Source organism: Ranitomeya variabilis, chromosome 1 (genome assembly GCF_051348905.1).
Source record: "Ranitomeya variabilis isolate aRanVar5 chromosome 1, aRanVar5.hap1, whole genome shotgun sequence".
NCBI classification, from domain to species: Eukaryota; Metazoa; Chordata; class Amphibia; order Anura; family Dendrobatidae; genus Ranitomeya; species Ranitomeya variabilis.
Genome location: NC_135232.1, coordinates 805,879,071 through 805,951,159, shown reverse-complemented (window position 1 = coordinate 805,951,159; position 72,089 = coordinate 805,879,071). Strand labels below are relative to the sequence as shown.

At 44.8% G+C, this 72,089-nt stretch overlaps 1 protein-coding gene across 3 annotated transcripts; it reads left to right on the top strand.

The window, feature by feature from the left end:
- The first annotated feature begins 20,378 nt into the window (after window positions 1–20,378).
- POFUT3 (protein O-fucosyltransferase 3) lies at window positions 20,379–65,993 on the top strand. 3 transcript variants are annotated; one of them, XM_077274184.1, is made up of 6 exons: window positions 20,379–20,675; window positions 22,627–22,735; window positions 26,132–26,316; window positions 30,859–31,138; window positions 34,181–35,016; window positions 64,138–65,993. In XM_077274184.1, exons 3-6 carry the CDS (start codon window positions 26,239–26,241, stop codon window positions 64,360–64,362), a joined length of 1,419 nt encoding a protein of 472 aa, XP_077130299.1. In that variant the 5' UTR covers window positions 20,379–20,675; window positions 22,627–22,735; window positions 26,132–26,238; the 3' UTR covers window positions 64,363–65,993. The 3 variants fall into 3 exon arrangements, with proteins under 3 accessions (XP_077130299.1, XP_077130284.1, XP_077130293.1); XM_077274169.1 differs by lacking the exon at window positions 22,627–22,735; XM_077274178.1 differs by lacking the exon at window positions 22,627–22,735 and having other exon boundaries at window positions 20,396–20,527.
- Window positions 65,994–72,089: the final 6,096 nt, after the last annotated feature.

Genomic DNA, 72,089 nt, shown 5'->3' with positions numbered 1-72,089 from the left:
CATAGCAGCCTTATACTCAAGCTCCAAAAGCAAGGACAATGGGAAACTATATGCAGATGGAAATGGAACTAGCTAAAAGACATGAAACAGTGTCGTAAATGATACATTCTCTAAATGGGATATAGTTAGCAGTGGGGTACTGCAAGGATCTGTGCAAGGATTGATACTTTTTAAAGTCTTTATTAATGACTAGTGATGAGTGAATATTGAAATATTCAGATTCAGGAAAATCAACACGAATAATTTCTAATATTCGTACAGAATAACGAATCCAATGCAAGTCAATGGAAAGCTGAATATTTTTCTGCCGGACCCAACAAACAGGTCTAGGGGCATGAGAAAAAAGCTGAAATGGATGGAAAAGATATAAAGCTAAATGAAAACAGGATGGAGAAGATGCCTGCATACCTTTCTGACTCACATATGGTATCTGGGAAACATGTTGTCTGACTATTGCGCCAGTTTTACGGATTTATTAGGAGACCTACCAAACCAAAAAAATTTTTTGAAAGAGAAAAATGCTAAGAAACTAGTGTTGAGCATTCCGATACCGCAAGTATCGGGTATCGGCCGATATTTGCTGTATCGGAATTCCGATACCGAGATCCGATACTTTTGTGGTATCGGGTATCGGTATCGAAACAACATTAATGTGTAAAATAAAGAATTAAAATAAAAAATATTGCTATACTCACCTCTCCGACGCAGCCTGGACTTCAGCGAGGGAACCGGCAGCGTTGTTTGCTTAAAATTCGCGCTTTAACTTCCTTACTTGAAGTCCCGGCTTGTGATTGGTCGCGCGCCGCCCATGTGACCGCGACGCGACCAATCACAGCAAGCCGTGATGTAATTTTAGGTCCTTCAGGATTTTAAAATTACGTTCCGGCGTTGTGATTGGTTGCGTCGCGGTCACATGGGCGACGCGACCAATCACAAGCCGTGACATCACGGGATGCAGGACACGCGCGCATTTTAAAATGCGCGCATGTCCTGCCTCCCGTGAAGTCACGGCTTGTGATTGGTCGCGTCGCCCATGTGACCTGTTGTGAATTTGGATTCTGGGCTCCCCCGGTGGCTACTGGTGGAATTGAACTGGTGTCTTCATCTTCTCTGTTTCACCTGTTCCCATCAAGATGTGGGAGTCGCTATATAACCTTGCTGCTCTGTTAGTTGCTTGCCGGTCAACAATGTTATCAGAAGCCTCTCTGTGCTTGTTCCTGCTCCTAGACAACTACTCGATAAGTTGGACTCTTGTCCATGTTTGTTTTTGCATTTTTGTTCCAGTTCACAGCTGTAGTTTCGTTACTGTGTCTGGAAAGCTCTTGTGAACAGGAATTGCCACTCTGGTGTTATGAGTTAATGCCAGAGTTTTAAAGTAATTTCTGGATGGTATTTTGATAGGGTTTTCAGCTGACCATGAAAGTGTCCTTTCTGTCTTCTGCTATGTAGTAAGTGGACCTCAAATTTGCTAAACCTATTTTCATACTACGTTTGTTATTTCATCTTGATTCACCGCCAATACATGTGGGGGGCCTCTGTCTCCTTTCGGGGTATTTCTCTAGAGGTGAGCTAGGACTAATATTTTCCTCTGCTAGCATTATTTAGTCCTCCGGCTGGTGCTGGGCATCTAGAATCAACGTAGGCATGCTACCCGGCCACTGCTAGTTGTGCGTTAGGTTTAGTTCATGGTCAGCTCAGTTCCCATCTTCCAAGAGCTAGTTCCTATATATGCTGATGCTATGTTCTCTTGCCATTGAGAACATGACAGTTTGACCGGCCCACTAAAGGGTTAAAATCCTTGGCTGAGAAAGGAGAGAAATAAGAAGTCTGCTGAGATTTTTTTTTTTTTTTGGCTCTGTGTCCACCTGTTTGTAATGGATCTTCAGAGTGTAACTGCAGGTTTGAATAATCTCGCCACGAAGGTACAAAATTTGCAAGACTTTGTTTGTCATGCACCTGTATCTGAGCCGAGAATTCCTTTGCCGGAATTTTTCTCGGGGAATAGATCTGGGTTTCAGAATTTTCGAAATAATTGCAAATTATTTTTGTCCCTGAAATTTCGCTCTGCCGGAGACCCTGCACAGCAGGTCAGGATTGTGATTTCCTTGCTCCGGGGCGACCCTCAAGACTGGGCTTTTTCATTGACACCAGGGGATCCTGCGTTGCTCAATGTGGATGCGTTTTTTCTGGCCTTGGGGTTGCTTTATGACGAACCTCATTTGGAGCTTCAGGCAGAAAAAACTTTGATGTCCCTATCTCAGGGACAAGATGAAGCGGAAATTTACTGCCAAAGATTCCGTAAATGGTCTGTGCTTACTCAGTGGAATGAGTGCGCCCTGGCGGCGACTTTTAGAGAGGGTCTCTCTGATGCCATTAAGGATGTTATGGTGGGGTTCCCTGTGCCTGCGGGTCTGAATGAGTCCATGACAATGGCTATTCAGATCGATAGGCGTTTGCGGGAGCGCAAACCAGTGCACCATCTGGCGGTGTCCACTGAGAAGTCGCCAGAGAGTATGCAGTGTGATAGAATTCTGTCCCGAAGCGAGCGGCAGAATTTTAGACGGAAAAATGGGTTGTGTTTCTATTGTGGTGATTCTACTCATGTTATATCAGCATGCTCTAAGCGCACTAAAAAGCTTGATAAATCTGTTTCCATTTGCACCTTACCGTCTAAGTTTATTCTATCTGTGACCCTGATTTGCTCTTTGTCATCTATTACCACGGACGCCTATGTCGACTCTGGCGCCGCTTTGAGTCTTATGGATTGGTCCTTTGCCAATCGCTGTGGGTATGATTTAGAGCCTTTGGAGACTCCTATTCCTCTGAAGGGGATTGACTCCACCCCATTGGCTAATAATAAACCACAATACTGGACACAAGTAACTATGCGTATTAATCCGGATCACCAGGAGATTATTCGCTTTCTGGTGCTGTATAATCTACATGATGATTTGGTGCTAGGATTGCCTTGGCTGCAATCTCACAACCCAGTCCTCGACTGGAGTGCTATGTCTGTGTTGAGCTGGGGATGTAAGGGGGCTCATGGGGATGTACCTGTGGTTTCCATTTCATCATCTATTCCCTCTGAAATTCCTGAGTTCCTGTCTGACTATCGTGACGTCTTTGAAGAATCCAAGCTTGGTTCGTTACCTCCGCACCGAGAGTGCGATTGTGCCATAGATTTAATCCCGGGTAGTAAATACCCAAAGGGTCGTTTATTTAATCTGTCTGTGCCTGAACATGCTGCTATGCGAGAATATATAAAGGAGTCCTTGGAAAAGGGACATATTCGTCCATCGTCATCTCCCTTAGGAGCCGGTTTTTTCTTTGTGTCAAAAAAAGACGGCTCTTTGAGACCATGTATCGATTATCGGCTTTTGAATAAAATCACTGTTAAATATCAATACCCATTGCCGTTGCTGACTGATTTGTTTGCTCACATAAAGGGGGCCAAGTGGTTCTCTAAGATTGACCTTCGTGGGGCGTATAATTTGGTGCGAATCAGGCAGGGGGATGAGTGGAAAACCGCATTTAATACGCCCGAGGGCCACTTTGAGTATTTAGTGATGCCTTTTGGTCTTTCAAATGCTCCGTCAGTTTTCCAGTCCTTTATGCATGATATTTTTCGCGATTATTTGGATAAATTTATGATTGTGTATCTGGATGATATTCTGATTTTTTCGGATGACTGGGACTCTCATGTCCAGCAAGTCAGGAGGGTTTTCCAGGTTTTGCGGTCTAATTCTTTGTGTGTGAAGGGTTCTAAGTGTGTTTTTGGGGTACAGAGGATTTCCTTTTTGGGATATATTTTTTCTCCCTCTTCCATTGAAATGGATCCTGTCAAGGTTCAAGCTATTTGTGATTGGACGCAGCCCTCTTCTCTTAAGAGTCTTCAGAAATTTTTGGGCTTTGCTAACTTTTATCGTCGATTTATTGCTGGTTTTTCGGATATTGCTAAGCCATTGACCGATTTGACTAAGAAGGGTGCTGATGTTGCTGATTGGTCCCCTGATGCTGTGGAGTCCTTTCGGGAGCTTAAGCGCCGTTTTTCCTCTGCCCCTGTGTTGCGTCAGCCTGATGTTGCTCTACCTTTTCAGGTTGAGGTCGACGCTTCTGAGATCGGAGCTGGGGCAGTGTTGTCACAGAAAAGTTCTGACTGCTCCGTGATGAGGCCTTGTGCCTTCTTTTCCCGTAAATTTTCGCCCGCTGAGCGGAATTATGATGTTGGGAATCGGGAGCTTTTGGCCATGAAGTGGGCTTTTGAGGAGTGGCGCCATTGGCTTGAGGGGGCCAGACATCAGGTGGTGGTATTGACTGACCATAAAAATTTGATTTATCTTGAGACCGCCAGGCGCCTGAATCCTAGACAGGCGCGCTGGTCATTATTTTTCTCTCGGTTTAATTTTGTGGTGTCATACCTACCGGGTTCTAAGAATGTTAAGGCGGATGCCCTTTCTAGGAGTTTTGAGCCTGACTCGCCTGGTAACTCTGAGCCCACAGGTATCCTTAAGGATGGAGTGGTATTGTCAGCCGTTTCTCCAGACCTGCGGCGGGCCTTGCAGGAGTTTCAGGCGGATAGACCGGATCGTTGCCCACCTGATAAACTGTTTGTTCCTGATGATTGGACCAGTAGAGTCATCTCTGAGGTTCATTCTTCTGCGTTGGCAGGTCATCCTGGCATTTTTGGTACCAGGGATTTGGTGGCAAGGTCCTTCTGGTGGCCTTCCCTGTCACGAGATGTGCGAGGCTTTGTGCAGTCTTGTGACGTTTGTGCTCGGGCCAAGCCTTGTTGTTCTCGGGCTAGTGGATTATTGTTGCCCTTGCCTATTCCTAAGAGGCCTTGGACGCACATCTCGATGGATTTTATTTCAGATCTGCCTGTTTCTCAGAAGATGTCTGTCATCTGGGTGGTGTGTGACCGTTTCTCTAAGATGGTCCATTTGGTTCCTCTGCCCAAGTTGCCTTCTTCTTCCGAGTTGGTTCCTCTGTTTTTTCAAAATGTTGTTCGTTTGCATGGTATTCCTGAGAATATCATTTCGGACAGAGGGACCCAATTCGTGTCTAGATTTTGGCGGGCATTCTGTGCTAGGATGGGCATAGATTTATCTTTTTCGTCCGCTTTCCATCCTCAGACTAATGGCCAGACCGAGCGGACTAATCAGACCCTGGAGACATATCTGAGGTGTTTTGTGTCTGCTGACCAGGATGATTGGGTTGCTTTTTTGCCATTGGCAGAGTTCGCTCTCAATAATCGGGCCAGCTCTGCCACTTTGGTGTCCCCGTTTTTCTGTAATTCGGGGTTTCATCCTCGATTTTCCTCTGGTCAGGTGGAATCTTCGGATTGTCCTGGAGTGGATGCTGTGGTGGAGAGATTGCATCAGATCTGGGGGCAGGTGGTGGACAATTTGAGGTTGTCCCAGGAGAAGACTCAGCTTTTTGCCAACCGCCACCGTCGTGTTGGTCCTCGGCTTTGTGTTGGGGATTTGGTGTGGTTGTCTTCTCGTTTTGTCCCTATGAGGGTCTCTTCTCCTAAGTTTAAGCCTCGGTTCATCGGCCCGTATAAGATATTGGAGATTCTTAACCCTGTTTCCTTCCGTTTGGACCTCCCTGCATCCTTTTCTATTCATAACGTTTTTCATCGGTCATTATTGCGCAGGTATGAGGTACCGGTTGTGCCTTCCGTTGAGCCTCCTGCTCCGGTGTTGGTTGAGGGTGAGTTGGAGTACGTTGTGGAGAAAATCTTAGACTCTCGTGTTTCCAGACGGAGACTCCAGTATCTGGTCAAGTGGAAGGGATACGGCCAGGAGGATAATTCTTGGGTGAATGCATCTGATGTTCATGCCTCTGATCTGGTTCGTGCCTTTCATAGGGCCCATCCTGATCGCCCTGGTGGTTCTGGTGAGGGTTCGGTGCCCCCTCCTTGAGGGGGGGGTACTGTTGTGAATTTGGATTCTGGGCTCCCCCGGTGGCTACTGGTGGAATTGAACTGGTGTCTTCATCTTCTCTGTTTCACCTGTTCCCATCAAGATGTGGGAGTCGCTATATAACCTTGCTGCTCTGTTAGTTGCTTGCCGGTCAACAATGTTATCAGAAGCCTCTCTGTGCTTGTTCCTGCTCCTAGACAACTACTAGATAAGTTGGACTCTTGTCCATGTTTGTTTTTGCATTTTTGTTCCAGTTCACAGCTGTAGTTTCGTTACTGTGTCTGGAAAGCTCTTGTGAACAGGAATTGCCACTCTGGTGTTATGAGTTAATGCCAGAGTTTTAAAGTAATTTCTGGATGGTATTTTGATAGGGTTTTCAGCTGACCATGAAAGTGTCCTTTCTGTCTTCTGCTATGTAGTAAGTGGACCTCAAATTTGCTAAACCTATTTTCATACTACGTTTGTTATTTCATCTTGATTCACCGCCAATACATGTGGGGGGCCTCTGTCTCCTTTCGGGGTATTTCTCTAGAGGTGAGCTAGGACTAATATTTTCCTCTGCTAGCATTATTTAGTCCTCCGGCTGGTGCTGGGCATCTAGAATCAACGTAGGCATGCTACCCGGCCACTGCTAGTTGTGCGTTAGGTTTAGTTCATGGTCAGCTCAGTTCCCATCTTCCAAGAGCTAGTTCCTATATATGCTGATGCTATGTTCTCTTGCCATTGAGAACATGACAGTGACCGCGACGCAACCAATCACAACGCCGGAACGTAATTTTAAAATCCTGAAGGACCTAAAATTACATCACGGCTTGCTGTGATTGGTCGCGTCGCGGTCACATGGGCGGCGCGCGACCAATCACAAGCCGGGACTTCAAGTAAGGAAGTTAAAGCGCGAATTTTAAGCAAACAACGCTGCCGGTTCCCGCGCTGAAGTCCAGGCTGCGTCGGAGAGGTGAGTATAGCAATATTTTTTATTTTAATTCTTTACTTTACACATTAATATGGTTCCCAGGGCCTGAAGGAGAGTTTCCACTCCTTCAGACCCTGGGAACCATCAGGAATACCGTCCGATACATGAGTCCCATTGACTTGTATTGGTATCGGGTATCGGTATCGGATTAGATCTGATACTTTGCCGGTATCGGCCGATACTTTCCGATACCGATACTTTCAAGTATCGGACGGTATCGCTCAACACTATAAGAAACATATTTTCCTTCATAATTACATGTGTATAATGCAAAATAAACTAAAAAATACAAATTATACTTCTCCCTTTAGCATATGTTCACACGGAGCATTTTGGCTTTCTTTTATTCTTTAACATTTGTGAGGGCTCTCACTCCTACATTTGGGAGGTCCCTCCCTCATGCCAAATCATTAGCAAGATAGTGGAATACATATTTTCTATCCCTTTACAATGCCATTTCAAACATGCCCATTTGTATTTTGGGCTTCGCCCACCACCACCACCATGACCAGCGCCATGTCATTATGCGGCCCTCACTTACAATTTTTAGAGGGCCAGCAGGTGCCATGAAACCTGAGTTTGGTAAGGACCCTCAGGTCAGGAACATATACAAGTCTCATTTTACTTGGAAGCAGCCTCCTCAAGACAGGAGTTACATTGACCAATCTGCACAACCCTACGCACTTCTTCTGGAAAAAACACAACCAGGCAGAATGTATCTTTTGCATGGTTTTGAGCAACAATGGAGTAATTACAGAATATGTCTCAGAGAGTGTCGAAGTCTGTGGAGTGTATTACTCAGGTGATAGGCAGTGCTACAGAGCTCAGGTAAAGGCCTTAGCGTGGCAATGACAATGTTCCAATATGTGTAATGCTGCGGCCTGAATAGGTCTGTGGAGCATATTAACCAAGTCTCTTCGACATGCTTAAAATATGCAGAAAATGGCCAATACCCCACCATTTTTTGTAAGGACTCAATTTTAGAAAATGTAGGGGAAATGACAGTTTAATAAAGAGACAGAAGTCTCATTTAGGATCCTGGAAAAGTCAGCAATGGTCTTTGTCCAGCAACGTACAATGTAAATTTCTAACGGATATGTATGCCCTATCTAACTAACAATTTGTGAACAGACATATATGCTGACAAGGGACAACTGAACACTGCATTGAGACAGCGAACTGGTTGTGGATGTTGACTGTTGTGTCTGTGCAACTGCAGGTTGTGGACAGGAAGCATCAGCGCCTCCTTCCTGGACAGCAGAGTGGGAATTACATAATACAGGGGAAGGGCCAGTGGTTTCACCATCAGACACAGATTTTTTTCTTCCCACCTACTGGGGTGCTGCGTATATGAGCAGGATATGGCATATGCTAACAGAGGTATTATGTTGAATTTCCCTTTATAAAAGGATGTGTGGGTAAGATTTTTGAATTTAACCAAAAATGATATATGCATGTAAATGCATGTATCAGTATTCACGCTGATTTAACACTAATGGGAAAAGACCAAATCTGTAGTAGTCCGTGAACAAAAGCTAAAATAAATAAATAAATAAGTCACCACTATGGCAGTTCATCCAATAACTTCAGATCGCCCCTTCAGAGTTCACCTGGGTTTTCCTAATATGTGCCACACAAGAGGAAACTTGAGAACCATATGTGTGCTGGTAAGGTTCTTACCCTGATCGAAGGTCCGTGAAGGTGAAGAAATTTGCTGAAGAAAAATTGTCCAAATGTTTAATTAACAGTCGATAGCTGCCCTGGCCGGTGGCAGCATATCGCTCCTCTAAGCTCAACTTGTAGCGGCATCCGAACAGGCAGGTGTCCCACCTGGTGTGGATGGTGAGAACGGCGCTTGCGTAGGACCTGTGTGCTGGAGTGAGCAGCGTGACCGCGCATGTGACTAGAGGCAGAGTACGGATGATGGTAGGGACCAAACAACCGACGCGTTTCGGAGACGTCTGTCTGTTCTGAATACTCATTAACCGGATGAAAATCAGATTTATTCTTAAGGTTGGTATGAACATACGTGTAAATAGATGAATGATCTAGGTTCATACTGATTGGATTTTTGAGAAAATGTCTGCGAATAGCTAATTTTCTCATAAAAAGTTTTATGCCTACATATGCTTCAAATTTGTTGAATTTGCTTGCAGGAGCATATATCAGGCCTTTATGTAATAAGGACAATTGATCAATGTTCAGGGAATATTTGCTTAGGTTGAAAATAGTCAGTTCTTTAGAATTTGGAACACTTATTGGCCTTTTCTTTTTTTGGCGAGTTTCTCGCCTCTGCGCCCTCTTTTGCGGATTTTTTTGGGCCTGATTGAAAAAGAGGGTGTCTAGTTGGTTTATTAGGCATATTTTTAGTGCGTTTTGACTCACCTGATAAAATCCTGGATTCACCTGTTTTATTTCCTTTGTTGGTTACAATTTTTGGGGGGATAGATTTTGTGGAGATGCCCAATGGGCGTTGACTAGTTCCCTCTAAGGGTGATTGAGAATTATCTGTCAAAAAATGAAAACGGTTCTGAGTATTTGTGGATGTTGATGGAAATGCTCTATTCGATGGGGTATTATTATCACCATTTGGATCTGGATCCCTATTTTGTACATCCAGCTGTGAGGGAGGAGGGGTAGTTAGATGTGTAGAAAAAATCTCTGAGACAGAGGTGAAGTCCAAATTGCTGGTATCAATTTGGTCAATGGTTTCAAACGTGGGTTCCACATATGAAGTATCTCCGAAAGTGCATTCTGGTACCGCATCCCTCCCAAATTTCTTCTTTTTTCTATCAATAATCTCCTGTTCTTTGTTTTTAATTCTAATGCGGATGCTAGTGGAGATTTTTATAATTTCAGGATGTTCCCGATAGGGTCTAATGGTTTCAAATAGTTTAGAAATACAGTAGTTTGTTTACTCACAACAAGCTGTTTTTTTCTTTTTTTCAATGATAAATTCAACTGCTTGTTTAGAAAACGATCTAAACATATTGTTCCATTGGGATAAGGTCTCAGGGTCTCCAATATCTCCTGAGAGGGTCTTAAAAACTTTGAGGCCTTTGGGGATGCAGTCATATGCTATGTACCTCTCTAGAGTGGCGACCTCCCACATATCCCGCATTTCTTTGATTAATAGCTGCTCTAATGTTTTAATGATTCTTTGATAAGGGTAATACCCTCTTTAATAGAGTTAGGGGTCAGTGGTTGATATGATAGGTTAAAAAAATCTTTGAATATTAATAATTCGATCTTTGCTGTCACTCCATAGGTCACCCATGGTAATTAGCAAAAAAGTAATACAGCTGCCTGCTCTAAAAAAGTGGTACTCAATTCAATGTGTATAATAACGAGTGGCGCCAAGTATTACAGGGTTAATTATACTGCTGTGGTGTCCTTCATCTATCATCCACAGCTCCCCAGCAGTTTAGAGTCTCCTATGGTTCACCCTTGGCTTAAAGCGGGCCTATTTAGATTTGCGGATATTATAGACGGGGAGACCATGGAGATTCACTTCTTTGATTATCTTAAGCAACATTTCTTGATTTCTAACAGGGAATTCTTTCAATACCTACAAATCAGAGATTTTGCTAACTCCCTATATGGTAAACCGGGAGCTTCGATCCCCACGGATTTCGAGAAAATTTGCAGGAGGGGCGTGAACACCAGGGGTCTGATCTCAGAAATTTATAACCTTTTATCGGATCCACGGGATGGGTCTGGTGAATCTTTTCTATACATGCGCAAGTGGGAGGCCGCCCTGGAGCGGCGTATTTCTCCCCGAGAGTGGTCTGTCATTTGGAGGAATGCCGCAAAATCGTCAGTGTGTACTCTCTATAGAGAAAATATCTATAAGATACTAATGCACTGGTATCACACTCCAGAGTTTCTGCATGGACTGAACCCCTCTGTCCCTCCCTCCCTCCTGTTGGAGATGTGGAGGAAGCAATGGGTCCCTCATGCACATATTCTGGTCATGCCCAAAAATTGTGCCTTTTTGGGGTCAAGCTAAGTCCCTCATTGATAAGGTATTGCATACAGATATAGAACTAAACCCGCTGGTGCTTCTCCTGGGTCACGGGGCGCCGGGTATGGGAAAACTCTCCAATAGATTATTGCAACATATCCTTACGGCGGTCAGATGCCTGATCGCGCGTTTTTGGAGGCAGCCGAGCCCCCCTTCGCTTCAGATCCTCATTAGACAGATCATGGATGTCAGAAGGATGGAACACCTTACAGCCTTACTAAATGACTCGGTGGTGCGCTTCCAGGCAATATGGTCCCCGTGGGATTATTATGCAGCGGGATCCGACCTGTAGTGCGGCTGAGTTCGGATTTGATTAGTCGATTTAACTGAGGTTTTTTCCTTTTTTTTTTTTCCCCTCCCCTCCTTCTACTCCTTACTGTCTTGTCTTGTCTTTGTCATTTACGTCTTTGTAAAATTAAGGTCATTTATAGCCTTACATCGTTTGTATAGTTTGTTGTTCATGCACACTATACAGAAACTAAGTGCTTGTACGACCCTGTTTTGTTATACCATGTTTAATAAAATAAAAATTTTATGGTTAAAAAAATTATACTGCTGCGAATACAACAATCACCACCTAAGATGGTACTCATCAAAAGTAACCAAAAAAGATATATGCATGTAAATGCATGTATCAGTATTCGTGCTGATTTAACCCTAATCGGAAAAGACCAAATCTGTAGTAGTCCGTGAACAAAAGCTAAAATAAATAAATAAGTCACCACTGTGGCAGTTCATCCAATAACTTCAGATCGCCCCTTCAGAGTTCACCTGGCTTTTCCTAATATGTGCCACACAAGAGGAAACTTGAGAACCATATGTGTGCTTGTAAGCTGAAGAAATTAGCTGAAGAAAAATTGTCCAAATGTTCAATTAACAGTCAATAGCTGCCCCGGCCAGTGGCAGCATATTGCTCCTCTAAGCTCAACGTGTAGCGGCGTCCGAACAGGCAGGCGCCCCACCTGGTGCGGATGGTGAGAACGGCACTCGCGTAGGACCTGCGTGCCAGAGTGAGCAGCGTGACCACGCGCGTGACTAGAGGCAGAGTACGGATGACGGTAGGGACCAAACAACCGATGCGTTTCGGAGTCGTCTGTCTCCTTCCTCAGGGATGGCCCCTACCCCCAAGTGACAGTCCTTATATCAGCCATCCGCAGAATGAATCACTGAAAGCCGAACAGTTCAACTCCACTATTCAATCCTCTAGGAATAATGGTGTCCATTGTGAAAATCCATTTTGTTTCTGCTCTCGACATGGTCTTAATATAATTTCCTCCTCTCCAATGCGGATATATTTTCTCAACGCCTGCAATCTCCATCTGTTGTATTGTTCCATTATGATATTCAATAAAGTGCTTTGAAAGGGGATGACCTAAGAACTTGTTCTTAATATTTTGTATATGTTCACTAATTCTTACTCGCAGGGGTCTTTTAGTGCGCTCAACATATACCTTTTTACATGGGCATGTTATAGTATTAATGACCCCTGTGGTGGAGCAAGTGATAAATTCTTTGATCGTAAACTCGGTTTCATCTTTACTGATCTTCATTTGTTTATGTGTTTGGACCTGTTTATACATGTTGCATTTCTGGCACGGAAAAAAAACTTTCGGAATATCCTGGGAAAGCGTGGTTTGTTTGAGGTAGGATTTATTTTGTACAGTGGGGGCGATTAAATTGCCCAAATTTTGGCATTTTTTGTACACAATACGGGGGTACTCAGGCATTTTCTCCCCCAAAATCTTATCACCTTTGAGTACATGCCAGTGTTTTTTTTAACTATTCTCCGCAGAATGTTCGAATTAGCATTGAACTGAGTGATTATTGGAATAAAATCCAAATCATCCTTTGGGTTAAAAGTCGGGTTATAAAGGGATGTGTGGGTAAGATTTTTGAATTAGCAGTATATAGTGGGTACAGAAAGTATTCAGACCCCTTTAAATTTTTCACTTTTTGTTTCATTGCAGCCATTTGGTAAATTCAAAAAGGTTCATTTTTTTCTCATTCCTTCGGCTAAAAAGGAAGTAAGGGCAGACACTATAACAGCTTTTAAAAAGGTCTGGATGCTTTCCTCAGAAGAAATCTCACTGTTGAATATAGATTATTAAACAAAAAAAATGTTTAATTAGTGAACAAAGGTTGAGCTTGATAGACCCGAGTCTGTTTTTATCCGACGTAACTATCTAACTGTATTAATTATTCCCGTTAAGGGACGTGAACCTGCAGAAATACGATCGCTTGTGCTAAAAACAGTAATGCTACAGTATTGCTGTATATAGCAAAAATCATGGTCTCCTATGAACACCAGCCATGGTCACAGGAGTACAGTCATGACAGATACATTGATTTTCAGCAGACCCCTGGCTATCATGGCAACCTCAGCACCCCACATTAATGTAATGAGAACTGCATGCCCCCTTGACAGTGTGTTGTAAATGTCACTGTCACAGATTGACAGTGACATTTCACAGGTTTTTTGTGAGCCTGTATCAAAGTCAGGGAGTCAGCATATGACATATCCTGTAAGTCATATGCCATTAAGGGATTAAATTCTAAACAAACTTGTAATACTTCTTTTCTAATAAGGAATCTGTCACCCAGGTTTTTGCTATCTAATCTAAGAGGAATAAGATGTAGGGGCAGAGACCCTGATTTCAGGTATGGAAATTTAACTTAGGTGGTTCCACATGTAATTTTATTTTTCTTAAATGTAAAAAGTAGTACTTTTTTTTCAAGGTGCTGGACTTTTTTGGCTTCTGCTGGACAAGGGGTGCAGGTGAGAAGTATATATCTTTTCCAAGGCAACATCCTTGGCAGATTTTAAATGAAAAATGGCTCCCTGCTATGCAGCATCAATAGTAAAAAGATCTAATGTTAAAAATAATTAAAAAATAATAAATTGTGATATTCTCACCTTCCGGCGTCCCTCGCAGTCTTCCCGCTCCTCGCGATGCTTCCGTTCCCAATAATGCCTAGCGGCAATGACCTCAGATGAAGTAGCGGTCTCTCGAGACCCACGTCATCACAGGTCATTGCCGCAAAGCATCACTGAGAACGGAAGCATTGCGAGGAGTGGGAACGCTGCGAGGGACGCCGAAAGGTGAGAATATCACGATTTATTATTTTAATTCTTTTTTTTAACAATTATATGGTTCCCAGGGCCTTGAGGAGAGTCTCCTCTCCTCCACCTTGGGTACCAACTGCACACCTTGGGTACCAACCGTTTTTTACTGGAATGCGATTCCGCCACAGAAAAAAACGCAACATGTGCACAAAAATTGCGGATTGCATTCTAATAATTGCATGCTTAATGTATGCGTTGTTTTTGCGGTTTTATTGCATTTTTATAGCGAAAAAAACTCGAAAAAAAATGTGAAAATTCCTGAACGTGCGCACATAGCCTTAGAGTAAAAATATGCAGCTTCTGGTCCTTTGACTGCATGATCATTCTGATCATTCTCCCATTGGGTCTGAAAATGGATGTTAGTTTGGTCCGGGGGCTTCATCAACAGAGAGTATGAAAAGGACAATGCATGCTGTAGGGGCCCTGCAGCATCGGACTGGAGCACCTTGGGTCCACCAGAGAAAATCATTCTTGGGGCCCACTATGTAGCTACATAGAAATAAATACAAGACGACCAATTGTGTGGTAAAACACACTAATATCAGGTTATAATATGAGGTAGTACACGTCTTAATTATGTAGCAGGGGTTGGGGTAGCCCCCCTCATAGAATATAAAGTAGCCCCCTCATAGCATACCATGTATCCTCCTCATAGTATATAAAGTAGCCCCCTCACAGAATATAATGCAGCCCTCTCATAGCAAATTATGCAGTCCCCCATAGAATATAATGTAGCCCCCCCATAGAATATAATGCAACCAGCCTCACAGTATAATGCAGCCCCCATAGGGTATAATGTAGCCCCGTAAGAGTATAGTGCAACCCCCTCATAAGGTATAATGCAGCCCCCCATAGAATATAATGTAGCCCCCCTCATAGGGTATAATGCAGCCACCTTCAAATAGTATAATACAGCCCCCCACAAAATAGAATGTAGCCACCTCAGAGTATAAAGTAGCCCCCTCATAGGGTACAATGTATCCCCCTCATAGTATATAAAGTAGCCCTCTCACAGAATATAATGCAGCCCCCTCATATCAAATAATGCTGTCCCCCATATAATATAATGTAGCCCCCCCATAGAATATAATGCAACCAGCCTCGGAGTATAATGCAGCCTCCCATAGGGTATAATGTAGCCCTCTTAGAGTATAGTGCAACCCCCTCATAAGGTATAATGCAGAACCCCATAGAATATAATGTAGCCTCCCCATAGGGTATTATGCTGCCGCCCCTCATAGGGTATCATGCTGACCCCCATAGGGTATTATGCTGCCCCCCTCATAGAGTATCATGCTGCCCCCTCATAGGGTATCATGATGCCCCCCTCTCATAGGGTATCACACTGCCTCCCTCTTATAGGGTATCATGCAGCTCCCCCATAGGATATCATGCAGCACACCCCATAGAGTACCATGCAGCTCCCTCCCATAGGGTATCATGCAGCTCACCCTCCCCATAGGGTATAAGGCAGCTCACTCCCCCCATTAGGGCATCATGCAGCTCACCTTCCCCATAGGGTATCATGCAGCTCACCCCCCTTTCATAGTGTACCATGCAGCTCACTCTCCCATAGGGTATCATGCAGCTCAATCTCCCCATAGGGTATCATGCAGCTCACCCCCCTTCCATAGCTCACCCTCCCCATATTGTATCATGCAGCTCGCCCTCCCTTCCATAGGGTATCATGCAGCTCACCCCGCTTCCATAGGGTATCATGCAGCTCACCCTCCCCACCATAGGATATCATGCAGCTCACTCCCCTCATAGGGTATCATGCAGCTCACTCACCCTTCTATAGGGTATCTTGCAGCTCACCTTCCCTTCCATAGGGTATCTTGCAGCTCACCCTCCCTTCCATAGGGTATCATGCAGCTCACCTTCCCTTCCATAGGGTATCTTGCAGCTCACCCTCCCTTCCATAGGGTATCATGCAGTTCACCCCCCTTCCATAGCTCACCCTCCCTATATTGTATCATGCAGCTCGCCCTCCCTTCCATAGGGTATCATGCAGCTCACCCCGTTTCCATAGGGTATCATGCAGCTCACCCTCCCCACCATAGGATATCATGCAGCTCACTCCCCTCATAGGGCATCATGCAGCTCACTCTCCCATAGGGTATCATGCAGCTCACTCCCCCCATAGGGTATCATGCAGCTCACCCACCCTTCTATAGGGTATCTTCCAGCTCACCTTCCCTTCCATATGGTATCTTGCAGCTCACCCTCCCTTCCATAGGGTATCATGCAGTTCACCCCCTTTCCATAGGGTATCATGCAGCTCACTCCCCCATAGGGTATCAGGCAGCTCACTCTCCCCATAGGATATCAGGCAGCTCACTCCCCCTTAGGGTATCATGTAGCTCACTCCCCCCATAGTGCATCATGCACCTCACCCTCTCTATGGGGTATCATGCAGCTCACCCCACCATAGGGTATCATGCAGCTCTCCCTTCCCCTATAGGGCATCATACAGCTCACCCTCCATACAACCAAGACTCACTGATATTAAAAAAACAATACTCACCTCTCCTCCCCGCTCCCACGCTGATTCCAGCAGCAGCTCTGCTCTAATGTCAGGAGCTGCTCTGCTGTCAGCCACACACACAGCAGGTACGCGATGAAGTGACATCATCATGCACCCGCTGTGTGTCAGCGGCGAGGGGAATGAAGGGAGAGGGAGGGTTATCTGACGCTCTCTCCCCATTATAGAGCGCCGGGGCTGCGGTGGCACCGGGACCCCTGGCTTACGGCCCCATAGCAGCCGTGTGAGCTGGGGGCCCCTGAGGGAGCAGGGGCGGGGGCCCTGGTTTGCGGGCTCTGATAGCGGGCAGTGTTTAGCCGAAATGAATTCACTCCTCTCCATGCCCATGGGGGAATGGGAAAGTGGGTATATTCATTTCACTTTAGCAGCGGGAACAGGCTTAGGCTTCCTGTCACCCGCTGCTGCTCCACTGGTACCGGGAGCCCCATAGCAGCTGCATGGTGTGTGCAATTAGCGATATCCCACTGGATGGGGGCCCCTGGAGCAGCGGGGGCCCTTGGCAGCTGCTGACACTGTATGCCAGCAGGTGTCAGGGCCTGGGCCCACCGGAGAATCCTGGGGCCCTGTGTCTGAGAAGCTGTATCGAAAACTGTCTTGTTATTAATCTAAAACTGCCTAGAAGGGAGAGAGTATAGAAAGTGGGGAAGCTGTCTGACTATCCAGATTCCCAGTGGAGTGGAGGCAGAAAGGCCAAGAAGGTGTTCATTCAAGGGCCAAGTACGGTATGTCTGGCTCCAAAGAGGAATACTCTAAAACAACCATTCAATAGCCAGAAAAGAAATCCCTTCTCCTCCAAGCCTGGGGAAAAAAAGCGGTTACCCAATTTAGGATACATTGAGGAGGAATGCAGTAAGATTTGAGACTGGACTGTAGGGTGATTGCAGCAGGCAAGGGTAGCCCCAATCAAGAGATGTGATTTATTTGAATTTTTTTTTTTAATTATGCAGGTTACCACACAAACTCCATTCATGTTCCACTTTTAATATCATATTAAATAAATATAAATAAATAATATTCTTATTATCGTACTGACTTGTTTGCACAGAGTTTCAGACATGATGTATATTCACATGGTAAATCACATGGCCAACGAAATTGGGTGGGAGGCACTAATTTACTATATATCTATTTCCAAGTGACTGTACATTTACTTAATGTCATAGGAAACTAGCACTAGCTCATGAGTTTGCAACCAGTTCTTCGGTGGATGCAAACAAAAACATTCTATAAAGTAATTTGATCATTAGACCCTTTCCTATGACATTAAGTAAATGTACAGTCACTTGGAAATAGATATATAATAAATTAGTGCCTGCCACCCAATTTCTTTGGCCTTATGATTTACCATGTAGATACACAGCTCGTCTGAAACTCTTTGCTAACATGTCAGAAGGATAATAAGAATGTCAACTATTAAAAGTGGAACATGATTGGAGTTTGTGTGGTAACCTGCATAATTAAAAAAAATCAAATATGGGATTTCAACCCAGAAAAAGCTCCACTCTAGAGACCCTTGTACCACAAGCTCAAGTGATACTTAGTGCTGATTTTCTTTGGCTACGAAATTTGCTGTGCAAACTCTCAGGCCACGTGCACGCATTGCGGAAAGGTGTGCTGATTTTTGCGCACTGATTTTGGAAAATCCGCAGGTAAACCGGACTGCGGAATTACTGCGGATTTACTGCGTTTTTTGCGGTTTTTGTGCGGATTCCACCTGCGATTTTACACCTGCAGATTCCTATTATGGAGCAGGTGTAAACCGCACAAAGAATTGACATGCGGATTGACAAAATTGCACTGCGGATCATGTTTTCCATAGGTTTACATGGTACTGTAAACTCAGGGAAAACTGCTGCGAATTCGCAACGGCCAATCTGCTGTGGATCCACAGCAAAATCCGCAACGTGTGCACATACCCTCAGTGAGTGGAAAAATCATTTTGATTTTCATTCTGTCACATGATATGTGACTTTCTTCACTCATCGAAGAGAAAAATCTCTGGAGTTTGTATGCCAGGCAACATAAGTTAAAAAGCTAAATTTGCTTTCACTGGGCTTGAACTCAAGCTTTCCATTCCATAAGTAGAGAGCTTAACCACTCCGCCATTAGCTCAAATTGCAGAGAAAGGATCCTATTTCTTCGCTTATGAGATGAATCATTCAATTACTGTATTGAAGAGATCTGAAAAAACTTCTGATTCTCATGTTTGAGAGAAGTCAAGCATCAGGTATCAGAGTCATTCATCGAAATCACACAGTAATGAATTTCAGCTACATGTTTACATTGAAAGTCACATAAGCAAATAGAAGTCACATCTATCAATTTAGAATATAGCACAAAGGTAAAGTGTGCAAACTTATATACAGAGAGCTTTGAGTTCAAATCCCAGAAATAGACTTAATTTTTTATTATTATTATTTTAAAGCAACACTATGTATAATGCAGATGCTTCACCCTTGGGCTATAGGATATTTATTTTATTAGAAGTCAGTTGTCAGAATCAGAGTCACTTGCTAAAGTAACTTGTCAGTTGTCAGACTGAGGTATCAGACTTCGGTGTAAGAATCATGTATCAGAGTCATGTATCAGAGTCAGGTATCAGAGTCAGGTATCAGAGTCAGGTATTAGACTCAGGTATCAGATAGAGTATTTCTTGATTTATTTATTTTGTATGCGGACATCTAAGAGAGCCGTATTCACCCGAAAATACAGTTATATGAACACAGCCTCACAAGGCTACTTATTATTATTATTATTTATTTATATAGCACCATTGATTCCATGGTGCTGTACATGAGAAGGGGTTACATACAGGGTTATAGATATCACTTACAGTAAGCAAACTAACAGTGACAGACTGATACAGAGGGGCGAGGACCCTGCCCTTGTGGGCTTACATTCTACAGGATGGTGGGGAAGGAGACAGCAGGTTGAGGGTTGCAGGAGCTGCGGTGTTGGCGAGGCGGTAGCTTCGGTAGTGATGAGGAGGCAGCAGGGTCAGTGCAGGCTGTAGGCTTTCCTGAAGAGATGAGTTTTCATGTTCCATCTGAAGGATCCGAATGTGGTTGATAGTCGGACGTGCTGGGGCAAAGAATTCCAGAGGATGGGGGATATTCGGGAGACGTCGTGGAGGCGATTGGATGAGGAGCAAATAAGTGTGGAAGAGAGAAGGAGGTCTTGGGAGGACCGGAGATTACGTGAGGGAAGATATCGGGAGATTAGTTCAGAGATATATGGAGGAGACAGGTTATGGATGGCTTTGTAGGTCAGTATTAGTAATTTGAACTGGATACCCTGAGGGACAAACTTAGTAGAAACATGTTGATTATTATTATTATACATTTTTATAGCGCCATTTATTCCATGGCGCTTTTCATGTGAACGGGGCAAATATAGACAAGTACAGTAAACATGAGTAAAACAAAGCACACACAAGTACAGGAGGCGAGAGGAACTGTTTGAACTGAAATAAATTTTCCCAAATCTTGTTAAGTTGAACTTTCACTTGATACTTATAAAAGGATCTTTTCCACAATAACATTTACAAGTCCCTTTCTTCCTCATCAGAAATGCGGCAAGTTCTTCTTTTCTCCCTTTCTCTCAATCAAAGCTCTTACTTACAGCTTTCCAGAGCACAAGAAGTAAACTGAAAACTCTGGGTATGATCCACTGTAATAGGACGCAGCGATTCAGAGGAAAGTCTGAAGAGCTGTAACTACAGCCAGAGAGAATCCAGAGCAGGTTTTCTTCCAGCCTGCTGTCATTGTATTCCCAGATGCTGTGACTTCATCTAGCAAGCTGTGAGCTGGATTCCTGTGAGTGAATGGGGTTCAAGGCATGAACATACTAGTCTCCAGACTGGGAGAGAAGGCTTCTTGCCAGAGTTTACAGCTTGCTGAGCTGGGCCATGGAGGAAGTAGAGGCTGCAGGAAGGCTGGTTAGTAATGGAAGCATGCCTGCTCTTGTCATCCCCTTCACTCTCTGGATTTACTGTCACTCCAGTTCTGCTGCGGTGGTTGTCACTTATTATTGATGTATGATTTTGGATGTCAGACCGGTATACTGCTTCATGTTTACGTCACGAGGTAGAGTTTACAAATGATGATGTCTCAATGTGTCCATGTTACAGAGATCTGCTGCACACATCTGCGATTGCAAGGTTTAGGACCGCGTAATAGTTAAGGACGTGTTGGAATTGAATGAGTTCACCTATTATATTTCTCATAAAAGTGACTTTTGGTAAATCACATAGGAATGTAATTATCAATGCTATTATGTCACTTTTCTGGTGTCATCTCATTGAACATGCTCAGGCTAAGTACGTTCACATTTGCGTTGTGCGCCGCAGCGTCGGCGACGCAACGCACAACGCAAATGTAAACGCGTGCACAACGCAGCGTTTTGTGACGCATGCGTCCACTTTTGCATGGTTTTGGGTGCAGAAAAAACTGCAACTTGCTGCGTCCTCTGCGCCCTGACGCATGCACCACAGTGACGCATGCGTCACAAAACGCAAGTGCAACGCATGTCCATGCGCCCCCATGTTAAATATAGGGGCGCATGATGCATGCAGCGACGCTGCAGCGCCCGACGCTGCGGCGCAGAACGCAAATGTGAACGTAGCCTATCAAATTCATCATCTTGTATTCAACATGTATCTTTTCCTTTCAATAATTTCCCGTAAAACAGAATTTGTTAACGTAGCATAGATTATATCCATAAGGCCTCATAAAAATGTCTGGTTTTCATGTACATTACTAGCTTTATTTTCACAGAACATTTATGTACCCCCTATAGTCTATGTTTACATGTCCATGTTTTTCACTAATCGAGTGGTCTGCAAAAAAGAAATCACACATGTAAGTCTGTGGGTCCGTGAAAATCACAGACAGCACACAGATTGCATACATGTACCATCCATGCGCTGTCTATTTTTTAAAATTGTAATGTGTAGTAGAAGATTTGCAATTTAATTTTTATTTTGGCGTAATATGAGAAAATTACTGATGGAAAGAAGCACATTTCACCAAAATCTGATCCAAAATATTGATGAAAATTTTTTTGGAGACGAGAAAATTTGGTGGTCTGAATAAGGCCTTAGTAAATATAGGAAGGGGAAATTAAGGCACATTAGAAGCACTGTACTTTACATCACAAGACGTAACACCTTCCTGCATTCCATGCAAAAGGTTGCATAGTTGACATGAATGTGTGTTAAAAAGTTACGTTTGGCAATACTTATAAATTTTTCATGTATCTCATACTAATTCTGAAGGGTAGCCTGGATTTGGATATATGCAAATGCAACTAATTTGTTATGAAAATATCCGCAATAATTTATGGTGCAGAAGGCTTGGTCTCAGAAAGTTTGGCCACTTCATCATCAAGTGTTAGAGCAGGTGCAGACAACTGTATCTTCCCCATCCGAGAAAATAGGTCTGATAAATGTTAATCACACTCCGATTACACTTTGATCAGAGTTTGATCAGAGTGGGATCCGATTTTCTTAGAGTTGGAGAGGAAAAAAAAAGTTTCTCTATCTTCTCCATTCAATTTGTCTGTGAAAATTGGACCGCAATTGGATATTATCCACAGACCCATAGACTTGAACGGCATAGTGCGATCTAATGCGGAGGCAAGTCATGCATGCTGCAATTTGTTTCCTCCGACTACTCGGTCATGGGAAAAAATTGGACATGTGCACAGCCTCATTGAATAATATTAGGCCAAGTGCAATCCGTTGTTTTGATGGGTCTTATGCAGACTGAAACTATGATCATTTGCACCAGCTCTTAACTGTACTATACAGCTAGATATGACCGAATCAAAAAAAATTTAATCTCAACAGATTCCCTCAAAATCATCAGTAAATTCGATTTACATGAAATGTATTTTACGCAAATTGAATATATAGTGATTGCACGTTGGTTAAAAAAAATGTATACTCATTTCAGCCTTCCAAATTGTCCTCTGTTGGGTCCTTCTAGCTCTGGTTTTCTTCTATTCAATTTTTACTCTTTGGGGACTCTTGCGCAGAGTAGGCCGTGCGCGATATGATGACATTGCTTGAGGACTAGTCTGCGATGACGAGTAAAGAATGAGGAGTAGGCGAGGAGCTGCGGTGGCTAGACAGGAAAGAGACAAGGTAAGTATAATATATTTACATTTTTTAACGCTTTCCCAGCAATAGAAAAAATCCAGCAAAGTATCAGGTGGCTGCCATTTTGCTGGATTTGAATGAATCGAATCGCAAAAAGATTGCAACTTTGATTCACTCTAAATACAGTGAACATCCCTCTTCAATAGGCAGAATTGTAGATAACTGTGATGCAGTCAGTGGCCATGTTAATAGAGATAAAGAGTCCAGTGACTATTAAAGGGAATACATCAGTAGGTTTTTGCTACCCCATCTAAGAGCAGCTAGATGTAGGCAAAGAGAACCTTAATCCAACAATGTATCACTTACTGTAGTTTACTAGGCACAGCGGTTCTCACACAATCAGAGTTCTTAGATGTAGACTGCAGCAGAGCTGAGAGAGGTAACCCTGCCCACACCAGGCTTTGTATTTACTTAGGCTATTGACAGTGAGCTTGTTATCATAGGAGGGGGCAAAGTTGATCTAACAAGCATGTGCTTTCAGCTCCTGTAGTCCAGACAGTGATAAACACCAGGTGATAACACCTTCAGTGTAAGTAAACAGCAAGCAGCCTGCCGTGTGACACATTATTGAAATCAGGATTTGGATGTTTCGCCCCCAGCAGTTCGCCCCCAGCCGTTCGCCCCCGGGTACATTTACTTCACCTGTGGAAAGTTATACCATCCAGCTGCCATACCATCACCCCAGAGGACCCCTTTAAGAAGCGTCGGTCCCTACTGACTGAATACCACAGGTGGCATCACGAATACAAACTTTATTCACCAAACCCTTAAAAGACTTTTCCCTTTTATTTGAGTGCCCAGGGCCACCAACCGGGCCGCAGCCACCGTGACGTCCCCTTCAAGTACCGGACCCGGTACCGAGTGCCCCACTGCCCTGGCGGGCGACTCAACTTGGCGTCACAAACAGGATGTACCCGGGACGAACTGCTGGGGGCGAACTGCTGGGGGCGAAACATCCTATAACCAATGAAATCTGTGTTTTAACTCTTACCTCATGCTGTCCTCAGATTACATAACAAAAACCTGCTTATAGATTCCCTTTACAGGACAAAAGAGCTATATACAGTATGCATATTTTCTGTTACAGTTCAATATGCCATTTAGTAATACTTAGGCTAAAGAACGTTTGCCTGTATGTACATTATAAAATAAGAATAACATTTTGGGATTATAAATAGAGATGAACAAACACGAACAGAAAAGTTCGGAGTTCTTACCGTACACCTAGTGTCTGGTCCCGAACACCGAACATGGACATTTCACTGTATGTCCTGTTTCCTGTTCAGGTTCGCCAGTCTAATAAACCTTGATGAAAGTCTGCAGTGCAGCCAATCAACAAGCTTTTAGACTGTGGCACTTCCTGAGCCATCAAAGCCATTCCAAGTATTGGCATGGCAGTGACTGGCCGGTACAGCACATGACCCGGCCTGTATAAAGGCCGGATCATGAGTGCCGCCATGATTATGCTTTCATTAGTGTAGGGATAAGGACAGATTCTGACTGTGCACTCTGCAAACACAATGCTGTGTGTAGTCTGCAAACCCCTATATGTGCTCTTTATGTAGTAAAAGCCGCTGTGTGTACTCTGCAAACCTATCTGTACTGTGGTAAAGCTTCTGTGTGTACTCTGCACCCCCCTGCCTGTGGGAATACTGTTCTTGAAGCCACTGTGTGTACTCTGCACCCCCTGCCTGTGGGAATACTGTTCTTCAAGCCATTTGTCTGTACTCTGCACCCCTGCCTGTGGGAGTACTGTCCTTGAAGCCGTTGTTTGCATGCTCCCACCTGTTGGCGTACTGTCCGTGAAGCTGCTCTGTGTTTTCTATTAGTCTGAGAAATAAATAATTGTCATCAATTGTCTCATTGCTTTTAGTAGGCCCAAAAAATTATTTTTCAGGCCTGGTGTGTGGATTCTTGTAGTTTTGCAAATCTGTATATCGCATCAGCTGTCTCGTTGGCCTTTGTAGGCTACAAACATACTCTTTCCTCCCTTGTGTCTGTTTTCTACTAGTTTTGCAAATCAATATATCGTATCAGCCTTCTCGTTGCCATGCCTAGGCCCTCAAAATAATTTTTAAGGCATGGTGTCTATTTTCTAGTAGTTTTGCAAATCAATATATTGCATCATCCTTCTTGTTGTCATTTCTAGGCCCCAAATCTAATTTTTAAGGGCTGGTGTTTGGTTTGTATTAGCCTGGGAAATATATAATTGGCATCAGACATCTTCTTGCCATTTTTAGGCCAAAGACATCAATTTTCCGGATTGTCGTGTTTTTTTTCCAGTACTGTTCCAAATAAATAAATCTACTTTTCTGCCATGTCTTCATGAGTAGTGTTTACAAAATCAACTTCCAAAAATAAGGAGAGTATCAAATAAGGGATGTGGTCGTGGTTGTGCTGGCATAGCTACTGATGGTGGTGGTGTAGCTGATGGAGGAAGTGGTTGTACCCACTATGTGCACAGTTCCAATACCATCCTCTGATGCACGCAGGCGACAAGACGCTATCTGTCCTTTTGTAGGCCCGAATACTGCTGCACGAAGGTTGAGGCCACAAGATGTTGAAAAGATGTTAGATTGGATGGCTCCATGTGGTTCTGGGATTTTTGCTCACCGTTCTTGTGATCATTTTGACCCCACGAGGTGAGCTCTTGCGTGGAGCCCCAGATCGAGGGAGATTATCAGTGGTCTTGTATGTCTTCCATTTTCATATTATTGCTCCCACAATTGAATTCATCACACCAAGCTGCTTGCCTATTGCAGATTCAGTCTTCCCAGCCTGGTGCAGGGCTACAATTTTGTTTCTGGTGTCCTTTGACAGCTCTTTGGTCTTCACCATAGTGGAGTTTGGAGTGTGACTGTTTGAGGTTGTAGACAGGTGTCTTTCATACTGATAACAAGTTCAAACAGGTGCCATTACTACAGGTAATGAATGGAGGACACAGGAGCCTCATATAGAAAAAGTTACAGGTCTGTGAGAGCCCGAAATCTTGCATGTTTTTAGGTGACCAAATACTTATTTTCCACTATAATGTGCAAAATAAATGTTCCCAAAATCAGACAAGGAGATTTTCTGGATTTGTTTTCTCATTTTCACTCTCATAGTTGTGGTCTACCTATGATGTCAATTACAGGCCTCTCTCATCTTTTTTAAGTGGGAGAGCTTGAACAATTGGTGGCTGACTAAATACTTTTTTTCCCCACTGTATAAGGTAGGCCTACAAATATCTTAGTAATAACATTGTATTTCCATAGGGTTTTTAGTATTGCGTGAGAGTTATTTCACTACATTATGACAAGATTAATATTAAGAAAGCAGCATTTTGGGTCAAAAGTCCATTGCAAACCTTAATGGTAAATTATTTGCATTTTTGTTTTTCAGGATCTATATTAGGCTATTAAATAGTGCACAATATGCAGTCAGCGGTATATAATGGTAGATAAACCTCTCTTTGGAAAAGATTCATTCTCCATGATGTGCAGTAAACAATGATTAGAATCTGGGGAGTCAAGTTTTGGGTTTCATGCCTCATTGTGGCATTCTTTTTCCTCTTGGTGACACTTCAGGTAAGACAAATGTTTAATATCTTCCAAAAATAATGATAATCCTTTAAATTTTAATAGGTCTATAGAAAATGATCTTGTGATGTTCTTGAGATGCATTTCACTTTATTGTCTTGTAATTTAGTGGTGGTCAGATATTTCTATTTTTTAGGAGCAATCTCCATCACATAAAGGAATGACATATTGCTAGGTTATCTTCAGTAGGAAAATTACTTCAGTGATGAATGGTAAGGTGTCTTGAGTAGGGTTCCAATCAGTAGCTGATACTAAGCCATGTGCACATGTTCAGTATTTTACCTCCGTATTTGTAAGCCAAAACCAGGAGTGGAGCAATCAGAGTAAAAGTATAAGAGAGACACATCACCACTTCTGTATTATCACCCACTACTGGTTTAGGCTTACAGATATAGAGGTAAAATACTGACCAAATACTGATAGTGTGACCATGGTCTAAGAGTAAAACTTGTCACTGGAGATGAGCGAATATTTCAATTATTGGTTCAGCTCACGAATTTTCAATATTCGCTGATTTATTCACCGAATACTGCCGAACATACACAGCTCAAAAGCTGGTGTTTCACATTCTGTGTGACACCATGGGAAACACCGGCGTAATGCTTTTGATCGGTGGTGAAATCATCCCCACCGGTCAGAGAGCCGCTGTTCCCACAGTTTAAAAAGACAGCGTGAGCGCTCAGCTGTGATCGGAGGTATAAAGTTTACATCCGGTCACTGGTGTCAGCTGATGGGACTACAGCTAGGGCTTGGTGTCAATGACAGCTGCTGACACCAAGCCCTAATCCCATTACCCTGATGTCACACTGCATCAGAATAAAAAAGGTGGTGTTGAACCAAGAAATTACATCACAAAACTTTTTTAAAAAAATATCTTTATTTAGCTCAAAAAAGCATTCATTGCTGTACAAAAATGCATGCAAAACTGTTTTTGATGCAGCATTTTTGCTGCCAAAAGATGCAGAAACCTTGCAGAAATTTCTGCAATCAAATACTCAAGGTACGCACATAGCCTAACAGTCGCTCTTTAATTTCCCATTTGCTTCTTATATCTCTCCTCATTCTGTTCTTCCTTTTTTCTTTACTTGTAGTCCACAGTTCACAGTTAGTATTCAACTGAGTATCATAGTGGCCAGTTTTTGTTTCTTCTTTGCAGCGTACGGCTCCATATCCCACCACACCGTTACCAATTCGTAAACTATCACAGTTTTTCATCAGTCCGTGCTGATCACTTCTTGGTCCAGTGTTTATTATTTCGTGTGTTTAACTGTATAATATTTGTGTGCTATCAGGTTAGATAATATTATTGTTTTCATTTTTACAATTGTCTGACATAGCAATTATCTGATGAAGGTTGACATGAGACTGAAACGTCATAAGCTGTTCTCCGGACTGGTTGAATTGTAATAAAAATTAAATAAAATAAGAATGTTTTACTCTTACACCAGTAGGTTATGCCATTACTTTGTGATTATAGGGCTCTAATTGCTAAGACTCCTACCAATTTAGAGTGAGTAGGTTACATATCCTCCAAAGATTTTCCTGCACAGGTTGTAGGACTGCTCCCCCCACCACATTAACTTAAAAAATATTTTAATAGACCAAGAATTTATATGGAAATATCTTTATCCACACAAATGGTTTCTAGTGTTTGTTATATCAAGATTGGTTTAATTTGGAAAGCTTTTCTTGAAATCAACAACCCTGAAATCTTTTAGGATAAACAGAATTGGCAAAAGTGTCATGGCTCCACTAATAATAAATGCCATCTGAACAGAATTTTACCGATATGGGCAGAAATCTCAAATGTGCTATTGACTAGAAGTGAATATCTACAGTGGGTATGGAAAGTATTCAGACCCCTTTAAATATTTCACTCTTTGTTTCATTGCAGCCATATGTTAAATTCAAAACGTTCATTTTTTTCCTCATTAGTGTACACTCTGCACCCCATCTTGACTGAAAAAACAAATGTAGAAATTTTTGTAAATTTATTAAAAAAGAAAAGCTTAAATATCACATGGTCACAAGTATTCAGACCCTTTGCTCAGACACTCATATGTAAGTCACATGCTGTCCATTTCCTTGTGCTCCTCCTTGAGATGGTTCTACTAATTCATTGGAGTCCAGCTGTGTTTAATTAAACTGATAGGACTTGATTTGGAAAGTCACACACCTCTCTATGTAAAACTTCACAGTGCATGTCAGACCAAATGAGAATCATGAGGTCAAAGGAAATGGCCAAGGAGCTTGGATACAGAATTGTGGCAAAGCATAGATCTGGCCAAGGTTACAAAATAATTTTTGCAGTACAAAAGGTTGCTAAGAGCACAGTGGCCTCTATAATCCTTAAATGGAAGAAGTTTGGGACCACCAGACGTCTTCCTATAAGAGCCTTGGTGAGAGAGGTAAAGAAGAACTCCAAGATCACTGTAGCTGAGCTCCAGAGATGCAGTAGAGAGATGAAAGAAAGTTCAGCTTACTAAAGAAAAACTACCCTATTAAATTATAACCTTTATTAAGTGAACATAATAAAAGAATCCCAACAGCGGGATTTGTTCCTTATAATTAAATTACCTAGGAAAATCGGGCTTGTAAAAATACAAGAGAGCAGACCAAAAAATAGAAGCTCTCTACCTGACTAGTCAATGTAAATAATGATATACCGGGAAAGACTAGAAAAAATCTTAGGAAAAAGACCCCTCTAACATGATAGAAGTGTGCCCAGTCAAAAACTCAACAAGCAGAACTGCCAGCACCTAAATGGTTAACAACTACAGGGTGATAATATTAGTGCAATTATGTCATAACAAACTCACTATACCAATGTGAAGAAATGAATGACCTCTCCCTAGATACCACTACTATCTGAGCACCTACCTAGATGCGGAGGTTGGCACCCTAAGAAAAATCGAGATTGGTGCCCCCGCTCATATGATGGCTGTACCTGAACTCCAATAAAGACCCTATAAGGCTGATAGTCAGAAACAGAGGGCCAGATGGCCTGTAATCATTGTATGATATCAAAATGAAGTGGTGTCAGTGTATGATAACACAGGCCAAAAAAGAAAAAAGAAAAAAGGGTGTGAATGTATACAAGGGAGAGATTACAATCAACTTAAGTCACTCAAACCAAATATGTTAGAATACTAAAAGATATATCATAGCTGCAATAACAATCCCCCAATATGAAAAGGATTAGACCAGTGCTGGCACACAATGACCCTGATAAATATGCAAAATAACAGTCAGCATAATATAAATGCATAGATGTTACCACACACATGCTTCAACCCCAAAATATTCCAGTTTTCAAAATGACAAATAGGGGCACAAAAAGATACAACCCCAAAATACATCATACTCATCTGACATAGTGTGGAACTTCAAGCAGATAGCTGGAAATGATGATAGCCTAGATCCTTAGATGAAAGAGGACAGGCTCACAACACACTCTCGATGTGTTTCCCTCATCTGGGTTCATCAGGAGAGATTACTTGTGTCTTGGCAGTAAAGGATAATGATAGAAATGAGAGAAAGTTCCACAAAGTCAACTATCACTGCTGCCCCCCACCAGTCGGGCCTTTATGTCAGAATGAGCAGACGGAAGCCTCTCCTCAGTGCAAGAGATATGAAAGCCCGCATAGAGTTTGCTAAAAAACACATGAAGGACTCCCAGACTATGAGAAATAAGATTCTCTGGTCTGATGAGATGAAGATAGACCTTTTTGGTGATAGTTATAAGTGGTATGTGTGGAGAAAACCAGGCACTGCTCATCACCAGCTCAATGCAATCCCAACAGTGAAATATGATGGTAGCAGCATCATGCTATGGGGATGTTTTTAAGCTCCAGGGACTGGATGATTGGTTACTATTAAAGGAAACATGAATGTGGCCAAGTGCCGAGATATCCTGGACGAAAACCTCTTCCAGAGTGCTCTGAACCTCGGATTTGGCCGAAGGTTCACCCTCCAACAAGACAATGACCCTAAGCACAGAGCTAAAATAACAATGGAGTGGCTTCAGAACAACTCTGTGACCATTCTTGACTGGCCCAGCCAGAGCCCTGACCTAAACCCAATTGAGCATCTCTGGAGAGACCTGAAAATGGCTGTCCACCAATGTTCACCATCCAACCTGACGGAACTGGAGAGGATCTGCAAGGAAGAATGGCAGAGAATCCCTAAATCCAGGTGTGAAAAACTTGTTGCATCATTTCCAAGAAGACTCATGGCTGTACTAGCTCAAAATGGTGCTTCTACTCAATACTGAGCAAAGGGTCTGAATACTTATGACCATGTGATATTTTATGTTTTCTTTTCTACATTTCTTTTTTTTTCAGTCAAATTGGGGTGCGGAGTGAACATTAATGAGAAAAGAATTGTACTTTTTTGAATTTACCAAATGGCTGAAATGAAACAAAGAGTGAAAAACTGAAAGGGGTCTGAATACTTTCTGTACACACTGTATATGCATATATATTATATATATGTTCCTCAAACTTATATCCACATATATCTTTTCCTCAGGTCGTAGTTGAACTGGGTAATTTTGAAAAGCAGAAAGTGAACTCACTCGTACAAGATGCTAACCAACAGAAACAATCCATTCCGCTGCTGAAGGGGTTACATGAATCCATCTTCTATAGAAAATTGGAGCATGCAGTTGGCAACTATCCTGTTATGCTTTGGTGGTCACCGTTGACTGGTGAGACTGGAAGACTGGGGCAATGTGGAGGAGAGACTTGCTTTTTCACAATAAACAGAACATACCTTAGGAATCCATCAACAAAAGCTATCCTGTTCTATGGTATGATAACACCAATATTGTTGTCGTGCTTTTATGGTCATTCTGGTTTTATATGAATACTAGCTGAGGAGCCCGGTGTTGCCCAGGCATAGTAACTAACTAGTGTTAGTTATAACAAATTACAATGATTATATTGCACATAAAAACATTTCACATCATATACTCAACACTGCAGATTTGTAACAGAAATTAACTAAACAATTACCTAAGTATTGATAGTATTTTATTTTCAGCTCATTCAAGAGCCTTTTGATAAACAACATTTTTTGTTTTTCCTTCTTATGCAAAGATGAACAGATTTTTGACAGTTCCAACTTTTGAACAGGCCGCGTAAAGTTGACCATGAGAAAAGCATGGAGATTGCAAATTGATCCCTACTAGTTTCAAGGACTGTCCCTGAGCCTTGCTAATGGACATTGCAAATGCCAGTGGAAGTGGAAACTGGAGATGTTTAAAATCAAAAGGCAAATCAGATAGAATGAGTGGAATTCTTGGAATGAAGAGGTCCTCTCCTTTGGCACATCTTGTTGCTGAGCTGTGAATTTAATCCTATCATGTGTGATTAGTGTTGAGCATTCCGATACCGCAAGTATCGGGTATCGGCCGATACTTGCGGTATCGGAATTCCGATACCGAGTTCCGATACTTTTGTGGTATCGGGAATCGGTATCGGATCCATATTAATTTGTAAAATAACAAATTAAAATAAAAAATATTGATATACTCACCTCTCCGGAGGCCCCTGCACCTTACCGCTGTGAACCGGCAGCCTTCTTTGCTTAAAATGAGCGCGTTTAGGGCCTTCCATGACGTCACGGCTTCTGATTGGTCGCATGCCGCTCATGTGACCGCCACGCGACCAATCACAAGCCGCGACGTCATTCTCAGGCCCTAAACTCCTCATTCTAGGAATTTAGGACCTGAGGGATGACGTCGCGGCTTGTGATTGGTCGCATGGCGGTCACATGAGCGGCATGCGACCAATCAGAAGCCGTGACGTCATGGAAGGCCCTAAACGCGCTCATTTTAAGCAAAGAAGGCTGCCGGTTCACAGCGGTAAGGTGCAGGGGCCTCCGGAGAGGTGAGTATATCAATATTTTTTATTTTAATTCTTTATTTTACACATTAATATGGATCCCAGGGCCTGAAGGAGAGTTTCTTCTCCTTCAGACCCTGGGAACCATCAGGATACCTTCCGATACTTGGTGTCCCATTGACTTGTATTGGTATCGGGTATCGGTATCGGCGATATCCGATACTTTTCGGGTATCGGCCGATACTATCCGATACCGATACTTTCAAGTATCGGACGGTATCGCTCAACACTATGTGTGATACCATCTGCTGAGCTGTGTATCTAGTCCCATCCTGTGTGGTACCATCTGCTGAGCTGTGTATCTAATTCTGTCCTGTGGGATACTGTCTCCTGAGCTGTGTATATTATCCTATCCTGTGTGTTACTGTTTGCTGAGCTGTGTGTCTAATCCTATCTTGTTTGATACTGTCTTCTGAGTCGTGTATCTAATCATATCCTGTGTGTCACTGTCTGCTGAGCTGTGTATCTAATCCTATCCTGTGTGATACCGTCTGCTGAGCTGTGTATCTAATCCTCTCCTGTGTGATACAGTCTGATGAGCTGTGTATCTAATCCTATCCTGTGTGATACTGTCTGCTAAGCTGTGTATCCAATCCTATCCTGTATGATACAGTCTGCTGAGCTGTGTATCTAATCCTATTCTGTGTGATACTGTCTGCTGAGCTGTGTATCTAATCTTATCATGTGTGATACAGTCTGCTAAGCCGTGTATCCAGTCCTCTCCTGTGTTATACAGTCTGCTGAGCTGTGTATCTAATCCTCTCCTGTGTGATACAGTCAGGTGAGCTGTGTATCTAATCCTCTCCTGTGTATTATTGTCTGCTGTGCCATGTATCTAATCCTATCCTGTGTGATAGAGTCTGCCGAGCTGTGTATCTAATCCTTTCCTGTGTGATACTGTCTGCTGAGCTGTGTATCTAATCCTATTCTGTGTGATACTGTCTGCTGAGCTGTGTATCTAATCCTATCCTGTGTGATGCAGTCTGCTAAGCCGTGTATCCAATCCTCTCCTGTGTTATACAGTCTGCTGAGCTGTGAATCTAATCCTCTCCTGTGTGATACTGTCTGCTGAGCCATGTATCTAATCCTCTCCTGTGTGATACTGTCTGCTGAGCTGTGTATCTAATCCTCTCCTGTGTGATACTGTCTGCTGAGCTGTGTATCTAATCCTATCCTGTGTGATACTGTCTGCTGAGCTGTGTATCTAATCCTATCCTGTGTGATACTGTCTGCTGAGCTGTGTATCTAATCCTATCCTGTGTGATACTGTCTGCTGAGCCGTGTATTTAATCCTATCCTGTGTTTCTGACTGCTGAGCCGTGTATCTAATCCTATCCTTTGTGATACTGTCTGCTGAGCTGTGTATCTAATCCTATCCTGTGTTTCTGTCTGCTGAGCCGTGTATCTAATCCTATCCTGTGTGATACTGTCTGCTGAGCCGTGTATCTAATCCTATCTTGTGTGATACTGGGCTTCCCGTACAGTCTGTGGCAGAGGATGGTCTGTCGGCATGGTAATAAATAATGTTATTTCCAGCTTTACAGAAGGAAGAAAACACCATAGAAATGATAAGAATAATAGGCCTCAGTTACCACAACTGTCTACAAGGAAAACTGTTGCTCATAGCAACCAATCACAGCTCAGCTTCTTGAAAGCTGCTTAATGATTGGGTGGGGCTATGTGGAGTGGGCGTGGCTGATACACACGCACGCGCTCATTTTTATATATCACTTTTTTGCTTTTCTTAAGAGTCTGTGAACCATCTTGATCATGTCTTGCTGGCACAGGTAGAAGGACATGACCAGGACTGATTTTCAAGATTTGAATGTTGGATCTTAAAATGTATAGTATATTGAAGAGTTGCACGTATAGCATATAATGAAAGACATTGGGATTCTCTGGAGATTGCATTTACAAACAAAATAAATATTTTATTACCATTTTAGGAACAGATTTCAGCATAGACAGTTTACCCCTTCCACGGAAGCCGTACCACGAATGGGCGCTGTTTCATGAAGAATCCCCAAAAAACAACTACAAACTGTTTCATCCACCAACCATCACTTTGTTTAACCACACAGCTACATTTAGCCGCCATTCACACTTGCCTTTGACAAGCCAGTATTTAGAGGATCTCAGGACCCTTACATCACTTGAGTACTTTGTGTCTGTACAGAAGAAGAATATTCTAAGAAAGGAGCTTGCCCCTGTGGTGTATGTGCAGTCTGACTGTGATCCTCCATCAGATCGGGACACTTATGTACAAGAACTAATGAAATACATTTCTGTTGATTCCTATGGAGAATGTCTGCATAACCGAGACCTGCCTCCTCAAGTCAGTAACCCATCTTTTATGGATGACTCTCAGTTTTATCGTATACTTGCTCAGTATAAGTTCATTCTTGCATTTGAAAATGCAGTTTGTGATGATTACATAACTGAGAAGCTTTGGAGGCCTTTAAAGCTGGGAAGTGTTCCCATATACTACGGTGCCGCGAATATTGAAGACTGGCTCCCCAGTAACAAAAGTGTGATAATTGTGGGCAGATTTTCTCAGCCTCGGGAATTGGCACAATACATTACACAGCTAGATAGAAATGACAGTTTGTATATGGAGTATTTAGAGTGGAAGCTACAAGGACAGATCAACAACAATCCATTAATCCATGCAATCAAAGATCGAACATGGGGTGTGCAAGATGTAACTCAGGACAATTATATTGATGCCTTTGAGTGCATGGTGTGCAGAAGAGTGTGGAATAACATACGACTACAACGAAAGGTAGGTGCAACATCTTCATGATTCATTGATAAAATGAGAACTGAAATGCAGATCTAAACTCTGCATGAAATCAATGATAGTGAATACTGGTAGCATTTTTTTTCTATGGTAGCTTTTAAAACCCAGCCTCGAAGTTTACTTTCATACTCACAGATAATACATTTACAAATGAACTATGTGTAGCGTTCAGACCTGTTCCCACTGTAATCTTGGGGCAGGACCAAAATGTTGTTGCGGACAATTCATTGTAGCAGCGTGGGAGTCCTATTTAATCCCTGGTACTTTTTGTGCTGCACAGTTAAGGCACTAGGGGGGTTAACTCCTGGCTGCTTAGACTTTTGGGAGCCTTGGGTGGGGTTGTCTTCTACTTTAAAGGGAACCTGTCACCCCCAAAATGGAAGGTGAGCTAAGCCCACCGACATCAGGGGCTTATTTACAGCATTCTGTAATGCTGTAGATAAGCCCCCGATGTATCCTGAAAGATAAGAAAAAGAGGTTATATTATACTCACCCAGGGGCGGTCCCGCTGCGGTCCGGTCTGATGAGCGTTGCGGTCCGAGGCCTCCCTTCTTCATAGGATGATGTCCTCTTCTTGTCTTCACTCTGCGGCTCCGGCGCAGGCGTACTTTGTCTGCCCTCTTAAGGGCAGAGCAAAGTACTGCAGTGCACAGGCACCGCGCCTCTCTGAACTTTCCCAGCGCCTGCGCACTGCAGTACTTGCTCTGCCCTCAACAGGGCAGACAAAGTACGCCTGCGCCGGAGCCGCAGAGTGAAGACAAGAAGAGGACGTGATCGTAAGAAGATGGGAGGCCCCAGACCGCGATGCCCATCAGACTGGACCGCAGCGGGGACCGCCCCTGGGTGAGTATAATCTAACCTCTTTTTCTCATCTTTCAGATTACATCGGGGCTTATCCGCAGCATTACAGAATGCTGTAGATAAGCCCCTGACGCTGGTGGACTTAGCTCACCTTCCATTTTGGGGGTGACAGGTTCCCTTTAACCTGAACCTTTGACTCCCACTGCCAGGTAAAAGTTTATCTTCTCTGATTGAGTCCTGTGTTTTCAGCTTCTGCTTTGCTTGTTTAAATTCCAGTTGTCTAACCACAGCCTGTTTCCTGACCATTCTTTTGCATTATGATTTACTTTCCTGTTGGTTCCTATCTGGGTACCTGTAAATTTCTGCCAGCCTGCCCCATCGAACAGCAGCTGACTCCATGGCTCTAAGCTTGTGTAAGAGCTCATTCCCACTTGCGATGAAATCAGACAAATGCAATCCAATTAAAAATCAGATTGCATTTGGACCAATGTTATTCTATCATTGTGTGTTCATCTGCATTTTTTTTTCCAGCTCAGATCGGATCACGATCAGACTGGAAAAAACTCGCAGCATGCTGTGATTGTAATCGGAAATCGGATCGAATCCAGCAATAGAAGTCAATGGGTGTGCGAAAAAAAAAATTGCACAGCACTCGGACCAAGCGAGTGTAGTCTGATTTTTCCACACAGATCTCCTTGAAAAAGTCGGCAATTCATGTGCCTCGTATAGTAAAATCACAGTGAAAGGTTAGAATAGAATAGATATATATACATAGAAGAGATAGATACAGTGGGGAAAAAAGTATTTAGTCAACAACTGTGAAAGTTCTCTCACTTAAAAAGATGAGAGAGGCCTGTAATTGACATCATAGGTAGACCACAACTATGAGAGTCAAAATGAAAAAGCAAATCCAGAATTTCACCTTGTTTAATTTGTCAAGATTTATTTTGCAAATTATGGTGGAGAATAAGTATTTGGTCACCTAAAAACATGCAAGATTTCTGGCTCTCACAGACCTGTAACTTCTTCTTTAAGAGGTTCCTCTGTCCCCCACTCATTACCTGTAGTGATAGCACCTATTTGAACTTATCAGTATAAAAGACACCTGTCCACAACCTCAAACAGTAAGGGTACCGTCTCACAGTGGCACTTTGGTCGCTACGACGGCACGATCCGTGACGTTCAAGTGATATACATACGATCTCACTGTGTCTGACACGCTACTGCGATCAGGGACCCCGCTGAGAATCGTACGTCGTAGCAGATCGTTTGAAACTTTATTTCGTTGCTGGATCACCCGCTGTCATCGCTGGATCGGTGTGTGTGACACCGATCCAGCGATGTGTTCGCTTGTAACCAGGGTAAACATCGGGTTACTAAGCGCAGGGCCGCGCTTAGTAACCCGATGTTTACCCTGGTTACCATTGTAAATGTAAAAAATAAAAAAACACTACATACTCACATTCCGATGACTGTCACGTCCCTCGCCGTCAGCTTCCCGCACTGACTGTGAGTGCCGGCCGTAAAGTAAAAGCAGAGCACAGCGGTGACGTCACCGCTGTGCTTTACGGCCGGCACTGACACAGTGTATTGCCAAGTTTTTAACACTAAGGTTCGGATACGGCTTTAAAGAAGGCTACTACTTGCGATATAACGCAATTTTATTTCAAAATACAAAATTAAAGGAATAATATGATTGGATAGTATGATTGCATAAACATTAGTATATTTTATGATACAAAGGTTAAATACATATAAGGATTAAATTCATATAATGATTAAGTACATATACTCACATCATCCGTCACCAAGGAGCTTTTAAACATCATCCGTCTGGAAAATCAGAGAAGCAACACAAAGACAGAGAACCCCTGGAAAATTCACAACACTGCACGGGCGTCCCCAATTATGCAGGTATCTTCAACACTGTACATGTAAGTACAGGTATTCCAGTTTATGCTTCTGTCTTAGTCATGTTTTTCTGGTCTTATATAGTGATTTTCACTATGTGTAACTCTGGTTTCATCCCGCCCTTCAAGTGGCCAGCTTTCAAGGTGGGATGAGACTGAGATACCATGGAATCATCAGACAATGAGCCATAAACCCATCTAATATATAATTGCCTAGAATACTACTTCCTGCAATTTGTGCCAACTTCCGTGGCTTTGTCCGGAGCTAATGTCCAGAGCTAATGTCCGGAGCTAATGTCCGGAGATAAGTGACGTCACCAGTGTCCTACACCCAGGCAGAGCACAGGGGCCCCAGGCAGCATATGGGGCCCCAGGCAGAGCACAGTGGCCCCAGGCAGAGCACAGGGGCCCCAGGCAGCATATGGGGCCCCAGGCAGAGCACAGTGGTCCCAGGCAGAGCACAGGGGCCCCAGGCAGCCTATGGGGCCCCAGGCAGAGCACAGTGGCCCCAGGCAGAGCACAGGGGCCCCAGGCAGCATATGGGGCCCCAGGCAGAGCACAGGGGCCCCAGGCAGCATATGGGGCCCCAGGCAGAGCACAGGGGCCCCAGGCAGAGCACAGGGGCCCCAGGCAGCATATGGGGCCCCAGGCAGAGCACAGGGGCCCCAGGCAGAGCACAGGGGCCCCAGGCAGCATATGGGGCCCCAGGCAGAGCACAGTGGCCCCAGGCAGAGCACAGGGGCCCCAGGCAGAGCACGGGGCCCCAGGCAGAGCACAGGGGCCCCAGGCAGAGCACAGGGGCCCCAGGCAGCATATGGGGCCCCAGGCAGAGCACAGGGGCCCAAGGCAGCATATGGGGCCCCAGGCAGAGCACAGTGGCCCCAGGCAGCATATGGGGCCCCAGGCAGAGCACAGGGGCCCCAGGCAGAGCACAGGGGCCCCAGGCAGCATATGGGGCCCCAGGCAGAGCACAGTGGTCCCAGGCAGAGCACAGGGGCCCCAGGCAGCTTATGGGGCCCCAGGCAGAGCACAGTGGCCCCAGGCAGAACATGGGGCCCCAGGCAGAGCACAGTGGCCCCAGGCAGAGCACAGGGGCCCCAGGCAGAACATGGGGCCCCAGGCAGAGCACAGGGGCCCCAGGCAGAGCACAGGGGCCCCAGGCAGCATATGGGGCCCCAGGCAGAGCACAGGGGCCCCAGGCAGCATATGGGGCCCCAGGCAGAGCACAGTGGTCCCAGGCAGAGCACACACCAAATCGGAGGCCGAGGGGCCCCGCCAACCAAATCGGAGGCCGAGGGGCCTCGCCAACCAAATCGGAGGCCGAGGAGCCCCGCCCACCAAATCGAAGGCCGAGGGGCCCGGCCCCGCCCACCAAAGCGGAGGCCGAGGGGCCCCGACCACCACATCGGAGGCCGAGGGTCCCCGCCCACCAAATCGGAGGCCGAGGGTCCCCGCCCACCAAATCGGAGGCCGAGGGTCCCCGCCCACCAAATCGGAGGCCGAGGGTCCCCGCCCACCAAATCGGAGGCTGAGGGGCCCCGCCTACCAAATCGGAGGCCGAGGGTCCCCGCCCACCAAATCGGAGGATAAGGGGCCCCGCCCACCAAATCGGAGGCCGAGGGGCCCCACCAACCAAATCGGAGGCCGAGGAGCCCCGCCCACCAAATCGAAGGCCGAGTGGCCCCACCCACCAAAGCGGAGGCAGAGGGACCCCGCCCACCAAATCGGAGGCCGTGGGGCCCCGCCAACCAAATCGGAGGCCGAGGGTCCCCGCCCACCAAATTATTCTTACATTTGAATAAATAAAGTATATATGGATTCTAGACTCCCGATTCTTTAGAATCGGGCTGCCATCTAGTAGATACATAAAAGCCCACAAGGGTTAGATAAAACTACCAGTGACAGAGGTTAAATAAACCTTGTTTTACAATAACAAACAAACTTAAAACTGTTTGTAACCTCAAAGGTCTTCAGACAATAAATAAACAGTTCTCAGGATTGTGTCACAATGAGCATTGTCTGTCTGTAAATGTATTACAAGAAATGCTGCTCTGTAATGGTCTGAATGCGTTCAGTATATTACAAAATGGACTCAAAATAGCCATTTTAGGCTACGTTCACATTTGCGGTCAGCGCCGCAGCGTCGGGCGCCGCAGCGGCGCCGCATGCGTCATGCGCCCCTATATTTAACATGGGGGCGCATGGACATGCGTTGTGCTGCGTTTTGCGCCGCATGGCCGCAAGCGTTGGACGCAAGAAACGCATCAAGTTGCATTTTTTTTGCGTCCAACTTTCGGCCAAAAACGACGCATGCGGCGCAAAACGCAGCGTTTTAGCGTGCGTTTTGCCGCGTTTTTGTTTGCGTTGTGCGCTGCGGCGCCGACGCTGCGGCGCACAACGCAAATGTGAGCGTAGCCTTATATATTCACATTACATTCCACCCTTGGCTATTTTGAGCCAAACATTATTTATACAAGGTACCAAATCCTAAGGGGATGGTTTTAGTGGACGATTGGCATATGGATAATAATGGAAGTGTCCACTGTATACAACAGCACAAAGCAATGCATGCACAAATTATAGCAAGAGTACTATTATATGTAAAGTTTTAAGTCACATCTTCTTCTATGTCTTCATCTTGAGTTAGTACCCCCATCAGCTTTGTCCATAACTGTAAAGGGGTCCGTACTGCCACCAGACACGCTTCTAATATTTTGATAGCAGTAGTAGTCTTTGTCATATAAAAATGGCTAGTGTTCATCAGCTTAGCCAAGTAAATTCATAGATTCTGTTTGGTCTTCATTAAGCTCCACTTTCCATGGTTGGACTCTCGGGTTTCTTTCTGAAGATCTCTTGAGTAGTGACCGAACTTGAAAGGACCATGCACTCGGTGGCTGCAACGATGCACCATTTCCAGATTTTGATCTAAAGGGAAAATATATATTATTCTCTGAGATAACACTTGTCTGTATAGACGTGTTCCCACTTGTCTTGCCCGAGCTTCATAACTATCAGCACATTATTTGCTCCACGAGCAATTACTTCTGCAGGTTCTGGAGGACCTTTGTCCCCCAGATTTTTACACCATCATTGATAGGATGTGAGAATCCAAATCCTTTAGCAAATCTAACCTGATGGGCACCTCTCTGGTCTGTGCCCATTGCTAAGTAGCTTTTTCTCCCAGGTGTCCACGTTTCTGGTGTGCTCACTGAGTCAATCCGAGCCGTCCCTCAGTGGTGTCAGTCTTTGAACTGGATTCAGCGACTGATATTTTTGAATGTTCATCTGCTACTGAGTTGAAAAGTCTTTCCAGAGTACCTGAAGCACAATTAGCATCAACATTAAACACAGTCACTTTAATTCTTTGTACAATTAGCCAGATATCTTGCCACAACTCTTTCCCCACACTACAGGATTGTTCCATTCAGTAGCAGTAGGCACAAGCACACGGCTCTCTAATAAATTCTGTAATTATAACCTTGCGCCAACTGAACTATTTTGGATTTACATAAATCAAAATGGCCCCCACCCTTGTATCTACCAAAGCTTTAACATACTCCTACAACGAACTACGGAATATAGATACGCCCAAAACTATTAGGTAAAAAATGTAACAACTCTTTATTAGAAATATAAATAACATGTTAAACAAAACTAGACAAACAGAGTACGCAGACAGTTCATGTATGGCGGACAGAGACCACTGTATATAGCACCAGGAAGACAGGAAAAAGCCGATGATTATTCAGGACAGGCAAATCCCATCAGTTGGTATATCATATATCCTTAAAGTGCATAATACTGATGGGTATTACCTGTACCCGATAAATCACTATACATGTCTACATAGCACAAAGTAATCAGTTAAAGGTAACAGAAAAGTCATTCCAATGCAGTGCATAGTATGGGTGAAAACCCTCTATATCTGATACATCACCATAGACATATATATACGTAGAAAAGTGAAATCAATTGAGAGTGACAAAAAAGGCTAAACCTGTCTTACCCAATTGAGTCAGTGCCAGTGTCCGTCCGGCGGCCCCAACGCGCGTTTCGCGATGGGCTTCCTCGGGGGGTCGACCCCCCGAGGAATCCCATCGCGAAACGCGCGTCGGGGCCGCCGGACGGACACTGGCACTGACTCAATTGGGTAAGACAGGTTTAGCCTTTTTTGTCACTCTCAATTGATTTCACTTTTCTACGTATATATATGTCTATGGTGATGTATCAGATATAGAGGGTTTTCACCCATACTATGCACTGCATTGGAATGACTTTTCTGTTACCTTTAACTGATTACTTTGTGCTATGTAGACATGTATAGTGATTTATCGGGTACAGGTAATACCCATCAGTATTATGCACTTTAAGGATATATGATATACCAGCTGATGGGATTTGCCTGTCCTGAATAATCATCGGCTTTTTTCTGTCCCCCTGGTGCTATATACAGTGGTCTCTGTCCGCCATACATGAACTGTCTGCGTACTCTGTTTGTCTAGTTTTGTTTAACATGTTATTTATATTTCTAATAAAGAGTTGTTACATTTTTTACCTAATAGTTTTGGGCGTATCTATATTCCGTAGTTCGTTGTAGGAGTCTATTAGTAGTGGAGTGTTTGCCCCGTCATTTTGCTGACGTCCATGATAGGGTGTATCCCTATGTGAGGTTTGCACTGATATGCATCAGTGGTTGCTGTACAAAGCTTTAACATGTTGGCTGTTTTTATTTTTCCAGTTAATCACTAAATCTACATGAGGGCGTCTATCCTTTTCTAGGGCATGGCCAGCTAGTTAATCACTCTTTTTTCCCCTCCCCATTGATCCTCCATTTCAGATGAAGGCATCTTGGTAGGAGATAATGATAGCCCCCTCAGTTGGGCTTTGAATTCTTGTATCAAGGATTTCACTTCAGCATAAAGATCCTCAATCCCTGGTGCTATGGGCTTTGACGGAGACGAAAAGGGAGCGAGCGCTCTCTCTCCCCGTGTCCTCTCTGGCCCCTGCTGTGGAGTTTCAGAATCTTTTACTGTAACCTTTTTATTATGTGACACAGCTGACTTTTTATTAATTCCTCTCTTTTGATACAATTTCCACATCTCGTCAGTACCAATCCCATCTATTTTATCCCTGTGGACGCCATCCTTTATTAAGGCCCTAAACATATATTTTCGGGTAATACGGGTCCTAGGATTGTAATTACTTTTGACATCGTCATGCTGCTCTTCAGAGGGAAAATTACCCTTTTGTTTGGGACCCCAATCTCCCAGATCCCTTAACTGTCGAATTGCCTCCAATGTACTGGCGATTGGTTTCCCAGTCTCATTTACCATTAGCGTCATCATGATATGTTTAAAAGCTGCAGGGGCATTTCTAGATATACGATTTCTAACAGATACACTTACAACAACTTGCATATAATCATCATAGGTGTTTGCTGAAATAGCATTTTTCATGACCTCCTCCTTCAACCTCTGAGCACAATCTTTTAACGTAAACCATGGTTTTTCAGTGGGCGGCCAGTCCGCCTCAGATGGGTATTTATGCTGCAATGCCATTGCCACAACATCAAGCATACTACACACCACATGTGGTCGCTGGATTATCAAAGTACAGAATGCCTCCTTCACTACAGGCTCATGACTGAGTTGGACAAATTTGGGGCCATCCACAGCGTCCACCTGTACTCCATGAGCCCCCATCTCCCATAATCTGACTGCCCAAGCTACCAGAGATTCATTTGACTTTTGAGAAAAGCGATCATGAAGGTCATTAAGCTCCTGCTGACTGTAATCCTCTACTGCAGTCTCATTCCGTCTGCCTGTCGCTGTCTCTACAATCCGCCTCCGATATATAGGATGAGCTTTCACTGGGTTAGGAGGAGGATCAATTTCCCTCTTCCCATGGAAATGTTCATCCTCAGACTCGGGATCGGTGATGTTTTCGGAGTCAGTTGAATTCCACACATCACCATCCCACTGATCAGGGTTCCACTGTATCCCTGCTTTGGCTATGGCCAAAGCTACTTTGCTTTTATTCACCTTCCCTCGCCTATTTCTGCACTTATACTCTGCTACACGTACGGCAGCCTTTTCTGCAACATGCTGATATCCATCACATCTGTCCATTAATAACTTATTCTGACATTGTGCTCTAACCAATGCATTCTGGGCCTCACACAACTGTTTTTCCAATTTCTGGACTTTTGTTAACATACGTATTCTTTCCTCATGCTGTTTTCTATATGCAGACAACAATATCCATCCGCGCCTAGCAACAGCGCCCAACTCTTTACCTTTCTCCACTTTCACTTTCTGCAAGCATGCCACAACATCAGCAGGTTCAGCATCCTTTAAACATTTGTCCCATGCTTCACCCAAACCAGCACTGTGCGACCACTTGGTTGCCAAAATATGATAAGGAGCCTGTTCCCAACCTGGAATCTCAATAGACTCACTCACCGCCACCTTTTTCTTAAAGAGAGGCATGTTTTACACAATATCACACTATCACACACAGTCCTGTTAATATTAATAAAAAACTGAGCCTTCTGCGTATCCTGCCGACTACGCCAATTATGTATTGCCAAGTTTTTAACACTAAGGTTCGGATACGGCTTTAAAGAAGGCTACTACTTGCGATATAACGCAATTTTATTTCAAAATACAAAATTAAAGGAATAATATGATTGGATAGTATGATTGCATAAACATTAGTATATTTTATGATACAAAGGTTAAATACATATAAGGATTAAATTCATATAATGATTAAGTACATATACTCACATCATCCGTCACCAAGGAGCTTTTAAACATCATCCGTCTGGAAAATCAGAGAAGCAACACCAAGACAGAGAACCCCTGGAAAATTCACAACACTGCACGGGCGTCCCCAATTATGCAGGTATCTTCAACACTGTACATGTAAGTACAGGTATTCCAGTTTATGCTTCTGTCTTAAGGTACCGTCACACCGTGCAATTACGATCGCTACGACGGCACGATCCGTGACGTCGCAGCGTCGTATAACTATCGCTCCAGCGTCGTAGACTGCGGTCACACTTTGCAATCACGGCGCTGGAGCGATGCCGAGGTTCGCTGGTAACCAGGGTAAACATCGGGTAACTAAGCGCAGGGCCGCGCTTAGTAACCCGATGTTTACCGTGGTTACCAGCGTAAAAGTAAAAAAAAACAAACCGTACATACTCACCATCTGATGTCTGTCAGGTCCCTTGCAGTCTGTTTCCTGCTCTGACTGAGTGCCGCCGTACACTGAGAGCAGAGCGCAGCGGTGACGCCACTGCTGTGATCTGCTCTCACTTTCCGGCCGGCGCTCACAGTCAGAGCAGGAAGCAGACTGCAAGGGACCTGACAGACATCAGATGGTGAGTTTTTTTTTACTTTTACGCTGGTAACCACGGTAAACATCGGGTTACTAAGCGCGGCCCTGCGCTTAGTTACCCGATGTTTACCCTGGTTACCAGCGAACGCATCGCTGGATCGCTGTCACACACAACGATCCAGCGATGACAGCGGGAGATCCAGCGACGAAAGAAAGTTTCAAACGATCTGCTACGACGTACGATTCTCAGCATGGTCCCTGATCGCTGCTGCGTGTCAGACACTGCGATATCGTAACGATATCGCTAGAACGTCACGAATCGTACCGTCGTAGCGTTCAAAATTGCACTGTGTGACGGTACCCTAAGTCATGTTTTTCTGGTCTTATATAGTGATTTTCACTATGTGTAACTCTGGTTTCATCCCGCACTTCAAGTGGCCAGCTTTCAAGGTGGGATGAGACTGAGATACCATGGAATCATCAGACAATGAGCCATAAACCCATAGATACATAAAAGCCCACAAGGGTTAGATAAAACTACCAGTGACAGAGGTTAAATAAACCTTGTTTTACAATAACAAACAAACTTAAAACTGTTTGTAACCTCAAAGGTCTTCAGACAATAAATAAACAGTTCTCAGGATTGTGTCACAATGAGCATTGTCTGTCTGTAAATGTATTACAAGAAATGCTGCTCTGTAATGGTCTGAATGCGTTCAGTATATTACAAAATGGACTCAAAATAGCCATTTTATATATTCACATTACACACAGTCAGTGCGGGAAGCTGACGGCGAGGGACGTGACAGACACCGGAATGTGAGTATGTAGTGTTTTTTTTTTTTACATTTACAATGGTAACCAGGGTAAACATCGGGTTACTAAGCGCGGCCCTGCGCTTAGTAACCCAATGTTTACCCTGGTTACCCGGGGACTTCGGCATCGTTGGTCGCTGGAGAGCTGTGTGTGTGACAGCTCTCCAGCGACCACACAACGACTTACCAACGATCATGGCCAGGTCGTATCGCTGGTCGTGATCGTTGGTAAATCGTTTAGTGTAACGGTACCCTAACACTCCAACTTGCACAATTAGTGGCTGACTAAATACTTTTTTTCACCACTGTATATAGATGTCATGTATATATACTACATAGATAGAAACAGTTGTGCTCAAAAGTTTGCATCCCCCGACAGAATTTTTGCTTTCTTGGCCTTTTTTCAGAGAATATGAATGATAATACTAAAACTTTTTCTCCACTCATGGTTAGTGGTTGAGTGAGGCCATTAATTGTCAAACTATTGTGTTTTCTCTTTTATCGTTAACATTCATATTCTCTGAAAAAAGGCCAAGAAAGCAAAAATTCTGCCGCGGTATGTAAACTTTGGAGCACGACTGTAGATAGATAGAAGAAAAGCCGGCAATTCATCTGCTCCGTACAGAGGCATAGCTAGGGTTTTGGTCCAGGGGGGCAAAGCTTCTGAGTAGGGCCCCTAACCAGGTAACCTTGATTACAACTCGGTGACGCGCCCTAATACTGAAGGAGAACCTCAGCAGATGACCGTGCTGTTACTGAAGATAATCTCTATATAAAGACCAATATGGATATTACCTCCCATAGGGTCAGTGGTAGATACCAGTTCTACAGAACATATAGCAGATCACTGCACAGTTACAGATAATGACTTACCGCTGACGTCCGTTCTGATGGAATCGTTCACTTTTCCCGTCTTTTCCATCTGGCCCATACCGAAATGACAACTTCTTCCAGCAACGACTCACCTGCAGAGAATACAGCAAAGACATATTTAACTTCTCAAATTCCATCCCCATCACCATCTATTCCCAACCTGCACAAACTCCTTATCCTGCTGATTCCCCAATACTGAGCCGCTGCTGCCGTATGTGTCCCTATTACTGCACCTGATACCCCAATACTGAGCCGCTGCTGCCGTATGTGTCCCTATTACTGCTCCTAATGCCCCAATACTGAGCCGCTGCTGCCGTATGTGTCCCTATTACTGCCCCTGATACCCCAATACTGAGCCGCTGCTGCCATATGTGTCCCTATTACTGCTCCTGATACCCCAATACTGAGCCGCTGCTGCCGTATGTGTCCCTATTACTGCTCCTGATACCCCAATACTGAGCCACTTCTGCCGTATGTGTCCCTATTACTGCACCTGATACCCTGATACTGAGCCGCTGCTGTCGTATGTGTCCCTATTACTGCCCCTGATACCCCAATACTGAGCCACTGCTGCCGTATGTGTCCCTATTAGTGTTGAGCGATACCGTCCGATACTTGAAAGTATCGGTATCGGAAAGTATCGGCCGATACCGGCAAAGTATCGGATCTGATCCGATACCGATACCCGATACCAATACAAGTCAATGGGACTCAAGTATCGGAAGGTATCCCTGATGGTTCCCAGGGTCTGAAGGAGAGGAAACTCTCCTTCAGGCCCTGGGATCCATATTAATGTGTAAAATAAAGAATTAAAATAAAAAATATTGATATACTCACCTCTCCGACGCAGCCTGGACCTTACCGCTGTGAACCGGCAGCCTTCTTTGCTTAAAATGAGCGCGTTCAGTACCTTCCATGATGTCACGGCTTCTGATTGGTCGCGTGCCGCTCATGTGACCGCCACGTGACCAATCACAAGCCGTGACGTCATCCCTCAGGTCCTAAATTCCTAGAAGGGAATTTGGGACCTGAGGGATGACGTCGCGGCTTGTGATTGGTAGCGTGGCGGTCACATGAGCGGCACGCGACCAATCAGAAGCCGTGACGTCATGGAAGGTGCTGAACGCGCTCATTTTAAGCAAAGAAGGCTGCCGGTTACTACCAGGGTGCGTCCGAGGGTGAGTATATCCCTATTTTTTATTTTAATTCTTTATTTTTTACATGGATATGGATCCCAGGGCCTGAAGGAGAGTTTTCTCTCCTTCAGTCCCTGGAAACCATACACTGGGAACTTCCGATTCCAATTCCCGATACCACAAAAGTATCGGATCTCGGTATCGGAATTCCGATACAGCAAATATCGGCCGATACCCGATACTTGCGGTATCGGAATGTTCAACACTAGTCCCTATTACTACTCCTGATACCCCAATACTGAGCCGCTGCTGCCGTATGTGTCCCTATTACTGCTCCTGATACCCCAATACTGAGCCGCTGCTGCCATATGTGTCCCTATTACTGCACCTGCTGTGTGGTTCTCTGTGTCCTCTAAATTCTAAAGCACCCCTCTATAATATAGTAATACCGGGTGAAAGTGCCCTAGAAAACAGTGCCCATATTTTGCCCCTAGAAAGTAATAATGCCCTGTGTGCCCCTTTGATAGCCACAGTAACCTGAGTTCCCCTATAACAATAAGTGCCCACTTTACATTTAATAAAGTCCCGAGTCTCCCCCTGTACAGCTCCCCTTTACACAGCATGATGCCCTCTTATACACAGTATACTGACCCCTAAGTAGCCCCCAAACTGTTTGATTGCTCCAACAATGTATAATGACCCCCACGCTGTAATCTCCATACTGTATGATGGCCCCCTAGATAGCCTCCATATACAGTAGCATAATGCACCAAATATTCCACAATATAGTATAATGCAGTCCCCATAGGCAAACCCTATAGCATACAGCAGCCCCCATAGGCAGACACTGTAATAATGTAGCACCCCCATAAAGGCAGACCCTGTAATAAGGCAGCACCCCCATAGTCAGACCCTGTAATAAGGCAGCACCCCTATAGGCAGACCCTGTAATAAGGCAGCCCCCATAGTCAGACCGTGTAATGAGGCAGCACCACTATAGTCAGACCCTGTAATAAGGCAGCACCCCCATAGGCGGACCATGTAATAAGGCTGCCCCCATAGTCAGACCCTGTAATAAGGCAGCACCCCCATAGTCAGACCATGTAATAAGGCAGCACCCCTATAGGCAGACCCTGTAATAAGGCAGCACCCCTATAGGCAGACCCTGTAATAAGGAAGCACCCCCATTGTCAGACCCTGTAATAAGGCAGCACCCCCATAGTCAGACCCTGTAATAAGGCAGCCCCCATAGTCAGACCCTGTAATGAGGCAGCACCTCTATAGTCAGACCCTGTAATAAGGCAGCACCCCCATAGGCAGACCCCGTAATAAGGCAGCACCCCCATAGTCAGACCCTGTAAAATAGCAGCCCCTGTAATAAGGCAGCACCCCCATAGTCAGACCATGTAATAAGTCAGCATCCCTATAGGCAGACCCTGTAATAAGGCAGCACCCCTATAGGCAGACCCTGTAATAAGGAAGCACCCTCATAGTCAGACCCTGTAATGAGGCAGCACCCCCATAGTCAGACCCTGTAATTAAGACAGCCCCCATAGTCAGACCCTTAATGAGGCAGCACCCCTATTGTCAGACCGTGTAATAAGGCAGCACCCCCATAGGCGGACCCTGTAATAAGGCAGCCCCCATAGTCAGGCCCTGTAATAAGGCAGCACCCCCATAGTCAGACCCTGTAATAAGGCAGCACCCCCATAGTCAGACCCTGTAAAACGGCAGCCCCTGTAATAAGGCAGCACCCCCATAGTCAGACCCTGTAATAAGGCAGCCCCCATAGTCAGACCCTGTAATAAGGCAGCCCCCTTAGTCAGACCCTGTAATAAGGCAGCACGCCCATAGGCAGACCCTGTAATAAGGAAGCACCCCATAGTCAGACCCTGTAATAAGGCAGCACCCCTATAGGCAGACCCTGTAATAAGGCAGCCCCCATAGTCAGACCGTGTAATGAGGCAGCACCACTATAGTCAGACCCTGTAATAAGGCAGCACCCCCATAGGCGGACCATGTAATAAGGCTGCCCCCATAGTCAGACCCTGTAATAAGGCAGCACCCCCATAGTCAGACCATGTAATAAGGCAGCACCCCTATAGGCAGACCCTGTAATAAGGCAGCACCCCTATAGGCAGACCCTGTAATAAGGAAGCACCCCCATTGTCAGACCCTGTAATAAGGCAGCACCCCATAGTCAGACCCTGTAATAAGGCAGCCCCCATAGTCAGACCCTGTAAGGAGGCAGCACCTCTATAGTCAGACCCTGTAATAAGGCAGCACCCCCATAGTCAGACCCTGTAATAAGGCAGCCCCCATAGTCAGACCCTGTAATGAGGCAGCACCTCTATAGTCAGACCCTGTAATAAGGCAGCACCCCCATAGGCAGACCCCGTAATAAGGCAGCACCCCCATAGTCAGACCCTGTAAAATAGCAGCCCCTGTAATAAGGCAGCACCCCCATAGTCAGACCATGTAATAAGTCAGCATCCCTATAGGCAGACCCTGTAATAAGGCAGCACCCCTATAGGCAGACCCTGTAATAAGGAAGCACCCTCATAGTCAGACCCTGTAATGAGGCAGCACCCCCATAGTCAGACCCTGTAATTAAGACAGCCCCCATAGTCAGACCCTTAATGAGGCAGCACCCCTATAGTCAGACCGTGTAATAAGGCAGCACCCCCATAGGCGGACCCTGTAATAAGGCAGCCCCCATAGTCAGGCCCTGTAATAAGGCAGCACCCCCATAGTCAGACCCTGTAATAAGGCAGCACCCCCATAGTCAGACCCTGTAAAACGGCAGCCCCTGTAATAAGGCAGCACCCCCATAGTCAGACCCTGTAATAAGGCAGCCCCCATAGTCAGACCCTGTAATAAGGCAGCCCCCTTAGTCAGACCCTGTAATAAGGCAGCACGCCCATAGGCAGACCCTGTAATAAGGAAGCACCCCATAGTCAGACCCTGTAATAAGGCAGCACCCCTATAGGCAGACCCTGTAATAAGGCAGCCCCCATAGTCAGACCGTGTAATGAGGCAGCACCACTATAGTCAGACCCTGTAATAAGGCAGCACCCCCATAGGCGGACCATGTAATAAGGCTGCCCCCATAGTCAGACCCTGTAATAAGGCAGCACCCCCATAGTCAGACCATGTAATAAGGCAGCACCCCTATAGGCAGACCCTGTAATAAGGCAGCACCCCTATAGGCAGACCCTGTAATAAGGAAGCACCCCCATTGTCAGACCCTGTAATAAGGCAGCACCCCATAGTCAGACCCTGTAATAAGGCAGCCCCCATAGTCAGACCCTGTAAGGAGGCAGCACCTCTATAGTCAGACCCTGTAATAAGGCAGCACCCCCATAGGCAGACCCCGTAATAAGGCAGCACCCCCATAGTCAGACCCTGTAAAATAGCAGCCCCTGTAATAAGGCAGCACCCCCATAGTCAGACCATGTAATAAGGCAGCATCCCTATAGGCAGACCCTGTAATAAGGCAGCACCCCTATAGGCAGACCCTGTAATAAGGAAGCACCCTCATAGTCAGACCCTGTAATGAGGCAGCACCCCCATAGTCAGACCCTGTAATTAAGACAGCCCCCATAGTCAGACCCTTAATGAGGCAGCACCCCTATAGTCAGACCCTGTAATAAGGCAGCACCCCCATAGGCGGACCCTGTAATAAGGCAGCCCCCATAGTCAGGCCCTGAAATAAGGCAGCACCCCCATAGTCAGACCCTGTAATAAGGCAGCACCCCCATAGTCAGACCCTGTAAAACGGCAGCCCCTGTAATAAGGCAGCACCCCCATAGTCAGACCCTGTAATAAGGCAGCCCCCATAGTCAGACCCTGTAATAAGGCAGCCCCCTTAGTCAGACCCTGTAATAAGGCAGCACGCCCATAGGCAGACCCTGTAATAAGGAAGCACCCCATAGTCAGACCCTGTAATGAGGCAGCACCCCCATAGTCAGACCCTGTAATAAGGCAGCCCCCATAGTCAGACCCTGTAATGAGGCAGCACCTCTATAGTCAAACCCTGTAATAAGGCAGCACCCCCATAGGCAGACCCTGTAATAAGGCAGCCCCCATAGTCAGACCCTGTAATAAGGCAGCACCCCCATAGTCAGACCCTGTAAAATAGCAGCCCCTGTAATAAGGAAGCACCCCCATAGTCATACCATGTAATAAGGCAGCATCCCTATAGGCAGACCCTGTAATAAAGCAGCACCCCTATAAGCAGACCCTGTAATAAGGCAGCACCCCCATAGTCAGATCCTGTAATGAGGCAGCACCCCTATAGTCAGACCCTGTAATAAAACAGCCCCCACAGTCAGACCCTGTAATAAAGCAGCACCCCCATAGTCAGACCCTGTAATAAGGCAGCCCCCTATAGTCAGACCCTGTAATAAGGCAGCACCCCCATAGGCAGGCCCTGTAATAAGGCAGCAGCACACATTAAAAAATAAATAAATACTCATCTCTCTTCTTTCTGGATCCTGCGCTGCTCCCGCTGATCTCCTGACAGCGGGCGCCGGGCAGTGACGTCATCGCGCCCACTATCAGTGTCGGCGAAGTCAGACGCCGACACTGACAGAGGGGGATAATGGGAGAAGAAGCGCAGCGCTCCTTCTCCTATCATTGCGATCAGCTGGATCAGCTAAATGCCAGTACAGCTGATCTTCCAATGACGGCGGGGGGCCCACTGCTGGCATCGGGCACCCCGCCTGCTCAGGGGCCCCATAGTGGCAGAGCAGGGAGATCGATTCTCCCTGCTCTGCGCAGAAGGTAACTGTATTGGCGCGCTGCACGCGCCGATACAATTACAGTAGCGTAGCTCCGGGTGGGCCCCCTCAGAGCACCGGGCCCGGGGCGCCTGCACCCTCTGCCCCCCTGGTATCTACGCTACTGACTTCAGGCCCTCCCCAGAGCATGAGCATATCATTAACGCAAAACTGGAAAATAAGATTAAAAAACAACCACAATTCGGATTTCATCAACCAAGGTATCATTTTAATCAGTATAACGGCGCCGACCTGACACTGTGTAGGTTACTGTGCACAATCCTTCTGACAGGTCCCCTTTAACAGTTTATTTTTCTTAACGCAGATATAGGGAGGAGTCATTTTAAATAGGAAGTAAATTGTGTAAGAACAGAATATGTCAGAATACAGTATTGGCAAAGTTGACATCAAACACAAAATAATTTGTACACAAGAACTGCTCTTCATAGAATCATAAAATCATAGAATGGTAGAGTTGGAATTGACCTCCTGGGTCATCTGGTCAACCCCCTGCTCAAAGCAGGATTCACTAAATCGTCAAGACTTCCATTGTAGGAGAACTCACCACCTCTCGTGGCAGCCTGTTCCACTCATTGATCACCCTGTCAAAAAGTTTTTTCTAATATCTAATCTGTGTCTCCTCCCATTCAGTTTCATCCCATTGCTTCTAGTCTTTTTTTGTGCAAATTAGAATAAAGATAATCCTTCTACAATGTGACAGCCCTTGAGATATTTGTAGACAGCTATTAAGTCTCCTCTCAGTCTTCTTTTTTGCAAGCTAAACATTCCCAAATCCTGTAACCGTTCCTCATAGGACATGGTTTGCAGACCGGTCACCATTCTGGTCGCTCTTTTCTGAACTTGCTCCAGTTTGTTGATGTCTTTTTTTAAAATGTGGTGCCCAAAACTGGACACAGTATTCCAGATGAGGTCTGACCAAAGAGGAGTAGAGAGCAATAATGACTTCACATGATCTAGACTGTATGCTTCTGTTAATACATCTCAGAATTGTATTTGCCTTTTTATCTGCTGCATCACACTGTTGACTCATGTTCAGTTTATGATCTATTACTATACCCAAGTCTTTTTCACATGTGCTGTTGCTTAGCCCTATTCCTCCCATTCTGTATATGCTTTTTTCATTTTTATTGCCCAGATGTAGTACTTTGCATTTTCCCCTGTTAAAAACCATTCTGTTAGTTGCTGCCCACTGCTCCAGTTTATTTATATATTTTTGAATCCTCTCTCTCTTCTCTAGTATTAGCTATCCCTCCTAGCTTTGTGTCATTAGCAAATGTAATCAGTTTACCCTCAATTCCTTCATCTAAATCATTGATAAAGATGTTGAACAATACAGGGCCCAGGACAGAGCCCTGTGGTATCCCACTTGAGACATTCTTCCAACTGGATGTGCAGCCATTTACGACCACTCTTCGGGTCCGATCACTAAGCCAGTTATGAATCCACCTAACAGTTGCCTTGTCCATTCCATACTTAGTCATTTTTTCATTAAGGATTGTGTGAGATACTTTGTCAAATGCTTTGCTGAAATCAAGATATACTATATCTTGTGATATAGTCAGTGATTCTGTCATAGAAGGAAATTAAGTTAGTCTGACATGACTTATCTTATTAGTTACAAACCCATGCTGTCTCTGTCTTATTCAGGTACTTACATACACATCGTTTAATAGTTTGTTCAAAGATCTTTCCTGGTATAGACGTCAGTCTCACCGGCCTATAGTTCCCTGGGTCCACCTTCTTCCACTTTTTGAAGATAGGAAGAACATTTGCTCTTCTCCAGTCTTCTAGGACTTCTCCTGTTCTCCAAGAATTTTCTAAGATTATGGAAAGTGGTTCAAAAATTTCTTCTGCTGTCTCCTTCAGTAATTAATCTGGACCTGGAGACTTGAATTCATTTATGTTAGCTAAGTGTTTCCTCACTATCTTTCTGTTTATAGATATCCTGGATTCTTCTATTCCTTTAATAGGACAGTGAAAATTAGTTGATGTTACATTTCCTTTCTGAGAGAAAATAGATGCAATATAGAAATTCAAAGGTTCGGCCTTCTCAACATCCTTTCTTACCATTTCAGAATTTCCATCCTATAAAAATCCAATAGCATTTTTGATTTTTCTTTTACTTTTGACATATCCCCAAAACCCTATTTTATTGCTTTTGACGTCTCTTACAAGCCTTAATTCATTGTCAGCTTTAGATAATCTAATTCGTGCCCTGCAGGTTCCGCAGACAGCATTATATTCTTCTTTAGATATGCCTCCCTCTTTCCATTTGATAAACATTTCTTTCTTCCTTTTTAGCATGTGTTTAAGTTCTGTGTTCATCCATCCACCACTCGTGTCTCCCCTTTTCCTCATAGTTTGTAAGCTTGCGAGCAGGGCCCTCATTCCTCCTGGTATCTATTTTGAACTGTGATTTCTGTTATGCTGTAATGTCTATTGTCTGTACAAGTCCCCTCTATAAGTTGTAAAGCGCTGCGGAATATGTTGGCGCTATATAAATAAAAATTATTATTAATTATTATTATTATCCTGGTTTTCTTAAATGCTTCCTATTCTTCCCTCTTTTCGGCATTGTTAGCAATTGTGCTTTTAGAATCTCATTTTTCAAGATTTCCCATCCTTCCTGGACATTTTTGTCCTTAAGAATATCCAGCCATTAGATCCCTCCGATTCTCTTTCGGAGTCCCTTAAAATCTGCCTTTCTGAAATCTAACCTTGATGTCTGAGTCTTCACAGATCTTCCTCCTCTAGTTATCCAAAATTATAAAACAGCATGGTCACTACCTCCTAGGGTCCCAGCCACTCTTACCTCCTCAACCATTACCTCCCTTTTTATAAGGATTACAGTAGATCCAAGGTAGCAGATCCCCTTGTTTTCTCCCCTACCTTTTGGAAGATAAAATTGTCAGCAAGAGAGGATAAGAATTTGCTTGACCTGTCAGTTTTGCCCGAGAGAGATTCCCAACAAATGTCCGGATAGTTGAAATCTCCCACGATCACTGTCATATTTTTTGGAGAACTTAGCCATTTGATGCATAAAGAGTTCATCCATATCTTCAGCTTGCACAGGCGGCCTTAGTAAATGCCTACAATCGTGTCCTTTCCATTGTTCTGTCCATTGTTCATGATCCAGCTAATTCCTAATGGCTGCAGCATTCACAGGGATTAAGGTGTCATTAACATTGTTCTACTCAATTTACAGGCTCTAACGGGGGTCACTGGGTTCTCCTGCTAGGCCGCAAGTCTTTCTAACAAAGGCAATTAAAGCTTTCTGGGCCTTCCTCACAGTGGCCGGTCTCTGTCCTGTCTGCTGCACCTCCCTGTACCCTGTATCATACGTCATAGGGAGCAACGTCTCAGCACACTCAAGCCTCTTGCTCACTGCACTGGACATCCACTACCAAATTGCAGTCAGCACTCTGTCTTCCGGGCTTGACCTGCAACGGTCATCTGTCGGGCCAGGATGAATGATGGCTGGGCCACGGGTCTTGACAGGTATAGTCTGGCTCACTGGTCCTAACTGGCGCGAAGCAAGGCATCAGGTCTTGACAGGCATAGTCTGGCTATTGGGTCTCGACCATCGCCTGGGTCCAACTCGTACTGATGACTCGGCCGCAGAGTCCTTCTCAGCACACATTCAGCTGGTCTCACTTATTAACACTAAACTGACTCCCACCTTGTCACTCTGGTCATTTATATCAGAGAACTGCATCACAGATGTCACCTGACTCGGTGCTACCTTTGGGAATGTCTTTCCCGCAACTCTTCCTCTTTCTTCTGGCTCTGCAGGGTTCCATTTAAGTTCCTTTTTCACATGGACTGGCATATTTTAATCATCATTTGTATCATTACAGGGCCTCCTGCTTTCTATATCTCAGAAGGTATAGCATAGTTTGCTGTTGTTTTGTCACAGGGGAATTGTTTTATTGCATTCCTGACTTCATTTTCACTGTCACCAAAATTGAGGTCCTTGTTGATTTCTACCTGGGGCAGGCAAGCAATGGACCCATCGTTAATAACAGCAGAGTGATTAAGAACACTATTGAAGTGCTCAGCCCTCATTTCCAAAATGTGTTTATTTGTTGTCAGCAGCTTAGTTCCATCTGCGTTGAGGAGTTGGATGCTTGGGGTCCATATACATCATTTTGCGCATCATAGAAGTGCTTGTGGTCATGTCTGTCTGCATTCCCTGCATTTCCTCAGCCTTCTTGCTAAACCAGCTGTCCTGCATCTTAGGTAGCTTTATCTTTACCTTTCTTTTTGTGTTGATAAGGCATCCTTCGTGGCTAGCGACGAGTGGTCATTTTAATGTGCTTTGTACTGATTTTTCTCTTCTAGGAGTGCCTTTATTTATTCGTTGTTTTCATCTAACCAATCTTGGTTACTTTGAGCTGCTGGTCCGAGATGCTCCAGGGGCGAATTTTAAATAGCATCTTTAAGAATTGTCCACTGTTCTTCAGTGCCAGTCTTGTTTCATCTGCCTTTAGTATATACTGACAATCTGCTGTCAAGGTCATTGGTAAATTCCCCTGCAACTCTTCTGCTTTGCAGCTTGTAGACATTCAGCCTCTTTGTAGTCTTCTGCCTTTGGGTTCTCCCCGATGACAGCATGCAAAGCCTGCGCTTAGACACGATGAGGCAGTGGTTGATCCAGCAGTCGGCACCACATAGGGCTCTCGTTTGTCTAAAGTCCACCCTATCCCTCTTCATGGCAATGATGTAGTTAATGAGAAGCTAGTGCATCAAGCGTGGGTGCATCCTGTCACGGTTCCTGATACTTGCCTGTTCGGCCGGCGCGCTCCCAAGGTCCCTCCCTCTTCTCCTTCTTCCAGTTTCTCGGCCTCTCTGCGCGTCGGCGGTCAGCGCATGCGCCGTAGGGTCTCCTCCGCCGCTCGGCCTTCTGGGAGGTCGTGACCCGATGGCCCCGCCTCCAATATGGCGGCGCCCATTGGGTATTTCAGCTCGGCGCTTCCTCAGGTAAGCGCCTGTGTATCTACGTTGTTTCTGCCCGTTAGTTCAGCATTATACTCTGGCCCATTCTAGGCATAGCCTCTGTGTTTCCGTCGCCGCCTCGGCCTCTGTTTGTTCGGCGTCTCCCACGTCCTCAGTTCCCTTATTCCTCCTGCTCCGGCTGTCTTATTAATATTGGTATTTCTTTCCCTTCCAGTACTCCGCATTGGTTTCTCTCATCATCTTCAGCGCACCTGTTCTTCTGCTCCACCCAGTCGTCCCTTTGGCTCCGGCAGTTGCGGTTCCATCCTCCTTGGGCCTGCTCCTAACACTCCCTGTATAGGGGGTGCACCCATCAGGTTTGCTCGCCCTAGGGGGCTCTGGGACCGTGACCCAGAGGGTCCACTTTGGGGTTCACTTCGTCTCTCTCTAGCTTACCCCGAGTAGCGTGATTGTATACACAGGCCATGGATCCCGCTGGAGCCGCTGCCGCTCAAAAGGAGCTGCTCTTCCTCCGCGAAAATCAGTCCCGTATGATGGCCTTTATGAAGTCGATGGACTCTCGTTTGTCCTCACTTCAATCTTCCGATCCTGGAAATGCCTCTTTGTTGCTAAATCTGCAACAGGAGCTGGCACAGCAGCGCGACACTCAAACGCAAATTCTGACTTATCTGGCCGCTATAGATTCTCGCCTTCTTTCTCTACAGACTCCTTCTCCTACTGTCGCGCCTGTTCACGCCTCTCACGCACCTCCTTGTTTAGCCAAACCCCCACGCTATAATGGAGACCCCAAAGTTTGTCGGGGATTTCTAAATCAGTGTCGCCTCCATTTTGAACTCTTGCCCTTGCAATACCCCACCGATCGAGCTAAAATAGCCTTCATTATTTCTCATCTCGAGTGGAATGCATTAGCGTGGGTAAATCCTCTCTGGGAACGTGATGATCCCCTAATGTCTCACCTAGATAATTTCCTTGAGACGTTCCGTCGAGTGTTCGACGAACCAGGTCGCCTGGCCTCAACTACTGAGTCCCTGTTTAGTTTACAACAGGGAACCCTGTCCGTAGGTCAGTACGCCATTCAGTTCCGTACTTTATCCTCTGACCTTGGGTGGAACTATGAGGCCCTGGTAGGGGCATTCTGGCGTGGACTATCCGGTCGCATAAAAGATGAATTGGCTGGTCGGGATACTCCTACCAATTTGGAGGATCTGATTTCCTTGGCCACTCGTATTGATCTCCGATTTCAGGAACGAGCACGAGAGAGAAGGACTCCACGTCTTTCTCTGCCTCTTCGAACCTCTCCCAGTCCTAGACCCAGAGTGTCTTCCTCTGAACCGGCGCCGGAACCTATGCAAGTAGACCGGCTCAAGATGTCTGAGCAACGGCGCCTAGGTCAGGTAAGAGAGGCCTCCCTAGGTACATGTGATACCTCTCTACCTCTTACGCTCTCTGTTCTACTTCTTATCTCTGGTAAACGCTATTCCCTGCCAGCTTACATTGACTCGGGTGCAGCAGGGAATTTTATCAGGTTAGAGGAGGTAGTAAAATTTTCTGTTCCCGTTAAGACCTTAGAAAGCCCTCTTTTTCTTGCTTCAGTGGACAGCAAGCCCTTGCAAGAGACTATAACCCAGGTCACCCAAATAGTAGAACTTCAAGTAGGGGTTTTACACAAGGAAAAAATTGCGTTTTACGTTTTAGCCAATATTTCCCATCCGGTGCTTTTGGGCTTACCTTGGTTACGAACCCATGAACCCGTGTTAGATTGGCACAATGGCAATATTCTCTCGTGGGGGGATTCCTGCCGGGCTCGGTGTCTGTTGTCGGTACGTCCTGTGGGTGTCTCTTGTTCTTCCCTTGCCCTTCCTGGTCTGCCTTCTGCTTATTCTTCCTTTTCTGATGTTTTCAATAAGAAGGAAGCAGAGAATCTTCCACCACATCGGTCCTACGACTGTCCTATAGATCTGGTTCCTGGTGCCATGCCTCCGCGAGGAAGAATCTACCCTCTCTCACCTGCGGAGACTTAAGCTATGTCGGAGTACGTTCGGGAGAACCTTGCTAGAGGTTTCATTCGGAAGTCCACCTCTCCTGCTGGAGCCGGTTTCTTTTTTGTCAAGAAGAAAGACGGCTCGCTTCGTCCCTGCATAGACTATAGAGGTTTGAACAACATTACGGTGAAGAATAAATATCCATTACCTTTAATCTCTGAACTCTTTGACCGCTTAAGAGGAGCACGAGTCTTCACTAAGTTAGATCTTCGAGGGGCTTACAACCTTGTTCGAATCCGTGCAGGCGATGAATGGAAGACCGCATTTAATACCCGTGACGGCCACTATGAGTACTTAGTGATGCCTTTTGGTCTCTGTAATGCTCCCGCTGTGTTCCAAGAATTCGTTAATGACATCTTCAGAGATTGCCTTTATATCTGTGTCGTAGTCTATCTTGACGACATACTAATCTTCTCTCCGAATCTCTCCGCCCATCGACGAGATGTTCGTCTTGTTTTACAACGCCTCCGTGAGAACCATCTTTTTGCCAAGATCGAAAAATGTGTTTTCGAACAATCAAGTGTACCCTTCCTGGGATATATTGTTTCCGATGCCGGTCTGAAGATGGATCCAGCCAAGGTGTCCGCAGTTCTGGATTGGCCACAGCCTGTTGGAGTTAAAGCCATTCAATGCTTCCTTGGCTTCGCCAACTACTATAGGCAATTCATTCCACATTTTTCTTCATTAACCAAACCCCTCTCGGCTCTCACTCGCAAAGGACTTGCTTCCAACAACTGGTCCTCGGAGGCCCAAAATGCATTCCTTACTTTGAAACAAAGATTAGCTGCAGCTCCAGTGCTTCATCGTCCTGATGCCAACAGACCCTTCGTCCTTGAAGTGGATGCATCTTCCGTGGGAGTCGGAGCAGTCCTCTTACAGAAGTCAGTTTCTGGACGTGTCGTCACGTGTGGTTTCTTTTCCAAATCATTTTCTTCTTCAGAACGCAATTACTCTATCGGAGATAAGGAACTGTTAGCCATTAAGTTGGCCTTAGAAGAGTGGCGATATCTCCTCGAAGGGGCCGTTCATCCCTTCACCATTTTTACGGACCATAAGAATCTAGCCTATGTACAGATGGCACAAAGACTTAACCCTCGACAGGCCAGATGGTCCCTGTTTTTTGGACGTTTTGATTTTGAACTCCATTTCCGTCCTGGAGACAAAAATGTCAGAGCTGATGCTCTCTCACGGTCCTCTCAACCTTTGGATGAGGTGGAGAATCCTGCACATATTATTGATCCAACTAGGATTATTTCCGTTGCTCCTCTGGAAGTGGTTTCCTCTCCTCCTGGGAAGACCTTCGTGGCAAGCAAAGACAGAAAACGAGTTCTGCTCTGGGGCCACTCCTCCAAATTTGCCGGGCACGCTGGAGTCAAGAAGACACTTTCTCTCATAGCTCGTCACTACTGGTGGCCATCCTTTCGTCAAGACGTCGTGGATTTCATTGCCTCGTGTCCTTCTTGTGCAAAAAATAAGGTTCCTCGGCAATTACCTACCGGACTCTTACATCCGCTTCCTGTACCTTCTTGTCCTTGGAGTGATATTGCCATGGACTTTATTACGGATCTCCCTCGCTCCTCCAATTGCTCTGTTATCCTGGTGGTAGTGGATCGATTTTCGAAAATGGCTCACTTCATACCCTTGTCTGGATTGCCATCTGCTCCCGAATTGGCGAAGATCTTCATCCTTCACATCTTCCGACTACACGGCTTTCCACGTCATATCGTTTCTGATCGTGGAGTTCAGTTCACCGCTCGTTTCTGGAGAGCTTTGTGTAGCTTAATGAAGGTGACTTTGGATTTCTCTTCCGCCTACCATCCTCAGTCCAATGGCCAAGTGGAGCGTATCAATCAGGTTCTCACGTCCTATTTACGTCATTTTTCCAATGCCCACCAGGATGATTGGGTCTCTTTGCTTCCATGGGCTGAATTTGCCTATAACAATCACCCCTCTGAATCTTCTTCTAAATCTCCATTCTTGGTGGTTTTCGGGCAGCACCCTGGCATTCCTTTTCCCGTTTCCTGCACTTCAGGCGTACCGGCAGCTGATTCCTTGTCCCGGGAGTTCTCCAAAATTTGGCAAGAGACTAAGGAGTCACTTCTTAAGGCCAGTGATCGTATGAAAAGGTTTGCGGATAAGAAGCGGCTTGATGCACCTCCTTATCAACCGGGGGATAAGGTGTGGCTCTCATCTCGGTATATCAGGTTGAAAATTCCTTCTCATAAACTTGGTCCTCGCTACATTGGTCCCTTTGAAATTTCCAACCGAATTAATGATGTGGCTTACAAGTTAAAATTACCCGCATCTTTGCATGTTCCTAATGCCTTTCATGTCTCGCTTCTTAAACCTGCTGTGTTTAATCGTTTTCACTCCTCTTCTCCTGTAGTCCCATCCTTCTCTTCCTCCGATGAACAATTCGAGGTGAGAGACATTTTAGCCCAGAGAACGGTTAAGGGTCGAACTTGGTTTCTGATTGATTGGAAGGGTTTTGGTCCTGAGGAGAGATCTTGGGAACCTCGAGAGAACATCAATGCACCCCATATTTTGAAGAGGTTTCTTTCCAGTTCCAGGAGGAGGGGGAGTAAGAAAGGGGGTACTGTCACGGTTCCTGATACTTGCCTGTTCGGCCGGCGCGCTCCCAGGGTCCCTCCCTCTTCTCCTTCTTCCAGTTTCTCAGCCTCTCTGCGCGTCGGCGGTCAGCGCATGCGCCGTAGGGTCTCCTCCGCCACTCGGCCTTCTGGGAGGTCGTGACCCGATGGCCCCGCCTCCAATATGGCGGCGCCCATCGGGTATTTCAGCTCGGCGCTTCCTCAGGTAAGCGCCTGTGTATCTACGTTGTTTCTGCCCCGTTAGTTCAGCGTTATACTCTGGCCCATTCTAGGCATAGCCTCTGTGTTTCCGTCCCCGCCTCGGCCTCTGTTTGTTCGGCGTCTCCCACGTCCTCAGTTCCCTTATTCCTCCTGCTCCGGCTGTCTTATTAATATTGGTATTTCTTTCCCTTCCAGTACTCCGCATTGGTTTCTCTCATCATCTTCAGCGCACCTGTTCTTCTGCTCCACCCAGTCGTCCCTTTGGCTCCGGCAGTTGCGGTTCCATCCTCCTTGGGCCTGCTCCTAACACTCCCTGTATAGGGGGTGCACCCATCAGGTTTGCTCGCCCTAGGGGGCTCTGGGACCGTGACCCAGAGGGTCCACTTTGGGGTTCACTTCGTCTCTCTCTAGCTTACCCCGAGTAGCGTGATACATCCACAATGTCTTCTTGCAATTGGGTAGACAGACAGAACAGTGTTGGTGATGACAAGGTCATGTTTAGCACACATCATGAGGAGCAGAAGGACATTATTGTTACACTCGTCGATGCTGCGTCTCCCAATGACTCCTTCCCAGTTTTGGTAGTCTGTTCCCACTCTGGCATTAATGTCTCCAAGTATAATAAACTTGTCTGATTGTGGGATTACTGAGATAAGTGTGTCAGTTCATCATAGAACTTATCCTTAATGTAATTTGAATTGGTCACGATGGGAGCATAGGCACTAATCCACGCAGCAGGCTTTTTGTTTGTAAGTGTAAGCTGAAGTATCATCAGACGGTCATTGATGCCCTCTGAAAGCTGGGCAAGTTTTCAAACAAGGTGAGATTTGATAGCAAATCCCACTCCCGCTTCTCTTCATTCAGTGCTACCTCGACCACTCCAGAAAAAAAAATGTGTATCCATCACTATGTAAGAGTGTGCCAGAGTCGGGTCACACTTCCCCTTTAAGACAGATGTATTGTATTTTATGATTATCAACTTGCATGTCAGTTTTATAATGCTGTACAGTTTTGAAAGGGACAGCGTAGCGTTAGAAATATTAGTTAGTAGTGATGGGTCGTTTGCGAGTGATCTGGTACAAAGAGCTGGCGCCCTGCTGTGAACGATGGGAGCCAGCGCCCCAGTGAGAGCCACTAGATTTCTGAATGGCTCTCACTGGGCGTAAAATCCTGGTGTAGGAAACTGTGTGTAATATGTGCCAAAGCTACACTAAATCTTTCAATATGCACTTTTAGATATGGCACTTCTGGCTGCCTCATTTGTGTTTTTGGAGTATAAATGGCAGGCAGCAATAGTAAATATGCCCACTTTGTGCAAATACGGTCTAAGGCCTCAGTCACACATCCATGTTTCAAGTACGTGTTGTATCCATTTTTCTTTATATATTATAATCTATGGTGCTATTCACATGTCGGTGCTTTTTCACAGACTGTGTATCTGTTCAAAACTCACAGAGACATTCCATTTTTTTTTCCGTTATCATTGATGGAAAGTGAAAATACAAGTCTATGGGTCAGTAGCGAAAAACATTAAAGGCCTAAAAGTATACAACAAAATGTTTTTAATGTCTTAGTACTGGTTCATCTTTCATAATTGATAATTTTGTTTTTTAGGGTTTGCAAACCAAGCAATGGAAAGCTGATTCCAAACATTTGTCTTGTCCGGCCCCCAAACCATTTTCATTCATTCCTGAACGTTCTTTGAAGACCAGTATGAGGGAACTGTGGAGACCGAGCTTTGAACAGTCAAAAAAAGAAGCTAAAGCACTGAGACTTCTTGTCGACAGGAACACAAATTTTACATCTGAAGAATTTTGGAATCTTGTATTCAAACATTAGACTTTGTGAACAGAAAATGAAGGCTTTTTTAATTCTAGATTATATCTACTAACAAGCAAGTTAGAAAATCTAGATAATGATGATCAATTGAAAGTTAACACTACTATTTCACTAACCTGTGAGCCCAATATGTAAATTCTAACTTCTTATTCTTGGACATTGTTAAATAGCACTATGAATCCTTGCATTGTTCTACCATGGGGACCTTCATTTATCATGTTTTAACTATGAGGGGTTTTCAGAACTAACAATATCGGCCTGTCCTTAGTAAATGCCCCCAATGTATGATTTGTGAGGGAATCCCAATTAACAGAATGAAGAGACACTTTTATTGCACTATCCATTCAATCACAGAGTCATTTAATCATAGAAGTTGCAGTTCCATACATAGGTGCACAGACAAGTGTTTCGCTGTGCTAGGTTAATGAGTTAACTCGGTGCCTCATGAGCCATTTGTATGCATGGTTGAAGGAATAGTTCCTGTTTCAAGTGAGCATTTCCAACTCTGGAGCTCAAGTTTGAGATCAGAAGAGCAGATCCGAAGAGCAATGCCACTCTGAGGAAAGTCTACAAAACTCCTGAGCTGAGGACAGCCATAAAGAGTACTTCTGTCTGGGAAAATGAGAATATACTTGTAGACTTTATCCACTGAATGGAGAGGACTTCTGTCTTGAGAAATGGCTGAATGGTTAACCTTCAGGGGTGACCTAGAATTTCACTAGCTTGGGGGATACGGGAACACAGTATAGTGAATGAATTGTAACCTGACTATTGTCCTGATTCTACATTGGATGTGATGTTCATTCAATCTTGTAATTAATCTAAATGGCTTTGTGATCCTTAGAGAGATGATGCACAAAATTGAGTAGACTTTGTCTGGAACTATTCTTTTTCCATTTGGTCTTGGATCGTTATTTGGCTGTTGCATAAAAATTACACAACTGACGTATGCTACAAGGTAGTGGTCATTTGGAAATAAATAATCAGAATGACTGATGAGTAATCTGTCACAGGATGTCCCCCCCTAAACTCCCTTCTTCAGCCCAATCATCTAGTGACCTGTGGGGGTGGATTAAAAGGTAAAACCAGTTCTAACCCAACTGGATTGCTCTGTGTTTGAAGTAATGCAATAAATTTGTAGGGAAAGGATCTTAAAGGCTCTGTTTAGGAGAACAGCAAAGAAATCAAAAGGAGGATCCTCCAGTGTTGTGTTTTTTGGAATGCTAACAGTGTCGAATGCATACCAAATTTGAAAAGGTACTGAGTAGTGATGAGCGAATATACTCGTTACTCGAGATTTCCCGAGCCCGGAAATGGATGTGCAGTCTGTGTCTTTTTCTACAGCTATGGTATACTTTGTTATAGGAGTTGACAGTATTACGCAGAAAAGAGGAAAAAGAAAGTTGTCCTGTCCTCATCTGTTCTCTATGATGTGATCTGTAAAACTGTCACTGATGAAGATGTTGTGACTTTGGAAAAATAATCTTCTATTTTCCAGTGAGATCAACAGCTAGTTTGTAGCATTCAAACATATCACTGCTCTTGTCACTTTTTTTATTTCTGATGCCACCAGTTAACTTTGTAAGTGCTTTAGAAATTTTTAAAAATGTGAATAAAGTGTTTGGGCTTGATGTTTTTTTTTTAACTCTGCACAGTATATTGCAAATTTATTATATTTTTAATGATACCTTACATACAGGGATTAGTTTAGCTGTTTAGTATTGTAACTGCGCAAAGATATCGCTGTTATACCATGCCAGTCACATGGTTACTTGTAGTGTACCATTCTATCCTACAGCCTACTGGACATGACCATAGTATTGGAATAGGTGACTGCCTAGCACCTTCCTGAGTTGTTTGCATGCTAGCCTAGCCCAAAAGTTTACGAGTACCCTTAAACATGTTGTGTTCCAAATATCAATTATTAATAACTTAAAAAATCATATATAGTATTTAATTGCTTTCATTGTATCCTATAAAGAAATATTATTGACCGAAAACAGAAAGATAAATCTCACAGTAAAGGTACAATGCCGAATATTATCCACAGCAAATATAGCCCTGAAGAGAGATCAGGAAAAAAACAAAGGAAGTTATATCATGGTATTAAAATAATAACTTTATTAAACATTACAACATAATTCCAATAGAGAAAATGTCCAGCGAATGGCATATGTTGCTAAAAAAATAACTTTTATTCCATACACAAAAAAATATCTTTTACTCCATAAAAATAAAAAAGACCAACATATTGCAACCAGCCCTATGACACACCAGTGGGAAAAGCATGATCAACGCATTTCGACTTTCGTCTTATTGAGAAAGTCAAAATGTGTTGATCGTGCTTTTCCCACTAGTGTGTCATAGGGCTGCAATATATTGGTCTTTTTTATTTTTATGGAAAAAAAGTTATTTTTTAGCAACATATGCCATTCACTGGACATTTTCTATACTGGATCTTGCTGTGGCTGCTTCACCCTTGTCTGTGCGAGGCGTTGGCTTGCAAACAGGAGGTTAAAACACTTGGACTGGTAAGCTGACTTTTTCTTATCTATATAATCTATATATTACAACATAAATAGTATGCACATGATGAGCAGTCAGCTAAAAAATGTGTATTGAGTCTGTGGGTCACACTACAGTGTGATGACTAACAAATCCCTAATACGGTATTCAATATATCCAAAGGCAAAAGTTAAATAAACCTGAAAGTAAGTATTTGCACATATACATAAATAGACCGTATATCCCTTCAGTTTAAACTATAATAGTAAATATCTGAAATTGTCTTGATCAGGTTACTTTGGACCAGAGACCACATATAACAAGATTTGCTAGTTATAATGGGTTGTGTTGCCCTATGTGTTAGGAGTCGAGTTCCCACTGCTGCACAGGGGGAATCTCGAGCCATGTCTGCTGCAGTCTCACATTCTGCATCAGCCACAGTGGAGCCTGCTCAGCAGAGACGTCGGTCCCAGCGTCTCAGTCTGATATTGTGCAAAGGGTAACTGCTGCCTCTCCAGGCTTTGCTATTGTGCCCTGCACTGATCTGCGGTGAGCAGGCTTTTCTGGGACTAAGTCCTGCTTTGCACACACTGAGCATGCCCAGGGTAAGATCTCTCAGTGGAGATCAAGGGTCACATGCTCAGGTACTGCAGCAACTTCCATTGGTCCTCCAGGAAGGTCCTGTACCTGATCTAGTTCTGTGGCAGCCTTCCATTGGTCCTTCTTGGAAGGTCCTGTAGGTGCTGCAGCTATATAAGGTTCTCATGATCGCATGTCAAATATGTACGAGCTCAGCGCCAGTGTGGTCGTGTGTGTGGTCAGGGACCCGGCTGAAATAAGCCCCTAGAATGCTGGCACCTCCGGCGAGGAGTTTTGTGTATGCAGTCAGGGACCCGGCTGAAATAAGCCCCTAGAATGCTGGCACCTCCGGCAAGGAGTTTATGTGTGAATTCAGGGCTGGCTAATAGCCGATAGAATTCCGACTCCACCGGAGAGGAGCTGCGTGTTGGTTTGACTGCATGACCACTGTCGGCTCTACACAGTAGCTGTGTCCCCTGAGAGCTAAACAGGGCACAGCGTTCTCTTTACTATGGGCTCTGTGAAGTAACAGAGTTCGTTTATTCTATACTGCTTCGCTGCCTTACTTAGCAGCAGGTTCTTTCCTGCACGGTGGATCCCGGGTTGCGAACGCACCTATCCCATCTAATAAATATATTCGGTGCGTTCCGCCAACCCTAACAGTACACTAGCGCCAGGATCTGGCTAAGTAATGGCGGATGAACAGCGATTGCAGGGGTACATCCAGCTGCTGGAGGGCCAGTTGGCATCTCTTGAGCGTACAACCTCGGCGGTGGATGTTACCGCAATAGCTGTTCAGGCTGCTAGCGTGGCTGCAGCAGCTTTACCCACTGCCACCTCTGTTCCGACTTTATCTCACCTCCCATTGCCTGAGAAATACTCTGGGGACAGTAAGTCCTGTAGGGGTTTCGTGAGCCAGTATGGTATACACCTCGAGCTCCTGGCTGCACGTTTTCCCACAGAGCGGGCAAAGGTGGGATTCATAATCTCTCTCCTGTTGGACAGAGCGTTGGAGTGGGCTACGCCGCTGTGGGAGCGCAACGATCATGTGGTGCGGAGTGTTCCTCAGTTTCTGGACACTCTGAAACAGGTCTTTGTAGGACCTCAAGTCACCCATGATACAGCGCTCCAACTGCTGGCTTTGACTCAGGGTTCAACCATGGTCAGCCATTTTGCCGTTCGCTTCCGGACATTAGCGTCTGAGTTGGAATGCAGGAAAGAAATATATCTTGGTACCGTGTTAGCCAGTAGATAGAAAAATATTTAGAATTGAGAGTCCTCAGTGGTTGATACCTTTTAATGGCTAACTGAAAAGATGGTAACAAATTGCAAGCTTTCGAGACTACATACGTCATGAGTTGGAATGGTCAGATAAAACCCTCATTCCCGTATTTTGGAGGGGGCTGGCTGACCATGTGAAGGACGCTTTGGCCACTAGGGAGATTCCTGTCACACTGGAGGAGCTCATAGCTGTATTAACTCGCATAGACCTTCGTTTTCATGAGCAATGGTTGGAGCGAGCCCAGTGTAGGCAGAGGTTTCGGCTGGCTACCACCTTCGCCAGACCTTTGGAATCTCCAGTCCAGGCGTCCGAGTCACATGAGGCCATAGAGGTGACACGAGTGAGATCCAAGTCCCAGTCCGCTCGAGCACTTAAGGTCTGTCATGTTTGCCGGCAGTCAGGACATCTTGCCTCCAAGTGTCCTCAGCGGTTGGGGAAATGTCAGGGTCTAGTGGCAGTTGGAGGAGGTACACTAGACACGGCGACGTTTGCCTCTAAGTTGTCCTTCAAGGGGAAAATTACCATAGGCCCATCCACTCTTATGGTAGAGCTATGCGTGGACTCTGGGGCAGAGGGTAATTTTATGTCATCCGCTTTCACCCAGCATCACTGTGACAGGGTGTACGGCAGAGCAAGAAGGGACAACAGGCCAAGGGATGATTCCACAGATTTATTATCAAGAACGCTGGAACAACACATGCAGGTAGATCTACAGAGTCCACAATTAGTCCAACGGAACAGGTTCGGGGGCACCTCCCGATAATCCTTGTGCCTGCTAACAAAGCAATAGTCCACACGAATCCAAGGGATCCCAAAACAATCTCACAAACGACGAGATATGTCCTCAGCTCAAGTCTCGCCCCGTTCGCTTCCGCAGTCCCAGATGGACGTGGGGTCTTGCCTCAGCTAAGAATCCCCACTCCTTCTCCTTCAAGGATCAACTCACATCTGATCTTAAAATAAGAATGGATTGTCTGAGCTCCTAGGATCCGCCCATGAAGGGGGGTAGGGGTCACACCTTCTATTCAATGGTTGGGTCCATCAGAAGATTCTAGACGGGTCGTCTCCTGTTGTGAATTTACCTTTTGGCTCCCTCTAGTGGCTACTAGTGATTTGACTCTGGGTATGTCATTCATCCCTTGTATGCTCACCTGGGTCGTTTTTGCTTTTTGCTATTTGTTTTTGTTTGCATTTTTGTCCAGCTTGTATATAATCTGTTTCCTGACCTTGCTGGAAGCTCTAGGGTGGCTGGTGTTCTCCCCCCGGGCCGTTAGACGGTTCGGGGGTTCTTGAATCTCCAGCGTGGATTTTGATAGGGTTTTTGTTGACCATATAAGTTATCTTACTACATTCTGCTATTAGTAAGTGGGCCTCTCTTTGCTAAAATCTAGTTCATCTCTGTGTTTGTCATTTCCTCTTACCTCACCGTTATTATTTGTGGGGGGCTACTATCCTACTTTTGGGGTCTATTCTCTGGAGGCAAGAGAGGTCTTTGTTTTCCTCTTCTAGGGGTAGTTAGTCCTCCGGCTGGCGCGAGACATCTAGCGACCAACGTAGGCATGTTCCCCGGCTACTGCTAGTGTTGGCGTTAGGAGTAGATATATGGTCAACCCAGTTACCACTGCCCTATGAGCTGGATTTTTGTACGTCGCAGACTTACTTGTTTCTCTGAGACCCTCACCATTGGGGTCATAACAGTTTGCCAGGCCAGGATTAAATGTTAAATGCATTGCAGAAGCGGGATTATAAGAAAGAAAGTTCTGAGTTTTTTTTTCTCTTTCTCATTTTTTTTTCTTTTCCCCTTTACCTCTGAGTGGCTTGTGTTTGCTGCAGACATGAATGTCCAGACCTTGATTACAAGTGTGGACCAGCTTGCTGCTCGTGTGCAGGGCATACAAGATTATGTTATCAGAAGTCCTATGTCAGAACCTAAGATACCGATTCCTGAACCGTTTTCCGGAGACCGATTTAAATTTAGAAATTTCAGGAATAATTGTAAATTGTTTTTGTCCCTGAAACCCTGTTCATCTGGAGACTCCGCTCAGCAAGTAAAAATTGTTATTTCTTTTTTACGGGGCGACCCTCAGGATTGGGCCTTCTTGCTGGCGCCAGGAGATCCGGCATTGGCTGACATTGATGCGTTTTTTCTGGCGCTCGGTTTGCTTTATGAGGAACTAGGCAGGTAAGCATCTCTGCCTTGTTTTGCTGTTTTTTCTCATTTTTGGAGGATCTCTGAATCCTCTTTTTATGCTTTTAGCTATTTTAGAGTTAGGACTCATGAGCGTGGGGACCCTTGACGTGGGTCATGAGCTTCTTTATTTTGGCCAAAATATCAACTAATACCTCACATAAAAATATATTTTTTTATGTGTTTTTTGCACTTTTTTTCGGGGTGCAGTTGGGCCCATTTTTCTCTTGTAAACTGTGGTGTCTGTTCACATGGGGTGCATTTGGATAGCGCTGGGCAGGCCCGCCTGATCTAATAGAAGGGTGTCACTACTAGGCCTGCCTGGATGCTGTGCATCTCCATTGTGTGAACAGCGCCACATACAAGTTTTTTATGTGCAGCAATGTGCCAAGCAGCCACCCCCTCCATTAGTTTGGTAGGCCGTGAGTGGCTGCCTCATCGGTTATGCTGCACCTGTGTTTTTTTCATCTTGACCACATGGGTCCACTGCATCCTGATAGTGCATTTGTTTGGAGGCCTAGGCAGGTAAGCATCTCTGCCTTGTTTTGCTGTTTTTTCTCATTTTTGGAGGATCTCTGAATCCTCTTTTTGTGCTTTTAGCTATTTTAGAGTTAGGACTCATGAGCGTGGGGACCCTTGACGTGGGTCATGAGCTTCTTTATTTTGGCCAAAATATCAACTAATACCTCACATAAAAATATATTTTTTTATGTGTTTTTTGCACTTTTTTTCGGGGTGCAGTTGGGCCCATTTTTCTCTTGTAAACTGTGGTGTCTGTTCACATGGGGTGCATTTGGATAGCGCTGGGCAGGCCCGCCTGATCTAATAGAAGGGTGTCACTACTAGGCCTGCCTGGATGCTGTGCATCTCCATTGTGTGAACAGCGCCACATACAAGTTTTTTATGTGCAGCAATGTGCCAAGCAGCCACCCCCTCCATTAGTTTGGTAGGCCGTGAGTGGCTGCCTCATCGATTATGCTGCACCTGTGTTTTTTTCATCTTGACCACATGGGTCCACTGCATCCTGATAGTGCATTTGTTTGGAGGCCTAGGCAGGTAAGCATCTCTGCCTTGTTTTGCTGTTTTTTCTTCTTTATGAGGAACCCAATCTTGAGATTCAGGCAGAAAAGGCCTTGCTGGCTATGTCTCAGGGCCAGGACGAGGCTGAAGTGT

Bases quoted from the DNA above. Each gene is read 5' to 3' on its own strand.
- POFUT3 (XM_077274169.1), top strand. From the start codon at position 26,239: ATGATTAGAATCTGGGGAGTCAAGTTTTGGGTTTCATGCCTCATTGTG. The intron at 26,317-30,858 runs GTAAGACAAATG...TCTTTTCCTCAG, and splicing joins TCCTCTTGGTGACACTTCAG to GTCGTAGTTGAACTGGGTAA. The intron at 35,017-64,137 runs GTAGGTGCAACA...TTTGTTTTTTAG, and splicing joins ACATACGACTACAACGAAAG to GGTTTGCAAACCAAGCAATG.